The following is a 72,089-nucleotide window of genomic DNA, read 5'->3' as shown; positions in this document are numbered from 1 at the left end:
GTGCCCAGGATAAAGCAAGAATACAAAAAATAAACAAAGAAACTCGACCTACAATTAAAGTAATAGAAGCCCAACTGGCCAATATAAATATAACCAAACACAGGAGGACCAAAGTGGAAACACCCTACCAGCTAATCCTGAAAGCAGGGCTTTCCCCCAAACAGTGGCCAACAGGATGAAGAGGAGTCTGGCTATAAAAGCAGAGCAAGCTCACTCTGAACTTCTCTCCGTCAGGGACAGGTTCCTTGTATGCTTGCCAGATGCTGCTGCATGAAGAGAAGCTGTATCCTGAAGGAGTAGGTTGTGCCTGGATGAAGGCACCTGAACTACCCTGGAGCAGTGCCTGCCTGGAAGCTGCCTAAATAGCCTGTGGAAACTAATTGACTCAGGGGTAAGAAGGAGAGTACCCATGCATCCCAATCTAAACCAGAAAGGGTGGAAGAGGTAACCCACCTCAGAAGACTAAGAAGCGGCTAAGTAGATTAGCTGACCAAAGGGGAAGAGGAGAGTACCCCTGCATCCCAACTAGGCCAAAAGGGCGGAAGAACTGAACTAGCTGAGGAACACTCGTTCGCAAGTACTTTCTTAAGTATGTTTGGCCACTTGAACGTGCTGCTCTGCTGCTCCTGACGGAATTGTGCTGTTGTTCGTTTTGGGATTGCTGGATTTATCTGAGACTGTGTTCTGTGGACTTAAGTAAGAAAACTATACACAGCCGAACAAATTGTATTTGTTAACACACTTGAAAACGCATGCTCGGTGGACTTAACCATCAACCTTGTTTCTATTTGTCTAGGTCCCGCCTTTTTTCCTGGACCAATTGTTGTGCATCCTTTAAGAACGAGCCCGCTCGCGCACACGCTCATGCGCACTCGTTCGCAAGTACTTTCTTAAGTACGCTTGGCTGCTTAGCCACGAAGTCACGGCGCCGCAGTGGGGCTTGGAAGTTTTTACTATTGTGGTAGCTACTTTAGTAAGGGCACTGTCGTAACGTTGTAACGTTGAGCCCAAGAAGCACATATTTGGTGAGTGCGTAATTTTGTACAGTCTGCTTGCTACTGTTCTGTTACTGCCTTTTATCGCCATATATTTGTATGTCACGCATTCTCAAATGACGGCCTTTGCTGCTTATAAGCTCACCTCCAACATGCCAACCATTGTGCCGCTGACACTTTCAATTCCCTCCCTTCTGCCTATAGAAGACAATCAGTGCTTTGGCACCCACCCGCAAACCTTCTTCTCTGCTTCGTCATTTATGCCCAATACTTGATCTGCTAGTAGACAAACAAGATTCCCATTCAATATACAAACAAACAGAGCGGTCGTGATTTCCTTGTCCCCTCTCACGCTCTCACCATCTGGGGTGCATACGCCCTCTCCCCTGACTATTGGGAAAGTGCATGGGTCCTATTGTACGCCTCGAGGGCGTGTAAATCCTCAGCCTGTTTCGGACATTACTATGTTGGAATCTACGAAATATTGTCAAGTTCCACACAAGTTGGATATGCCTTTTTCTCCGATTGAATTTCCTCACCTGTCATAAGATTACTCAGTTATTTCAATTCATGCGAGTCAGCGTGAGTCCCCCATCTCTTCAGGAGGGGCTGATCCCACACTTAGCTCGCCATCAGTGTTATGTGAACCTCCTAACATGTACCCTCATCCAATGCTAAAATCTTTTGCTTTACCTATCCCGCGTCCAAACAGATTACTTCCAATTGATAATTCTGGCCAAACTTTACTCATGATACAACCAGCCCTCACAGCCATTAATACGGCTATTTTCAGCCTGTGCAAACAGTTTGAATCTTTGGACTCCAAAGTATTCTACCAAACAACGCAATTTGAAGAACTGATGAAATGGCTCCCTTCCCAAAATCTAACCAAAAGACAAAAAAGTAATGGAAGCCTTGATGAGTCTGTAGTTGTGGTTTCGAGCCCCTGGATGTTATGTATTAAGAGGCCAACTGTTGTAGTACTGTCCACTCCAGCTTTAGAAACCGTGGCTGCAGCGGTTATGGACCTTTGTCCTCTTCCTCCAATTTCTGGTATAATAGGTTCCATGGACCCTCAATTCCCGAGGGCCCTGTCTCCACAATTAAGTGAAAAATTCCCGACTGTTAGTGGTGCCCTAACCATTTTGCCAGTACTTGGTGCTAACAGTGAGAAAGATACACTGCCCTCAGGGCAAGGACATTTACAGCAGCTAAAACCTAGAAATTCAAAATTTTACCCAAAAAAAATCGCCAACTCTTATAAAAAAAAACAAAAAACACGATTAGGCCAAAACATCCAAAAAGCACTCTTAATGCCTTTTTCAAAGCACTTGGCAAAACATCCATGACAGTTTTACCTCACCAAACTGGGGCTGCTTCAACAGCAAAGTAAGTTGGGCAATCCAAGGAGGAGTGGACAGCCAGCCTGTAATATCAAGAAGCAACACTAGTCAACTGCAAGGGCTGAATCAGACCCTCTCACCTCTCTCACAGTTGGTCCAATCAATCCAACATGTAAGGAATGCTGCTCCAGGGATGACTTGCACTCGTGAATCGGCTCCACCTATTATTTCACTCACAGCTGTTACGCCATTTTTAGTCCTTCATGCGCAGGAGTTTGTAGGTTCATCTACTCAGGGAACACTGATGCAACCACCACCTTTGGTGGTTCCCTCTGCACAGTCTAAAACTGTGTCCTTTGCGCTCCCTCTCCAGCCTATCCATGCTGGTGAATCTGCTATGCCTCAGGTCGCTGTTGATGAATTGAAAAAGAGGGTTGATGAATACTTAGCCATACATTTGGCAAAAGTATTCTCCAAAGCTGTTGAAATTCAAAATCCGTTGACTAATGTGACAAGCTGCCTAACTGATGCGCACCCACTTCAAAAAATAAACACACCGGCTGAATTCAATGATATTTGTCAGCCTGAGGCTCACTGTCCACCAAAAACCTATGACCGTGCTGCCCCATTGAAATGGACTCCTCAAAAGCCTGAAACCCAGATGACTTCACGACATCTACACCCCCGGTGGGCAACTTTTCATACATTGATTCTAAAATGCAGAGAAGGCAATGATCCAGTTTGTGATCTAAACCGGCAGAGTGTTCTAAATATTTTTGGAGAAATTGAAGACTTGCGTAACATCTCTACATTAGAGATCAACCAAATCGAATTTCTTACAGATTGTCCTCTCTCCATAGTTAGAGTATGGATTCCTTCGGGTGTGGTCTGGCAATCCATATGGCGTTGTAAAATGCTCCTCTTTGACATGGGTTTCTTGTTAGCTGAAGACCCAGAGAGTGCTTCAATAAGATCCAAAATATCCAAAATAAAACCAAACATGTACCAGGGCACTACTCAAGAAAGTCTTAGTACATCATAGTTATCCATTATAAGTTAGAACACAAGAGGCCATGCTCATCTCAACTCCTCATTTAAAGATATGTCTGAGCTTTATCAGATTATAGCACTTCAGGAGACAAGGCTAATCAAACCGCCAATATGGGATCATTTTGAACTGGCCCTGATTCCGGCTGTTCCAAGTGAAGGCAGATCTTCGTCTGGCCTTCTGGAAGCGGTAAACATCACATCAGGCTTTTCTATCATGCCGTGGGCTTCTGTTGGGGCGCATATCCAGCTTGTAAAGATCACCAATAATGAGAAGTCCCTTGCCCTGATTAACATATACCATAATGTTGTTGCAATGCCTGATGAGGTCTTCTACACTGGCCTTATTCACATGCTTCACCACATTTCATTAGATATCACGATTACAAACACCATCATTATGGGAGATCTTAACTTAGACGGCTGGAAAGATAAGCGTCAAAATCAAAGTGTGTAAGTGGACAGCCCTCATGCATGAGCGAAATTATCATATGGTCAATGGTGCAGTTCAGGGAGATGTGCCAGCACACTACACGTGGCATTGTGGCCTATGCATCAGCATAACTGATTACATCTACGTCGACCACAAAATCTTTCAAGCTGTAAAAACATTCACTATAAAAGATCACTTAAATAGCAATCATAGTCTTTTGATTCTGCAGCTTGATTGGAATCTGTCACCAAAAGGAAACAAAGAGTATTATTATGCCAAACTCTCAGTCAATAGTGCATGATGCAGAGTGAGATGGAATTCGAGAGCACTAACCCAATTTGAGAACGTGGTTGCTACTAACTCAAAATCCATGCTCCCCAATCAGTACACCAATTTACTGCACCCCTTTGTAAAAACACTTACTATTCCTTATCATAATACAATTCGCCATCCTCATGCATTCGACCACGAAACCCACCGAACAAGGGGCAAATTCATACAAATTAAAAGACAACTTTTAGCCTCAGCATCACTGACCTGGTGGCACAATTTAAAATCTTCCAAATGTAAATATAAAAATTGGTTACGTGGCCGGAAGGTTATCTTATATCAACAAGATAGCAAAACTATGGCTCACGCAATGCGCAACAAAAATTCCTCAGGAATGTGGTATATTCTAAACAATCATACTTGCCATCAACAAGGAGACGCTCAAATTAATGGTGTCTCTGAACAAATTTGGATTGCCCATTTTTCAGCTCTATATGCTGATCCTTATTATGCTGTTCTTCCATATGAGCCAGTCTCGGCATCGGCTTGGCAGTTAGACTCCTCCTTTGAAACAGTATACGCCCTCATACAGAAGATCAGCTCCTCTAGAGCCGAGGGACCAGATGGGCTTTCCAACCAGATGTTCAAAGTAAACCCCCATGAATGGGCACATATTCTTGTAACTATTTTCAAAGACATCTTGAACACGGGATTCATACCACTATCTTGGAAGACTTCTATAATAATTCCCATTTTTAAAAAGGGTGACTGGCGTGTCCCTTCAAACTATCGGCAAATAGTGCTTTTGGACGCACCCGTTAAGATCTTCACCAGATTGGTACTGCAAGAGTTTAATGCTTGGACAGGACCTGTAATTTGCGCGATGCCAACCAGACTGGGTTCATGGCGGGAATGGGAACTTACATCAATCTATTGGCCCTTAACGCCATTACAACCCAATGTCACACGCAAAGGCAACACGTTTTTTTTGTGTTTATTGATCTCAACACTGCCTTTGACTCAGCTAGTCGATACATACTAATGAACAAACTACGAAGAGATCAATGTCCCAGCACACTTAGGACATTATTCACTCCTTACACTATGACACTTCCATTTAGATCCGTATCACCCTAGATGGACTGCTCTCGAAGAAAATCACTACATATAGAGGACTGAAGCAAGGGTGCTCACTGGCCTCTGCTATTTTCAACTATTTCATACATGACATTAGAGTCCCCTTGTCAAATGTCATATCAGACTCACCTAAACTTAATAACCATCAGATCCAATCACTTATGTATGCGGATGATCTTGTTTTAATCTCTAGGACCCAGGTTGGGCTCCAGCGTTTATTGGATGCCTTTCAGGAGTACATATAGCTAAATGAATTAACAATTAATATAGCCAAAACACAAATTTCCATTATTCGCCTAGACGTCATGGTCCGTTGGCTTATGTCTGGTCCATTAATCTTGCCCCAGTTATGGTTGTATAACATAACTGTTATTTGGGAATGCATGTTGATGGGAAAAGAAGGGCACACGGCCAGTTAGAGTGGGTGGAGACCAAGTATCCTCAGCCATATCTCAAGCCTGTATCATCATGCATAAATATGGCATATTTTTGTTCTTGCCCGTGTGGCATTTTTGGACTAAGAAAATTGTACCGGCTTTGTTTTATGGCCTTGAAACATTGCCCAGCGATTCCCCCTTTAAATTTATTCAGTGGGAAGCTACATTTTGGCACTATGTTCGACACTTGCCTCAATGTACACCGGTGGATTGGATAAGATATGAGCTTGGGCTGCTTTCGCTCCAAGCGCATCATAACTGGTGAAAATGTTCTTTATTCAAGAAATGTCTGATTTTAACAAAGCTAAATGTGCTGCTGAAAACAGTAACAAAGTACATGTTTTCGGCTAATCATGCTTTTGTAAACAATTGGCTTGACCAAGTATATCACATACTAGCTAAAGCTGAGATTGCTCTCGAACTATTGCTAAGCAATCCGGACAAAGCAAAACTTAAGATCTATCAGACTGATTGGATAACTAATAGTGATTTATGCTTCACCTATCGTGATGGTGATACATTGAGATTTCCCCCATAGAAAGTTGGCATTTTGCCGCCACATTTGATTCGCTGTCCTTCGCCCAAGTTTTGAAATGGAATACTCCATCTTCCTTTTAATTTATGGGTCACCAATGACATCAAAGCGAAGCATAGGCTCGTGAGTATTGATAAGAATATCTGTCGTTTTTGTAATAATGGTTATACACCCGAAACCTTGGCACATTTGTTCACAGAGTGTCACACACTTCAACCCAAAAGAGACATGTTTTTCACAAGACATTGTAAACATCTGGGGAGTATATCACAACATGATTGTTGGTCATTACTTTTTGCTTTTGGTTATATGTCAATTCAAATTGCAGCTATCAACTTTCTATACAGTTTAAATCTGGACGAGGGAGCAGTGGACTTAGAACCAATTCTTTAGGTAATAGCATGCACCACTGTGTCTCCATCTTTAATAGTTGCGAACAGCAAACAAGAACATCTATTGTTTAGGGCTAGAAACAGCCATCCCATCGAGAAGTTAGATCTCAATTGACTAGTTCATTGTGTTAGGGGGATTTCAGAAATGTATCCTAGACTGAATTGCTGTGTTATTGCCAATGCATATGCTTGCTAAATAGAGTCTTCCCTACTAAGCTTTTTAAAGATAACAAATTGTATGGTCGTTCAGCTTTTTTTAATTTATTTTTTATTTTTTTATTTTTCCTTAGAAGAGGCTGGAGGGGAGAGAAGAAGAGTACCCCTGCAGCCAGAAAAGTGAAAGAGCTGACCTGCCTGAGAAGCTTGGGAAGAGGCTAAAGCAAAACTTTACTGATATCCAGCACTGATACAGGACCCTTGAGGAAAAGAGGGGCACAATAAAATATCCCCTGAAGAGGAGAGGGGCAACATTCCAGGTCCCCTGAGGACCTGAGGGGCAAATGAAAAAAGAGAGAATAAAAGTAAAGAAGATAGACTCCTGAAGGAAAGATGAGTCACTCAGAAAGAGAGAGAGAGAGAGATGAACCACTCGAAGGACGAAGATAGAGAACTAAAGAGTAGAACCCAGCTGAACCCTTGCCTAAGATGTCCTGCACCTAGAAGGCAATTACAGGTTGCAGTTTGACTGCTTCGCACAAGCAGCCCTGTTGTTTCGTCTATCTGAGGAAACCATAAGAGAAAACCTGTTTTTAATTGTACTTTTGTTATTGAGGGATGTACTTTAAGTTAGATATTCTAGCCTCAATACCATTCACCCAAAGTATGGACTTGAAATGTATAGTCTTCATCGGCAACATTGGTTTTTGCTATCTCGACAACTCACTTTTAAGTAATGTATGATTCAGGAAATCTTTTATTTTAAGTTAAAGGATTAGTTGTGACAGGTGAGTTTACTTTAGGGGTTTTAGTACTTTGGGGCACCTTTTTAGTTCATAGGTGAAGTACACCTTTAGTTTGCATATTTCACACAGGGAAAAACTTCTAAATCATTTACGTTTGAACACGTTGCTTAATTCTTTAAACCCTTTTTTTTGTTACACCTGCTTATTAAAGTATTTTCTTTAAGAAGAACCAAAGTGTGAGACCCTTCTATTTGCCAAGTCATCGCAGCATATATTGCTCATCAACTTAACTTGCAAAATCATAAGGAGGCTGTTAGTGCTGCTGTGCTTTCTTCCATTCCATGATGTTGAAATGTCTCCTGTATGACAATATTGTTAAGACGGCCTCGGAAAACCCAAATTACACAGAGGTCCTGAAGCCAGATTGAGTTGGATTCAATAACAGAAATAGACAAAGTGCAAGGCAAACCCCAGCTTTATCATCATCAAAATAAAGAAGGGATAGCATTAAAATGCGGTCGCTCTCAGCATGCTTATCAAAAACAACAGGTTTTATATTCAATATTCATCATAAATGACATCATACTGTAACCCTTGGTACCACAACCTAACAGGTTTGGGGATTGGATAATAGTGGTGACTACATATACATTCTATAGGGGGTAGATTTCTAAATGGGTAATGCTTGTCTGATGACTCCTCCTGAGAACACCTCTAAATTGATAACAGTAAACAGACATCATCTCTACAATAAACTATTGGTTGGCATAATATGTAATGGGCGGCATAACCTTAGGGGTTTTAATTGGTTGGCTTTGTATTACCAAAACTTGGACAACTGCCAGGTCATCAAGAAATTAACTAGACAGGAGTAGGAAGAGAGAGGTCCAAAAACTGGTTTCCGTTCAATTAGAGAAGATACCATCCCTCATTTCTTGGAAATGAGCCAGGGTGATCCGTCTGTGTTGGCCTTGTGTGGCATCTTGTGTCTGGGGATGCGTGTAAAGAGTAAGGCAGTTGTCTTATCCGTGTCCTCTACTAATGAATAAACAGTGCTCTTCAATTAAAGGTTGCATGTGATGGGACCGTGTTTGGAATTATTTTACCCTGTATTTATTAGGATTTTATCTAATTTTGGCACGTGTTATGGTTTCTTTTACCACTGTCGACACCCTTGAGCTACTCTCCATGGGGTCTTTGGGCTTATTATTGTCCTGTACCTGGCTTACAAAGTCTGGTTGTTCTCTTATAAAACTATTGATTTGGGAGTATTCTTCTTGCACACTGGGAATTGCTATCTCATGCTTTCACTGCAACGTTCTGACCATCCCTTAATTCGCAGCAACCTTGGCAGTGGTTATCAGCTCCTGTCTGAACTCTATACGGATTTGTATTTTGTAATTTCAGCATTTTTAGTTCTTGTGAAGCCTTGAGGCCTTTCAATTACTTAGAAGGGTGTTGCGGCTTCCATTTTGAAAAAGATGGCTGTCTGTTACCATCGTGGTTATACTTGTGTATGTGAGAATCCAAGTTTATTACTATTTTATTCCTACTGCCTTTTTAGCAGTCTTTTTGTATTGTCATATTGCAATTCTTAGAACATGGAATCCAAATAGTACTAGTACTAAAACAGCCATCAATACCTTGAATGCATTAGCCAACCAGGAGGGAACCCATGAGAACAGGTAACTAAACATGTAATCATGACCAATATCATCTACCTCCTCCACCATTCTTGTGTGTATTTCTGTTAAGGTTGCTATGGAATCTATGAGAGTTCCATTCTCCTCATTGTGGGCGGATAGTATGTGCAGCAAGAAGGCCCGATATTTGCACACATGCCCCCCTCCATGGCATTTATCAGATCAAGAAAGTACCTGTTCTGGAGTGTCATGTGTCTTATTGCTCTCAGCACTTCTTTTATGGCATTGAAGTCTTTTAGTGTTGCATTTATTGCCTGCAAAGGCTCCCAGTGGGTTATCTGCAGGCAATTTGCATTTGTGTTGGCTTACAACCCGCATTAAAGATAGATGTAAGGAAAATCTCAGTTCTAACGAATAATTTATGCTCGTCTGGTATGGCGTAATATGCCTCTTCCATCTTCATTGAATTGAATTATAGTTGCTCCTCTTCATGCATGCAAGTGTAAGGGACCTCTTATTTCTTGTGTGTGCATTCATTTTGGGGAAATCACCAATCTGCACCTCACTCAATGGTACCTCAATTTGGGGAAAGTTTCATGGAGTTTTTGGAACCACAAACCAGTACTGGTTCATTATCATGGCTGTTCCTACTTTCATAACTGGTACATCAAAAATATGCATACACTTTGAGTTTGTTCCAACACGCACTGTGCCATTATTTCTGAAGCAAAGGGTGGCATCTTTCAAAGGTATTAAGGGTACTGGTCCTCTTTCATCCTCAACCAAATTTGGTGTATTTGGGCCATTCTTAGAGGCATTCTTTATTAGAATTTTGTACAACTACCCTAGGAGTCCTTCTCCTTTGCAACCATGTAATCCTTCCCCCATGCTTCTGCGGTATGCATGTATCATTTTATTTGTAATTGTCCTCTATCCTAACACCCATGTATTTCATTCCCTTGTGCATCATTACATTTATGTTCTTTTATTTTGATCCCTTCCCCACGTCTTTTCCACTGGTAGCTATTTAACCACTTTGTGTTGTGTATCAGCTTTTTTTCATGGTGTTCTTTTGCTTTATGAAACTATCCTCCGATGGAGACTTTGCTTTTTTCACCCACTCTACGGAGGACATCACCCCTTGGAATTGTCCTTGGGTCATACAAAGTGCAAGGTCTGTTATACAATGTACTGTATTTGTGGGTACTTCTGTGGCTATGAACATTCTAGAAGCACTCATGGAGTAGGGAATGAGAGAAGATACAAAACAACTCTCATCAGACATCCGTCTCCCCACTTTTCTCATGTGCTTATACCACATATTGTTGCTAACATGGGCTACTCTTCAATATATTTGGTCATGTGAATTGAGTTGTCTAGCACACCTTTATTTAATTGTTTCATCTGTGTGTGTTAACTACAGGGAATTTGACTGATGTCATTTTGTTCATCATTGTTACATTGCTTATACTCTTATTTACTGGTCTAGCAGTATTAAAAATGATCGTTTCTCTTGCTGCAATAAAAATAAATATATAAAGGTTACAACATGTAATAAAATTGTTATTATCATTATTTCTCTGGTATCTACTTTCTGCAAATCTCTATGAGTAAAATCTCTTCTAGTTGCTAAAAGATTGCATCCCACTGCATTGAAGGCCTGTATACTTCTTTTGTTCATTAGAATACAAGTATTCACAAGACAAGCCTTTCCAAGATTGAGAGAAAATTATTTCCAACACTATGTTACCCTTTAGGTTAAATAGTAATATTGCTATGCAGAGGTTCCAAGCTCCTAACAAAGGATAAATGTTCATACAAAGGATAAAACCAAGAAAAATATAATTGCTATAGGAAACAATTGTTATCTTTCATTTACTGAAGAGGTATCACGCTGTATTTCAGGCCAGCATCATTGAAAGAACATTGAACTGTCTTGTCTGTGTATCTATGGAGAAAATAATGTTTTTACTCTTCTTGCTGCTGATTGTTCCTCGTCATCGACCGCGTTTGGATACTTCTCATATCCTGTTCCCCTTTGTGCTCAATGTTGGCAGACGGGGGTTCTTTCCTTTGCAAACTTTGATGTCACTGAGGTGGAGCCATGTCACCATCCTGTAAAATGTCTACTGAGAACCTTGTCCCCTCAAAACAGTATTAGTAGCTTCAGAAGAGCTTCTGCATCAACTTGTTAATTTACTTCATCAGCTTTCTATGAACCCCCCTGCCACGCTCGTACCTGTTGAGACAGAGATTTAACAGATTCCATCATATCTGTCAAATAATCGTGTATTTGATTGCCTAACACAGTAGAAGAATTCTCTGCATCAGTTTGAGCTTGAGTGGGAGGAGCATTGGGTGTGTGCATTTGGCATCTCATCACCTGCTCATGTGGCATCATGCGATGGTCAGAGCCGAGCTGGTTGCATAATGCAAATAGGGCTAAAGGCAATGGCGCAAACCTTTTTTCAGTGCCTCTTTCAGTTTAGCAATTTTCTCATTTAGGAGGCCATTGAGGCCCTCACAAAAGCTATTTGCTCATGGATGGTAAGTGGATGAGAATGTATCCTTAATACCCAACTTGATAGTGATTTGCTCAAATACCCCATTTACACAATTTCATTGTCAGACTGGAGCACTTCATAATCTCCCCATCTTGGAAATACCTCACATACGGGGAACTTCACAGCACATGCAGCATCTGGATGTGTGGAAGGACCTGCTTCAATCCATCGGGAAAAGGGAGATATGACTACTACCATATACCTGTAGCTGTTACAAACTTGGAGCATATCTACATAGTCGATATGCAAATGCTGAAATGGTCAACTAGAATGGGGTATTCCTCCTATCACTGTTTGTAAAGTATGGCCAGCAGTAAACTTTTAACACGTTAAACAATTTACAACAAAATCTGGGATGTGCTCTGCCAAATTCGGGACAACCTAGTCCTCTGAAATCAGTACTGCAAGCCACTCTCTTGATGTGTGTGCTGGGTGGTGCAATTTGTCTAATGCTACTTTGATCAGCCCAATGGGCATAACTGGTTTCCCAGTGCTATCCTGCCGACACATTGCACCTGTGGAGGTTAATCAGAACCCCCTTCATTTCCATAACTCTTGCTCCTCTAGTGGTGCCCTTCCCTGCAGTTCTGTTATTTATGCTACGGGTAATATTGATATCCTGCTTCATTACCATGTTACATGCACGTGTGTGTTGGTTTGGTGTAGTCACAATGTCTGCTATCTAGGAAAAATATGCTGCTCTTTTTGCTTCAAGTTCGATGGCCTCATTCGCGCAAAAAATGGGCCTGCACCTCTGGTGTATGCTGCACATGTCACCACTGCGATGAACGATGGAATTTGGAGTGTATCTTTGAGTCTGTCCAATAGCAGTGCATGCTGCACTGGTGTGCCTTTTGTGCATAAGATGCCACGCCTCTTCAACTTGAGAGTCCTGCATGTACTATGTACTATTGATGTCACTTAGGCAGAGTCAGAATACACTGTTACTGCCTCTTCCTCCGGCACTTCAAGTGCCAAATTCAGTTCTACCAATTCTGCTGCTTGTGCTGAGAAATGCGCTGGCAAACTCAAACTTGTCATTGTCTCAAAGCTATCATTCTCTTGTGCCTTCCCAACTGCTGTCCCACTGTGTTGTTCACCAGTGTTGCGGTCTATTGACGATGACCCATTAATAAAGAGAATTGTTCCCCCATTCCCAGGGCATTTTGGTAAACATGTGGTGTTTGATCATAGTTTTCAATTTACTTAGTGCAATCAAGCACATTATCTCCTGCCTTTACTGGTTCTACTATAAATCTGGCTGGATTTACAACTCGACACCTGACAATTTTAATTAATGGGTTTGATCTAATTATTTCATAACTGGAGGCTCTCTGTGTGGTCAATGTGCTTTTGGGCATTTCATGCATAACAAATAGGGCATGCTCAACATATAATGTAACTGTGCATCCCATAGGTATGCTGGCATATTTCTCAATTGCAAAGGCTGCTGCTGCCAATGCTTGCTTGCAGGGATAATGACCTTGTATAATTGGGTCTAAAGTTCCACTGTAACATGTTAATGGTTTGTGTCCCATGGTAGTTTTCTGTGCAAAGACAAAAGTCATCACTACTCCATTTTAGAGAGAAAATAAAAAGTATTCTTCATTGTAATCAAGGATACCTAACACGGGAGCTGTGCTAATCACTAGTTTGAATTTTTCAAAAGCATCTGTCATCTAGCCTGTCCAGGCAACATCACTATTATCTCTCATTGGCTCCTGGAGTCCTTTTAAAAGAAGCCTTGTATGGGTTCTGTAGTCAAAAACTCACACCCTGCAATAATTGCAAAGGGCTAGATCATGATTACTTCTGCTCTCTCAGGTGTCACCTTCCTTCTGTTGATATTAACTGAGCTATATATAGTACTTCTTCCTGGCAATATTGCATGTTTTCTTTGTCAACTTTGTATGCTTTCTCGGCCAACTCTGTCATCAGTTTTATTGAGTCTCTACTGCGCTCTTCCTCCATGTTGCTGCACGCTAAAATGTCACCAACATATTGTAGTACTGTGCTGTCAAGGTATACATTACCCACGTCCATCTGCAGCACTTGGTTAAAGACCGAGTGGGGTTCACAATACCTTGGGGTAACCGCATATGTTTTAGTTTTAACCCGTGATTAGTGAACAAAGCCAAAGACTGGGACTCTTCATGCAAGGGGATGGAAAAGAAAGCATTCTTTAAATCAATCACTGTAAAAAATGTAGCTTTGGATGGGATGCTACATAATATTGTGGTTGGGATTGGAACCAATGGAAACTCTGCATCAACAATATTTTTCAGTGGGTGTAAGTTCTGAATAAATCTCTACGACCCACCTGTTCCTTTTTTCACTGGATGCACAGCCGTGTTACATGGGTATTGTGAAGGCACTGATGTCACTTGTCGTACTAAGGTGAAAATTGTGTCATAGATACCCTCATCAGCTTCTTTTGACATAGATATTGTCTTACTTAGGGGAAAATAGCTCACTGCTTGAATTTATTTTTGACTGTCCCCACTCCTGTTAATAGAACAACATTATATGGACTGCTGGTCCACAATGTGTTTGGTACATATGCCAAATCTTCCTGGGAAAGGACAGATCTTTCTCTACTAATTACATTCTCTCAGGTATCTCCATATTTTCAATTATACACTGATATGTAAGATTTATACTAAACATCACGTTGTCATCTGAGTCATCATCTGTAAACAAGCTTTAATCTGTCAAATTGGTTAATCTATGCCCTTCGTAAAGAGCTATCAATGTTCTCCAGTTTGCTTCTTCCTCATCAGCTCTAATTATCTGCATTTCCTCCACGCCTGTTTCCTCCACACCCGTGGGTACTTCTAGTTGAAACACACATTCTATGGGTAGCCTAAATAGTTTGTCCTGTATTCCTAAAAGCCATGCTAACAATATGTGTACCCCGTAAATGAATACTTCTAGATTTAATGGCACTCCTACTTCTGCTTTCTGTCTGTAAAATGCTGTTTTGAATTCTTGTGCATTAACATAATGAATCCCTGGCATAGAACATATTATTCCCTGGTCAGTAAATTATATTGGCTTGTTTAAGTCACTTCTAAATATGTTATCTGGTGTCTTCTGGTAATATAATAATGACATGGACATGTCCTTTTCTCCAATGGTAATAGTTAAAGCGTCTATAAAAGGAACCGTAGTTGTCACCCCAGAAAATCCTTGTGCACTCATGGCAATGTTTGACATTGGGACCTTCCCTTCTTTAACAGTAGACCGAGGCATCTCCGTATCTAGTAGGAAGGAGAATAATGTGTCACCGATAGTCACTCTGACCCTCAGTTCCTCTGGTCTGGAGTAATCATTATGATGGAGCTCATCAAGTATTTCTGTAGGCTGTCCTATTGTGTATGTGTCCAGTCCTGTGCCAATGAAGGGTTCCTTCCCACTACTGTCACACCCTACTATAGGTGTGGGTATTTGTGGCAATATTTTTGTGTTCAATCTGGGTTAGTTAGAGGGGTTACAGAGTGGAAGAAGGTAGATTCAGGAGGAGGCTATTGCAATAGTCAAACCTAGAGAGAACATGGGATCGAGTAACTTTGAGAAAAGTGAGAAAATGGATAATTCCTTTGAGAAAGAAGAGCAGAACGTGGGACTTCTTCTCAATGTCCTGAGTGTGAGGGAGGAAGAAGAGAGAAGAGTTGAATATGACTTCAAAGTTTCTGGCTTCAGAAGAAGGAGCGGGGGAGAGCCCAAGGAGGAAGGGCAAAGTGAAGGAAAGAAGGAGGGAGCAGGGGTCCCAATAGGAAGGATCTCAGTTTTACAGGCATTAAGGCTGAGATTGTTGGAGATGCACCAGGGCTGGAAAGCAGATAGGCAGTCAAAGATGATAGAGGGTGCAAGAGGGACAGCAAGACATTTGAAAAAGAGATCTGTGACATCTGCGTAACACTGGAAGTTGGAGGAGAAGGAGGAGATGAGGCGTGCAAGCAGGGCAAGGTAGATGTTAAAGAGCCAAGGCGAGAGGATAGAACCCTGGGGTACACCACAGTTGGAGAAGGTAGTAGGAGGGGAGAAGGTAACCAAGATGACTTGGGAAGAGCGGTCAGTAAAGAAGGATGTCTGCCATTCCAGTACCTGTTCTGAGATACCAAGGGTATTGTGGAGCCTTTCTATGAGGATGGAATGGTTGACTGAGTCACATGCAGAGGGGAGATCGAGAACGATGAGGACAGAAGGGGAGTTGGAGTCCAGAGATATGAGCAGTTCTTCACAATTGTTCACAAGAGCAGCTTGTGTGCCCCTGGATGCTCAGGATCCAGATTGATGGTTGTGGAAACCATCAAGAAGTTCAGTTGTGATTTGAGTTGGGGTAATGCCAGCTTCTCCAACAGCTTAACCAGGAAGGGGGTGATGGAAATAGGGTGGTAATTGGCAGGGCATGTAGGGGCTGCTGAATGTTTTTCAGGGTGGGCTCACAATGGGAGCGTTTAAGGGAGGAGGGGAAAGATCCAGTGTCAAGAGAGTGTTTGCAGAAATCAGCAAGTGCGAGGGAAAAGCAGCCAATGTTATCATTGATGGTTCTGGATGAGCAAGGGGATACCTCTTAAGAAGAGACCTTCATGTAGCAGACAACTCTGATAACTTCTACAGGTGTGACAGGGCAGAAGGAGGGGAAGGAATAAGGAGGTGGGTTAGGGGCCAAGAGAGGCAAGGTTGTGAGGGATAGGTTCAGAGGTTGGCTAGCAAGGATGTTCAGGATGTCCTGAGTTTTGGCTGGCAAAGTGTATGGCCTGTGAATTGCAGATAGCCTCGGAAGGAGAAGGGGAGGAAGAGACTGTGGAAGGGTTGGCTAGTTCCTGGCAGATCCTAAAAAGGTCAGCCGTGTTGTTTGATGCACCGGAAACCCATGCCTGTATGTGGGCTCTTTTTTCTTGGCACGGATGTAGTGTCTGTATTGCCTTTGGAGCAGGTGGCAGGCCAGTTTGTCAGAGGGTGAGCCTGAAGTTTGCCACTTTCATTCCTCTGCCCTGCACTTTTATTTCAGCACCACAAGTTCAGAGTCGTACCAGGTGTAACGCTTAGAGGCAGGTTTAGGTTGATCCTCATGACTGGGGCGAGAATGTTAAGGGTATTGGTGATGTAAAGGTGGAGGTTGCTGAGAGCAGAGTCAGAGGTAGTATCAGAGGTAGGGGGTCAGAGGGAATGTCATCAGGTGGATGTTAGTGAACGAGGATGAAGGGGCTTTTTGGTGGGCAGTCAGGTGGCCAAAGGGACTCCGTTGGCAAGAGAGGAGAGAATGGTCTGACCAGGAGAGAGGGGTGACTAGTGGAGAGGAGAGAGAGGTCAGAGTGTATGAGGGAGTCCAGAGTGTGTCCAGTTGAGTGAGTTGAGTGGGTTGGCCCAGAAGGTAGAATGGAGAGGAAAATAGAGCGGCAGGGGTCTGTGAAGAGAGTGGGTGCAGATCCAGGGGAATCCAGTTGGATATTGAAATCACCCAGGAGGAGGAAGTTGTAGGTGGATGAAAGTAAGGAAGAGCAGAAGTCAGCCCACTCATAGAGGAACAGGGTGGTGGCACCAGGAGGCTGGTAGATGGTAGCAACGGTCCGGGTGGAGATGAGAGAGATGACCAATTTGCAAACCAGGCTTTCAAAGGAAGAGTAGTGTTGGGTGTGTAAGGTGGAAGCAGGAATCCACTTAGGGAAGTTTAAGGCAACTCCCCACGAGTGAGGTGAGATCGAGGCTTGGAGATGATTTTGAAGCCACCAGGGAGGAGGGAGTCAAAAGCAGTGACTGAGCTGGCATTGAACCAAGTCTCGGTAAGAGCGATAATATCAAAGTGAATGTCTTTAAGAAGGAGGCAGATATCAGCAGAGTGTTTGTTTGTGGAGCGGATGTTAAGAGTCGCCAGATGAACGAGGACTCTGCCTTTAAAAGTTTTCTATGGTGGTGTACAGGGGTGTGGAACACCAGTCAGAGGAGGGAGAAAGAGAGTAGTAGGGGGAGATGCAGTAGAAGGAAGGAAGTTAATGAGAGAAGGCAGGATCTGGTCAAAGAGGAGGAGGTTGGGTTGTGGACCATGAACCAGGATACTGCCTATGTGATAGACATTAACAAAGCAATGAGAGGATAAGAATCCAGCCAAGAAAACCTCCCACTTTGGGCCACCGTTAATGGTGCGGGATTTGGAAGGAGAGAGAGTGGAGAGGAGATGTGGGGTCCATAGATCTGGAGAGGGGACAGAGAAGAGGATATCAGTTAAAACCTCTCTAGGGGAAGCACTGATATAGGTGTCAGCTATTGGTTGTCCAGGGTTTGCACCCAAGATGTCTTTTTTGTGTGTTTTACTACCTGACTTCGTGAAAGAGGAGGGATAGTAATAGTGTACAAGTTAGAGAAAATAGGAGAGATGGAAAGAGCCATAGTGGTGGCAGAGGATAGTTGAGGAATGAAAGAAGAGTGGCTGCACAGTCCAGTTCTAGTTAAACTCACCAGGAGGCGTAGCTAAACTCACCAGGGGGCGTAGTGGAAGTAGTCACAAGGCATCCAGAAAGGAATAGAGTAACAAGAAATAAGAGGTGCACAGATGTAAAAGGTACACACATTCAACATCGAATTTCCTTTTTTTTTAAAAGAGGCACAGATGCGATGCAAGAGAGGGTGTACAAATGTAAAAGGTACACACATCCAAAATCAAATTTCTTATAAGAGCTCTATTTGTGAAAGTGACATAAGGATTGATCGATTTCCCAGCAAAGATGCAGCATTGCCCTGCTTGCAGCAGGCAGTGGGCCCCAGTCCAAGGCAGTGCCCGGACGCTGCTTCTCTGAAGTTGTGGGCAGATATGGAGACCCCAGGGAAGCTCCCCAGCAAGGCAGGTCAGCTCCATGCCATGTGACGATGGGGGAAGAGTTGTTGAGCCCGTGCAGGAAACGTCGACGAGGCAGGCCCCTCCAGGCGGGCGATCACTACCTAAAGCTACTCCCGCCACCTCTACATTATCAGAAGAGCCAGGCGAGAGCCAGGAGATGTGCTGAAAGAAGGATGGGGATCCACTCTGCTTTTTCCCCACCCCTGGCATAGATGTTCAGCAAAGCACTCGGCCCCAGCTCACATGGCGGGCGCACTTAGGTTGGAAGTGAGGCTAGGCTGGGTGTCTCATGAGCCGTGCCATTCTACTTCTGCTGGAGCCGGAGTATGTCGGGTGCCAGCAACAGGACTCAGACTTTGAGAGTTTCACTGGGCCGAACACACCTCAGAGGAAATCCCCCGTGAGGGCTACCGGCATCAATGCTGCAAAGCCCAGTGATCCGCAGTGGGAGTACACTGCTAGAGCCTGATGTGCGGACACTGATTGTATATGTGCCACATTCACCAACGATATTGCATCAAAACTAAAGTCATCCCGCTCATCACTTAGCGTAAGGCTCCACGACACCATAGCTTTCAGTGAGTCTAAAAAGGTGGAGCGCTGGAGCTCACGTCCGTTCCGTCCCGGCTGGCATTGTCATCATGCCTCCAGTGACTCCAGTGCCTCCAGGAAGTTTATCTTACTAAATACTCTCCGACTAGACCACTTTGTTCCTCTGGCACCAACACCTTGTGTGTAAAGCACTTTGCTAAACAGAGGGTAGGTGGTCAATCGATTTCTTCAGCTGGCTCCCTCCTATGGAACAGCACCCCCTGCCTCTGTGCCTTGAGCAGGACTTTTTTAAACTTTGGAAGCTTCTCAAGCCCTACCTCTTTAACTCCTCCTTCCCTTCTTCTCTTCTCTGCTAATCCCACAGTTTCTGTGATTGGTGTCAGGGGCATTAAGCATCCTTGGGGCCCCTGGCCTCCCACACCCAATCTGCCCAGCTCCTGTTTGCCCTTGAAACTTGCCTTGCCACACCCTCCGCCTCGGAGGTTCACACATACTCCTAATGTGGCCCCTGGACTTGTAGCATTCATCAACACAAGCACTTCATCTGTGGCTCAACCTTGAGCCTGGGCTCCCCAGCAGTTACGCCCTCTGTCCTTTTCCTTGCTGGACTTGCAAGGATCTGAATGTTCACAAGGCATAGTCCTTCTTCTTTCTCCCTCCACTGCTTGTATTAATTATTGTGTTTTGTAATGTATTTCACACCCTTGTTCCCTCCCCTCCCCCTGTTGGCACTTTAAAACTGTATTTTACTTGTTGTATAAGCACCTAACACGCAAACAATAAATGAATAAATAAATAAATAGTGCATGTGTCTGTATTGCTGCTGGCTTTTTTGGGGGGGCCATCCCTTGTTGGGTCTGTTTACTTTACTTTAAAATACTGCTATAGCACAGACCTTGGACCCATGGGCGTTAGGGCGCTGACAAACATAAAAGCATGAAGAACAGGACAATAAGGAATCAGAGAAAACTCAAGAGGGAGAACCTGAAGAAACAGGTCATGTAAACAACCAGGTTTTTAGCTTTCTCTTAAATGGTTCATGCTTGTTCTGGAATCCGAGATCAGGAGGGAGATCGTTCCAGCCTCGGTGAGCTGCCATCAGGGATGTCATTTCACCAAAATACCAGGGGTAGCGGAAGTGACATCACATGACCATTGACCTCTGATGACATTACAGGAAGTGATGTCATTTGACCCGACCCCAAAGTAATATTACAGGAAGTGACGGAACACAACCTTTCACCCCTCGACAAAACAGGAAGTGGCATCACATAGCATTGTTCCTAAGTACACTACGAAAAATATGGTTACGATATAACTATGATGTGATATACATTTCATACAAGAATGGATTGCCATATGTATCATTAAGATCAGTGTGTATAGGCCCATATTACCAAATGACTGTGAATGCAAGCAGATGTCCATGGCCAAATGATAATAATGTGTTATCATATAGCACTTACGCTTAAGAGCACTCTATAGAACAAATATGTATACAATATCACCCAACTTGTGTTGGTACTCATTTATCAACCTCAGAAGGATGAAAGGCTGAGTTGAGGTGTTTAAGACCAAACTAAATCAGTGACTCACCCACTGAAGTGTGCCTGAAAGAAACCTTTAATGACTCTAGCAATTAATATATATAATTTCAGAAAGACAAATTATTTGTATTTTCCATTCTTTCCTATTTAGGGTCACTGCTGAAAGTGTTAGACTTGTGGAATCCCTGTTTTTTAAGAGGCCTCTCCTGAAGCAAAGAGCCACATGGTGCTGTCCACCGCCAAGAAGTTTGCATTTAAAAAATAAAGGCTTCTTAAAAAAAAAAAAATGTTTAGGTGTAGCAAGGGAGACCACAGGGGCCGCAGTCGCGACCCCTGGTGACCTCTAAATGATGTCCCTGGCTGCCATAAAGAATGCTCCCTTTTCCGCTTTACTAGTTCTGCAACTCGGATTCATTCGAAATTTCTGCTTATTAGACCTAAGAGATCTGTCAGAGGCATTTTCCACGATAACATCCTGAAAATAGCTAGGCATAGTGCAGAGAGTGCATTTAAACGTAATCACTAGGAGGTGAAAGCGTACACAGGCTGCCATTGGGAGCCAATGCAAAGCTCTTCTGGCCTCTGAAACATAATCCCGTCTGGAGAGGCCCAGAAATGAATAACCGGTAATCTGTTAATTTCCATTTTGTTGAGTCCACTAGTAGGCTGCAGCAGTATTCCAATTTCACACATGCAATAGCTCTTGCTATTGTCTCTGCATTGGCCTGTGTGATTAGGGGTCTAAAATGAGCTAGAAGCTTAATCTAGTACACAGCCGCAGAAACCAAGCTCACTACATGAACTTTCATTGTAAATTGCTGGTCAAAAATTACACCTAGCGTTTTAACTTTTTTACAGGAGATTATTTTAACATCACCCATTGGATGACGTCATATGTAGACCCCAGTTTAGATATTATGGGCTGTGTGTCAATAACGAAAGCTTTGCGTGTCATCCACGTAGTTGGTAAAAATGATCCCTTCCTGATCCAATAATGCAAAGAAGGGGGCCATAAATATGTTATAGAAGCAGGCGGAGATGCATACGCCTTGCGGAACACCATGTTCGACGGGCACCAGAAGTGCCTCAGCCTCCTCGAAGAAGACCCTGCTTTCTCTATTATTTAAGAATGAGTCCACTCAGCACGATGCTGCTGGGGAGAAGTGGGCCACTTCCTCCAACCTGGTGATCAATATTGAATGGTCAACCAGGTCGAAAGCGGCTGATAAATCTAAAAGCATCAACATGGATGCTATGCCCTTGTTCATCCGATCCACGAGTCTAGCCTTCAATTCCAGTAGAGCGGTCTCTGTACCGTATCCCACTCTGAAATCTGATTGTCGGTAGTTCAGGATGGGGTGTTTGTCTAAATTCTGGGCAATTTGCCCATACGTGACTCGTTCTAACATTTTCAGCAAAAATGGCGTATTAGTAATTGGCCTGTAGTTAAGTTGCTCTTCTATGGTAGGCCCAGTTTCTTTAGAATTATAGTGACACAAATTTGTTTTATGTCTGCTGGAACAAGACCCTCAGTAAATGAGGCATTCACATATTTGCAGATAGCTGCAAGTAAGGTTGGGGTACAGGTTTTAATGATCAAGGCCGAATATGGGTCGCTTTTGCATGTAGTGGTTTGGAGATGTGACACTACCTCTGATAGTTCAGCAATCGTGTTAGGGGAGAGGTTGAACTGGGGGATAGAGGAACATTTTTTTAAACAACTCTTTCCCCATATCACATTGGTCCAATGAAGAGGCATCTTTCTGACATAATACGTCTGATTTAATTACTTTCAGTTTATTGACCATGACGTCCTGGATGACCTGACACCAGGCCGCACTCTTCAATGCTGGTGGTGTGTTAGGCGGAATTTTGGATTCTTGCTCTTTAAGTATTTTAAAAAGTTCTTTGACCTCATATTTGGCATTCACGATCCTTGAGTTAAAGATGTTTTTTTTGTTTCCAGGATTGCTAGTTTGTGGGCCCTAGCAGCACCTTTATAGGCTTCCAGTGTACTAGGCGCAGGATTACCTTTCCAATGGTAGAAGAGTTTCAAAGTGGATGATTTCACCTTTTGCAGTTCTAGGGAGAATCAGAATTTGGTCTTTACCCCATGCCTAGCTTTTCTGAATTTCTTATGAGCCAAATTATTAGTGATATTCTCAAGACTGGATAACAACATGTTTGACATCACAGCTCATGAGTCATAGGGTGAGAAGTTCATAGAGGAGCTCAACAAAGGTTATATTCTATCCCACGTGATCATCCTGGGATTTCTTCTAAGTATCCCCAAAGTTCCCTTGTTCTTAAGTTTCTTAGGAAAATCAGCCTTCATGGAAAAGTGAATGAACGCATGATGAGACCAGGGACAGGGAGATACCTGGAGATCCTTCGTGATAACGTTAGTGGCAGAAATCCAATCTAGCATGTGACCAAGATTATGAGTTGGTTGCCTGTTCCTCTTTTCCAAACCCAGAGTGGCCAGTGCCATCTCCAACTCCAAGAAGCCTTCGCGTCATCTTTATGGCCCAAACAAAAATGAAAATCACCTAGTAGCAGGAGGTTAGAGTTAGGCTTGAGAAAGGACAGAAAGTTATTGGGCAGTGCCAGCATGAAGTCTTCAGAAAGGGAGGGGGGTCTATAGATCAGAAGTAGGTTCAGTGTTGATTCCACATTGAGACCTATTTTTACTTCTAGTGATTCAATACCATTCATAATGATCCCACTTTTTTCCCAGATAGTTAGTGATGATTTGAAGATTAGTGCAAGACCCCTCCTCCCCCTTTGCCCTCCAATCTGTCTTGCCTAATCATGGAGTAACCTTCGGACATGGCCTGGTTGAGGGACAGGCCCGCTGCCCTGTGGCCCCAGGTTTCTGTGATGGCACAGATGTCGATATTCATATCTTCTAAATAAGTCGCAACCTCTAGTCCATGTTTAACCAAAGATCTGGTATTAAGGAGTGAACATGCCATCTGTTGTATCGATGGCGCTTGGGCCTGATACTGCCTGTGATCCTGGACATAGTATTCAGGTAGATTGCTGTGTGGCACTGGTGGGTAGATGAACTTCCATCAATGGCTACTGGTTGGTGCTGTGCTTGTGTGGGTTTTTAGCTAAAATGGCCTATTGTACTATGAAAGTGCAGGTTGAAAAGCTTTTTTTCTTGTTTTTTTCAAAACCACTGTAATGTTAATGGTAAATGGTTAACACTCCCTAACTTTGCCACTGCAAGAGCATCAACCTACACTGGAGGCTCGATTCTGAAGTGGGTGTTAAGTACCGAAAAGGTCAGAGAAATAGTTAAGGACTTTTTCGGCACTAAAGACCTATTCTGAAGGTGGCGCATTCTTACGAATGTCGGAATGAATGCGCCACTTTCGGAATATATGTGGCGGTTGCTAGGATGGGTGGGAAACCAACCTAGCAACTGCCACATTCAGTAACTGCCATTTAATATGGCTATTCTTGTGGCACTCGTCCATTTTAGAATGTGCCTTAAAATGGCACACATATACGGTACCACTTTTGTGCCGGTTTTGTGGTGGACTGCCACAGGAAGCCGCTTCAGTCACACATTTTTACCAGGATCAATGCAATCCATGAAAGGCAAGGAATGGCCTGAATATTTCTGAGGACAGATGTGTTTATGTAGTTGATTTCATAAAAAGGAACCCTGTGCTAAGATTTTATTTTGTGTTATTTTATTCATATTGAACATAAAATTCTATCTATTGATGTCTGTTTTAATATGTAAGTTTATGTTTCTTAAAAATCAAAATGATTGTGAAAGTTTTAATTTCTATGAAACCAAAAACACCATAAAGAAAACAAAGAATGGAGACACTTTTGTAGTAGTATATTTCACTTGGCTGGTTACATTGTGTGGGTGTAGTTAAGTGGGCCCAGGCCATGTTGATACCTGCATTTGCAGTGCAGAATACTAACTTAATCTCGGCAACACTTTAGTAAAATTACGATGTTGTCGTTATTTCACGAAAGTGCTGCTGAGATTTTTCCATTCCGTCCATTGTCTCCATAAACAGGTGGAATGCAGGCGGTGCACTGTCATGCCCTCTGAAGATGCCCAGGCCCACTTAAGAATAGTGGTGGAGCCTGGGTGTCCAGATTTGGCGCAATGAAGCATGCTCATTAGCACGCTCACTGCGCCAACATAAGAATCAGGCCGTGGATTGGAGATGTGGGATGTATTGACCCACTCCACTATGCAGCATTACCCTGCCAGTTATGGGGAAAGAAATTTCAACAATGGCGGCAAAACCCTTGTGCACGCTAAAAACCTACAAAAACCTACAAAAACCTACAAAAACTGTGTGCTCCAGAACACAAGAAGAGGGATGCACAACCTGCCACCCATGGTTCATGTGCAGTGTAATAGAGCACACCATGCAGAAATGTGCCAGTGGGTCCCATGACCAGCAAACAGAGTGCAGAGAGAAAAGCATCACTTTGCAAGTGAAACCCAAAATTGTGCCTACAAATTACATTTGCTTTGTTGCCTAAACACTTTTTAACATTTACAATCTTGCCTGGTGCTAAAATTCATGTATCAAATGAAACAATGTGGAACAGACAACGTCTGAAAACTGACAGCCTCTATGCCAAAATCTGGGTGCAGTACCCGGGGTTGCCTGAATGACAGCTGTTAGAGGAGTGCTCAGGAAGCTTTAAAGTTACTTAAAGTTACTTAACACTAAAACGTCTGCTGAATTAGCGAACATAAACTGGATTGTTGCCAAAAAGGAATACAGATTTTAGTTGTGTTTTTGATTCCACAGATTTTAAGGTCAAGAAAGAAATGTATTTGTATATGCTGCAACAAATGTGGGTTTTGCTAGATTTAAAAGTTAATAAGCTTGGCTGAAGCTTCCAGAACTGGAAAAGCAGTTTTTTCTTGCAGAAGGAGGGCCTTCCCCTCAGCAGAAACTCACTCGGAGGTGTTAATTACAGATTAGAACTTAATCTTGTCTACAGAAAGCAAAGGAACAATGACAATGACAAAGCTGCAGCCCAGGAAATTGGAAGTGTGAAAGTGGTTGTAAATGGCCTCTGGAAGGAACAAGCAAGGAGGGGGGTGCCTTGGACTGCAGGGAGACAAAAAGAGGCGGAGCCAAGTGACCATCTGTTGCTAAACATGAACAAAGAACACATTTTTAAAAGACTCATAACTTGTTATTCAGTTGTTAATTTAATTTCTGGCTGCACGTGTGAAGAGGCAGCAGAACGGTGTGACATGTTCTGGATAGGAATGGCAAGGTATGTGGTTTTATAAAAATGTATTACGGGTAGAATTGTGAAAATTTACATCCATATCCCTATGTTAAACACGCACATTTGTAGAAATGTGCATACAAATTGGAAAGTGTTTTAATAGCGAAAAGGACACAATTCTGTAGAAAGGAGAGACAAGATCTCACCACTGCAGGGTTTTGAGGAATAGCTCTATGTAAAATATGGCACAATTGTGTGTGATTTGTATAAAGGTGACCAATGTAGAAATGTACATTTAGTATAAAATCCGATTTTGAGACCAGTGGCTAAAGGGAGGTCTCTGAGGATTGTAAAGCAAATCATAAAACATGACATCACCCAGCCTTGATCCAATCACTCAAATTATAAGGCGGAGATGAAGTGTGTGTCCAATCACAACTCACAGGGGAAAGCTTAGCTAAGCCAGCACACACACCCCCTTTGTGATGTCATTCTATAGCATAAATAGAGACAGCTGACAACACATAGGAACTCACAGATCCAGCCACTTTCCTGATTCAGGCGAAGGACTCTGATCCAGCTTTCTACATCCAGCTTTAAATATTTTCCAGATCCAGATGCCAAAAATCTTGCCAGCAATAGAGACTATTTCATTTGCTATTTCCAGCAAGGCCCCAATCCTAAAATGTATTCTCTCCACTCAGTAAAGGGCTGCATGGTGTGAGAGGCCTTTGAACCAGTATCCAGAAATTCTCTGGCTTGCCACCACTAGGCTTGCCTGAGGAACTCGCCATCCAGCTGATCCAAATACCCACAGACTAGGAGAGCAGATCCTTTGCCAATCCGGTCACCGGCCTAGAGGATCTAGACCTTTGCCTGATGTGCTATCTTTCCTAGAACAGACCCAATCCTGACCCGAGCTGACGGTCCCATTTAAAAACTTATCCTGTGAGTATAAATAGGAAGAACTGTGTCCCATAGCATATGTAATTTGCAGAGTCTTATCCCTACCTCAGACCCATCCTATTTTTCATTCAGAACCGGTATTGTTAGGAGTATATTTGCCTTGTCTTATCCCTATCCAACCCATCCTATCTTTCCGCAGAACCAGTATTGTTAAAACTATCTTTGCGCTGACCCTTTTCTCATCTGAAGAAGTCGACTTTCCTTATCAGGTGGATCACCCTGATCCAGTGACTCTAATATCCCTGAGTGGGATTTGCTTCTTCATAGTCATCCTCTAGTTTAAGCAAACCCAATTGTCATTTTTAAAAGTGCATTCCTGTTTTCCATTCTCGCGCCTATTTTACAAAAACCACCTTTACTAAAACCTCTATAACTCCCTCAGTTTTTGTGATAGAAACGAAATTTCAGCCAATATCACGTAATTTAAAGTTTGCTGCGATTTTAAAAACGTGTAAAATAACTTTTAACTGCTTCTGACTTGGACCTTAAGATTTCAAATGTGTTCTGCTGACTAAATCATTGCTTGTGATTGTGTGCAACTGTTCAAAGCGGCTCCGATAAGAATTTAGAACAATTTCAGTATTTTTGATAAATAAGGATTTTTGTTGTGCACTACCTGCTGGGCTTTGACTTGGGTCTGTGCCGGATTGAAATCACTTACAGCTTGGGCATTCGTTGCGAGATCCTGAATTAGACATACCACTCGTGACAGTCTAACACAGCGTGCTAGCTGACGGGGTACATACACCTTGTTGGGTTACCATACTGTGCTACACTGTATAAGCACCTTTCAAAAGAAATACTCAAAGGAGTTGGGACTGTTTGCAAAAGTAAAGTAACCCTGAGATAAGCCAGAAGGAAATTAATATTTCCGGAATGGTGACGAGTGGAAATCAATATTGCAAGGGAACCCCTACTGCACAAATTGTTTTTCAGGGGTGATTGGGTAGAACAGGTCGAACAGGTATGGCTGCAGGGAATAAAACAAGAAGTCACTGAAACCAACCTTATTATCTGGCAGGACAAGGGGACATTACATCAAGCACTCGGTGAGCTGTACATGACCCCTAAAATAAAAGAGGAGCAATGCAAAATTGCAAAAATATCGGCCTACCTGTACCTCCACATAGGAGTCATACAGGAAAAGTATGCAGACCATGTAGATTTATAAAGAGGCAAGGGCAAGCAATGCCGAAAATCCAGACTAATCTGGACTCTGCAGAGCAAAGGCTCCAGAGTAGCCAAGAAACTGAAACAGAGGCTAGGCAGTATGCCACCAAACTTCAAGAAGAACTGACACCCTTACTGCAAAAGAATTCAGAGCAAGATGCCCAGGTACAGACACTGCAAAAAGAGTTTCAAGAAATGTTGGACTCTTTAAAACAGAGCCAACAAAAGCTGGAGCAGCAATTGCATTATAATAGAGTCTGTGCAGAACAGATAGTCACCCTGCAAAACTGAAAAGAATCCCTAAAAGAAGAAAATAATAAATTGATTATCAAAGACCTAGAATCACAAGCAGAGTTTGATGAGGAGTGCCAGAAAGCTGGTGTCCTTAAAAAACAGAGGGCTGACCTGGCTGCACAAAGGGGCACTCTAACTCAGGAAAGCAACGCCGTAGGCCAGGAAGTCAGCCATTTAAAAATAAAGTTAGAAGAAAATCACCTGGCCCTTCAGGAACTTGGTGAAATCACAATGGATTATGAAAAGCTGTTAGAGCACACCAGGCGGTGGAGGAGGCTCTGGCAAAGAATAATCAGACTAATAAGGACCCAATTCAGGAGGTGAGTCTCATGCAGCAAAATTGGCCCAATACTCCCAATTCAGTCAGGAAGCACAGAGAGACAATGACGCCCTCTGTGAAAAAAATGACAGGCTCCATAGACAGATAGCTATGCAAGAACAACTCATAGAGACCAGTAAGGCCTTAGTAGAGGAGCAAAAAGGTCATTTATTGGCATCTCATCAGGAAATAGGGGCTGGAAAAGATGAGGTAAAATGGGAGAGAGAAATGCCTGAGCATAACCTCAGGAACCCTGGAATCAGGGACTTTAACCCCTTCAATTCCATGGACTCTGCCACCCCCATGTCCACTGGCTCAAATGAACCAAGGGCCACGGGATGGTAGACTTCAACACAATGGGAAATATGGGACTAATAGATCAACGCCTCCCCAGTGAGGGGAGAATCAGAGAACTGGATCCTCAGAAATATCACCTATCTAGAGATCAGCCAGTAAAATTTGGTGGGGAATTCCATGAGACTAGGCCCGCAAAGAGCATTTAAAAAACCTCTTCCCAGCTAGGACAATGGGAGGGGTGCTCAGCCAATCCTGGGAGCAAGGGAGAGTCATAAGACTCTTCTGAGCACCACAGTTCTCAAGAGACTAGGCCCCACATTCTGCCAGCCATTCCCAAGCTCACAGAATTAGGGAGAGCTTAGAGGAACAGACAGCCACCTCTGGTAGCAGTGCCTCTGAGTCACTGGATGAGTGGACCAGGGTGACCAGAACTAAAAAGGCCAACAAAGTTAAGTGAGCCCTATTGAAAGATCCCCTGAAGCAAATCAAAGCTATTAGGAGCGTCATCACGCCCTACCACAAAAATGCCAAATATTCAGTTTGGGAGCACCTCGAATTGTTTGAGCAAATGTTGGAGACTTTTCACCTGAAGGACAGACAAATCTGTATTCAGTATGTCAAGTGGACATTTTCAGCTGAATACTCCAGGTTCTTTGCGGGGCTGGAGGATCAGAACCATTCAAGATGGTCCACCTATAGGGCGGCCATCCTAAAGCATTTTTCAATTCATAGAAACCCTCAAGAGGCCCGCAAGACATCCTACAACCTACAATGTGGAGAAGACCAGGCCCCACAAGAATTTGTCCAGGAATTGAAACATGCCTTTGCGCAGACCACTAGAAGGATGCACACTGACAGTAAGGAATTTGTGAACACCTTCTTTCATGCTCTCCCTAAATACATTATGACCCAGCTAGTGAGGGACTTTCATGAGTAAAGATCACTAGACTGGGTCATTGAACAGGCAACGCGCATCTACGAGGTGCAGAAGCCACTAGAAAGTAAAAATATTAGCAAAAACCCCAAACCAACCAACACGCCTGCTACTGCTAAGGTGGCGGAGGTGAAGGTTGCCCCATTTTAGATCTGGAGATGGGGGGCCTAAAAACTTTCCCGCGCAGAAGTCGACCAACCCCAGACCCAGAAGGCCCTCGGGCCAATCCCAAACATGGGGTCAGGGAGGTAACCCCTTAAATGGGACCCCTAACTCCCCTGACTACATCAGACCCTGTTACAAGTGCAACAGACCCATCCTGGGCTATGTGTGGACTCCTCAGACTCAATGGGGGGGATACAACCAGACAGCTGCCAACCCAGGAAACTTCCCTCCCCACTTTCCCCAGGAGGGCAGTAATCCCTCAAAAGCCGGGTTGAATTTCTTTCCTCGGTACCCGCCAAACACCAATCCCCAAAACAACCATTCTTTCTTTCCCCACTTTCCTGAGCCCATAAAGCCCAATCCGGGAGAGGGGAGGCCAAGGGTGGAGGGGTACCAAAACCATCCTAACCAGGGGTATTATGGGATAAGGGATAGTTACCCTTCCCGTGATCAACCATGGTAGACCAGAGGACTCTGTACCAGCCAGAGCGGGTGTCCCAACTGGAACGCCAGGTCCAGCACATGGCACAGGATCTGGGACACATGTTGAGGGTGCAGCAAAACCCTCCAATGAACATGGCGACACACAACTCCTCGAATCAAGTGTCTGGTGCTCCAGAACAATGACGGGGGAAGAACCAGGTAACTGCCATTCAATATGGCTATTCTTGTGGCACTCGTCCACTTTAGAATGTGCCTTAAAGTGGCACACATATATGGTACCACTTTTGTGCCGATTTTGTGGCGGACTGCCACAGGAAGCCGCTTCAGTCACACATTTTTACCAGGATCAATGCAATCCATGAAAGGCAAGGAATGGCCTGAATATTTCTGAGGACAGATGTGTTTAAAGTTGATTTCATGAATAGGAACCCTGTGCTAGATTTTATTTTGTGTTGTTTTATTCAAATTGAACATAAAATTCTATGTATTGATGTCTGTTTTAATATGTAAATGTATGTTTCTTAAAAATCAAAATGATTGTGAAAGGTTTAATTTCTATGAAACCAAAAATACCATAAAGAAAACAAACAATGGGGACACTTTTGTAGTAGTATATTTCACTTGTCTGGTTACATTGTGTGGGTGTAGTTAAGTGGGCCCAGGCCATGTTGATACCTGCATTTGCAATGCAGAGCACTAACTTAATCTCGGCAACACTTTAGTAAAATTACGATGTTGTCGTTATTTCACGAAAGTGCTGCTGAGATTTTTCCATTCCGTCCATTGTCTCCATAAACAGGTGGAATGCAGGCGGTGCACTGTCATGCCCTCCGAAGATGCCCAGGCCCACTTAAGAATAGTGGTGGAGCCTGGGTGTCCAGATTTGGCGCAGTGAAGCATGCTCATTAGCACGCTCACTGCGCCAACATAAGAATCAGGCCCTGGATTGGAGATGTGGGATGTATTGACCCACTCCGCTATGCAGCATTACCCTGCCAGTTATGGGGAAAGAAATGGCAACAATGGCGGCAACACCCTTGTGCACGCTAAAAACCTACACAAACCTTCAAAAACTCTGTGCTCCAGCACACAAAAAGAGGGATGCACAACCTGCCACCCATGGTTCATGTGCAGTGTAATAGAACACACCCTGCAGAAATGTGCCAGTGGGTCCCATGACCAGCAAACAGAGTGCAGAGAGAAAAGCATCACTTTGCAAGTGAAACCCAAAATTGTGCCTACAAATTACATTTGCTTTGTTGCCAAAAACTTCAAAATGCCTAAACACTTTTTAACATTCACAATCTTGCCTAGTGCTAAAATTCATGTATCAAATGAAACATTGTGAAACAGACAACGTCTGAATACTGACAGCCTATTTGACAAAATCTGGGTGCAGTACTCGGGGCTGCCTGAATGACAGATGTTAGAGGAGTACTGAGGAAGCTTTAAAGTTACTTAAAACTAAAAGTCTGCTGAATTAGCGAACATAAACAGGATTGTTGCCAAAAAGGAATTTTAGTTGTGTTTTTGATTCCACAGATTTTAGGGTCAAGAAAGCAATGTACTTGTATATGCTGCAACAAATGTGGGTTTTGCTAGATTTAAAAGTTAATTAGCTTGGCTGAAGCTTCCAGAACTGGAAAAGCAGGTTTTTCTCACAGAAGGAGGGCCTTCCCCTTAGCAGAAACTCACTGGGAGGTGCTCATTGCAGATTAGAACTGAATCGTGTCTACAGAAAGCAAAGGAACAATGACAAAGCTGCAGCCCAGGAAATTGGAAGTGTGAAAGTGGTTGTAAATGGCCTCTGGAAGGAACAAGCAAGAAGGGGAGTGCCTTGAACTGCAGGGAGACAAAAAGAGGCGGAGCCAAGTGACCATCTGTTGCTAAACATGAACAAAGAACACATTTTTAAAAGACTCATAACTTGTTATTCAGTTGTTAATTTAATTTCTGGCTGCACGTGTGAAGAGGCAGCAGAACGGTGTGACATGTTCTGGATAGGAATGGCAAGATATGTGGTTTTATAAAAATGTATTACGGGTAGAATTGTGAAAATTTACATGCATATCCCTATGTTAAACACGCACATTTGTAGAAATGTGCATACAAATTGGAAAGTGTTTTCATAGCGAAAAGGACAAAATTCTGTAGAAAGGGGAGACAAGATCTCACCAATGCGGGGTTTTGAGGAATAGCTCTATGTAAAATATGGCACAATTGTGTGTGATTTGTATAAAGGTGACCAATGTAGAAATGTACATTTAGTATAAAATCCGATTTTGAGACCAGTGGCTAATGGGAGGTCTCTGAGGTTTGTAAAGCAAATCATAAAACATGACATCACCCAGCCTTGATCCAATCACTCAAATTATAAGGCGGAGATGAAGTGTGGTCCAATCACAACTCACAGGGGAAAGCTTAGCTAAGCCAGCACACACACCCCCTTTGTGATGTCATTCTATAGCATAAATAGAGACAGCTGACAACACATAGGAACTCGCAGATCCAGCCACTTTCCTGATTCAGGCGAAGCACTCTGATCCAGATTTCTACATCCAGCTTTAAATATTTTCCAGATCCAGATGCCAAAAATCTTGCCAGAAATAGAGACTATTTCATTTGCTATTTCCAGCAAGGCCCCAATCCTAAAATGTATTCTCTCCACTCAGTAATGTGCTGCATGGTGTGAGAGGCCTTTGAACCAGTATCCAGAAATTCTCTGGCTTGCCAACACTAGGCTTGCCTGAGGAACTCGCCATCCAGCTGATCCAAATACCCACAGACTAGGAGAGCAGATCCTTTGCCAATCCGGTCACCGGCCTAGAGGATCTAGACCTTTGCCTGATGTGCTATCTTTCCTAGAACAGACCCAATCCTGACCCCAGCTGACGGTCCCATTTAAAAACTTATCCTGTGAGTATAAATAGGAAGAACTGTGTCCCATAGCATATGTACTTTGCAGAGTCTTATCCCTACCTCAGACCCATCCTATTTTTCATTCAGAAACAGTATTGGTAGGAGTATATTTGCCTTGTCTTATCCCTATCCAACCCATCCAATCTTTCCGCAGAACCAGTATTGTTGAAACTATCTTTGCGCTGACCCTTTTCTCATCTGAAGAAGTCGAGTTTCCTTATCAGGTGGATCACCCTGATCCAGTGACTCTAATATCCCTGAGTGGGATTTGCTCCTTCATAGTCATCCTCTAGTTTAAGCAAACCCAATTGTCATTTTTAAAAGTGCATTCCTGTTTTCCATTCTCGCACCTATTTTACAAAAACCACCTTTACTAAAACCTCTATAACTCCCTCAGTTTTTGTGATAGAAACGAAATTTCAGCCAATATCATGTAATTTAAAGTTTGCTGCGATTTTAAAAACGTGTAAAATAACATTTAACTGCTTCCGACTTGGACCTTAAGATTTCAAATGTGTTCTGCTGACTAAATCATTGCTTGTGATTGTGTGCAACTGTTCAAAGCGGCTCCGATAAGAATTTAGAACAATTTCAGTATTTTTGATAAATAAGGATTTTTGTTCTGCACTACCTGCTGGGCTTTGACTTGGGTCTGTGCCAGATTGAAATCACTTACTGCTTGGGCATTCGTTGCGAGATCCTGAATTAGACATACCACTCGTGACAGTCTAACACAGCGTGCTAGCTGATGGGGTACATACACCTTGTTGGGTTACCATACTGTGCTACACTGTATAAGCACCTTTCAAAAGAAATACTCAAAGGAGTTGGGACTGTTTGCAAAAGTAAAGTAACCCTGAGATAAGCCAGAAGGAAATTAATATTTCCGGAATGGTGACGAGTGGAAATCAATATTGCAAGGCAACACCTACTGCACAAATTGTTTGTCAGGGGTGATTGGGTAGAACAGGTCGAACAGGTATGTCTGCAGGGAATAAAACAAGAAGTCACTGAAACCAACCTTATTAACTGGCAGGACAAGGGGACATTACATCAAGCACTCAGTGAGCTGTACATGACCCCTAAAATAAAAGAGGAGCAATGCAAAATTGCAAAAATAGTGGCCTACCTGTACCTCCACATAGGAGTCATACAGGAAAAGTATGCAGACCATGAACATTTATAAAGAGGCAAGGGCAAGCAATGCCGAAAATCCAGACTAATCTGGACTCTGCAGAGCAAAGGCTCCAGAGTAGCCAAGAAACTGAAACAGAGGCTAGGCAGTATGCCACCAAACTTCAAGAAGAACTGACACCCTTACTGCAAAAGAATTCAGAGCAAGATGCCCAGGTACAGACACTGCAAAAAGAGTTTCAAGAAATGTTGGACTCTTTAAAACAGAGCCAACAAAAGCTGGAGCAGCAATTGCATTATAATAGAGTCTGTGCAGAACAGATAGTCACCCTGCAAAACTGCCTAGAATCCTTAAAAGAAGAAAATAATAAATTGATTATCAAAGACCTAGAATCACAAGCAGAGTTTGATGAGGAGCGCCAGAAAGCTGGTGCCCTTAAAAAACAGAGGGCTGACCTGGCTGCACAAAGGGGCACTCTAACTCAGGAAAGCAATGCCGTAGGCCAGGAAGTCAGCCATTTAAAAACAAAGTTAGAAGAAAATCACCTGGCCCTTCAGGAACTTGGTGAAATCACAATGGATTATGAAAAGCTGTTAGAGCACACCAGGCGGGTCGAGGAGGCTCTGGCAAAGAATAATCAGACTAATAAGGACCAAATTCAGGAGGTGAGTCTCATGCAGCAAAAATTGGCCCAATTCTCCCAATTCAGTCAGGAAGCACAGAGAGACAATGACGCCCTCTGTGAAAAAAATGACAGGCTCCATAGACAGATAGCTATGCAAGAACAACTCATAGAGACCAGTAAGGCCTTAATAGAGGAGCAAAAAGGTCATTTATTGGCATCTCATCAGGAAATAGGGGCTGGAAAAGATGAGGTAAAATGGGAGAGAGAAATGCCTGAGCATAACCTCAGGAACCCTGGAATCAGGGACTTTAACCCCTTCAATTCCATGGACTCTGCCACCCCCATGTCCACTGGCTCAAATGAACCAAGGGCCACGGGATGGTAGACTTCAACACAATGGGAAATATGGGACTAATAGATCAACACCTCCCCAGTGAGGGGAGAATCAGAGAACTGGATCCTCAGAAATATCACCTACCTAGAGATCAGCCAGTAAAATTTGGTGGGGAATTCCATGAGACTAGGCCCACAAAGAGCATTTAAAAAACCTCTTCCCAGCTAGGACAATGGGAGGGGTGCTCAGCCAATCCTGGGAGCAAGGGAGAGTCATAAGACTCTTCTGAGCACCACAGTTCTCAAGAGACTAGGCCCCACATTCTGCCAACCATTCCCAAGCTCACAGAATTAGGGAGAGCCTAGTGGAACAGACAGCCACCTCTGGTAGCAGTGCCTCTGAGTCACTGAATGAGTGGACCAGGGTGACCAGAACTAAAAAGGCCAACAAAGTTAAGAGAGCCCTATTGAAAGATCCCCTGAAGCAAATCAAAGCTATTAGGAGCGTCATCACGCCCTACCACAAAAATGCCAAATATTCAGTTTGGGAGCACCTCGAATTGTTTGAGCAAATGATGGAGACTTTTCACCTGAAGGACAGACAAATCTGTATTCAGTATGTCAAGTGGACATTTTCAGCTGAATACTCCAGGTTCTTTGCGGGGCTGGAGGATCAGAACCATTCAAGATGGTCCACCTATAGGGCGGCCATCCTAAAGCATTTTTCAATTCATAGAAACCCTCAAGAGGCCCGCAAGACAGCCTACAACCTACAATGTGGAGAAGACCAGGCCCCACAAGAATTTGTCCAGGAATTGAAACATGCCTTTGCGCAGACCACTAGAAGGATGCACACTGACAGTAAGGAATTTGTGAACACCTTCTTTCATGCTCTCCCTAAATACCTTATGACCCAGCTAGTGAGGGACTTTCATGAGTAAAGATCACTAGACTGGGTCATTGAACAGGCAACGCGCATCTACGAGGTGCAGAAGCCACTAGAAAGTAAAAATATTAGCAAAAACCCCAAACCAACCAACACGCCTGCTACTGCTAAGGTGGCGGAGGTGAAGGTTGCCCCATTTTAGATCTGGAGATGGGGGGCCTAAAAACCTTCCCGCGCAGAAGTCGACCAACCCCAGACCCAGAAGGCCCTCGGGCCAATCCCAAACATGGGGTCAGGGAGGTAACCCCTTAAATGGGACCCCTAACTCCCCTGACTACATCAGACCCTGTTACAAGTGCAACAGACCCATCCTGGGCTATGTGTGGACTCCTCAGACTCAATGGGGGGGGATACAACCAGACAGCTGCCAACCCAGGAAACTTCCCTCCCCACTTTCCCCAGGAGGGCAGTAATCCCTCAAAAGCCGGGTTGAATTTCTTTCCTCGGTACCCGCCAAACACCAATCCCCAAAACAACCATTCTTTCTTTCCCCACTTTCCTGAGCCCAGAAAGCCCAATCCGGGAGAGGGGAGGCCAAGGGTGGAGGGGTACCAAAACCATCCTAACCAGGGGTATTATGGGAGAAGGGATAGTTACCCTTCCTGTGATCAACCATGGTAGACCAGAGGACTCTGTACCAGCCAGAGCGGGTGTCCCAACTGGAACATCAGGTCCAGAACATGGCACAGGATCTGGGATGCATGTAGAGGGTGCAGCAAAACCCTCCAATGAACATGGCGACACACAACTCCTCAAATCAAGAGTCTGGTGCTCCAGAACAGTGACGGGGGAAGAACCCCGACAACACACCAGTTCCCAAGGAGGAGGCCCAGTGGGAAGGGGGCTGTAAAGCCTTAGAGGTAGCTTCCTTCCCCACTTGTGAAAAGCCCTTGGAAACCCAGGAACCAGAACCAGAATCTCCTGCCCCCGAAAATCTGCAACCTAAGGAACAAAGGGTGGGTAGGAGAAATAAAGAGCCAAAAAAGGCACATTTTGTGAAGGAGGCGCAAATCTTCCAAGTTGAAGGAGAGGGGTCCTCAGAGGATTCTGGGAAAAGGATCTTCTCCTTCAGGGACGGGGGAACTCCTCCCAAAATAAAAATGGGTCCCAAGACATACTGATCAAGACTGGGTAGATGTGGGGTCCGAGTCAAAACCGCCCATCATCAAATTCCATGCTAGAAAATCCCCTTGTTCAAAACAATTCTGCTGACTGCCTCCAAAAAGGGGGAGCTTCAGGGGAGCCCAAAACTTCCCCCATATCCAATTGCCACCTTTTTCTTACATGTTCCCAAGATCCCAAACAAAATCCTGCCCAAATCACCCCTCTGTCAGAATCCAAAGCAAAGAAATTAACCTACTAATTGGCCAAAAATGCGCATTATCTTTGCCCCCTTGAGGAAAAGGAGGGAAGAATGTATGCCCCGGTCCAAATACAGGGGCAATGTACATTTTTGGCACTGGTGGAAACTGGATCCCAAGCCAAGCTTGTGTCAAAAAGGGCCTTTGATCAACTGAAGTCGGGAAGGTGGGACAAATACTAAATCCCTCTCACCTCCCTTCCTGGACAACTTCAGAACTTCGATGGGAAAGAAATTCCTGTTGAGGGGACTGGAGATTTAGACATTAAAATGGGGCAACACAAGGTGAAGCACCCGGTCATAGTTGTGACTCCAGTGGGCACACCATGTTTACTAGAGAATGACATCCTGCGTAGATTGTCTCCTCTCATAGATTGTGTAAACAAGGTCCTCTGGACTCAGACTAACCGACCAATAAAATTAAAACAGAGTGTCAACCATGTTAGTTTAAATGGTTGAACAAAAACCTGACCAAATTGAACTCCACTTCCACAATAACTGAATCCCTGATGTGACAGTAATTGCACTAGGACAACAAACTGGTGATGGGGAGTCCTCTCTATTTCTGAAAATCAACCTACCTTCAAGTCTAAGGTGGCATTCCACACTGGAAGGGAACACTCTGAAATTCTATACAAATTCACAATCAGAATATCCTGTTCCTATAGTCCAAAATGGTGAGAAATCTCCTCAAAGCTTGGCTGATATTCAGAAAATTGGAGAGCAGTTGTTCATCCCTGTTCATTTAAATGAAGGGAAGATCGCTGTTCTCGCCCGAGTATGTGTGAACAACGGGAAGAGCTTCATCAGCGAGGCCATGTTCCACAAACTCCCAAAAGATCCAGCCATTCCCACATTTAAACTGTTAGACAAATGGGAAATGGACCTGGAAACACCCAATTCCAAACATCTCAATCTTAGCAGGTGTATGTCATGACCCATAGAACTTGCCCCTTCTGGACTTCCTCGTCCTTATCGCGACGAGGCTTGTATTCTTTGTTACTCCCAATATGGCCGTGCCAAGTGACTTGCCTCGCACCAGCCTTCACGTCGCAAACGGCACGTTTTATAAATTGTCCACGCCCCCGCGGCCCCACGCGTCTCAACGCTATCATTAGGTAGTGACTTGACGTGTGTGCAAATCCACTATTCCTAGTTCCTGGTTCCTTCTTCCTTCTTTTCACCCCTTCCCTCTAATCTGCTCCCGGAATCCTCATTCCTAGCGACCACTACCTTTTTCCTGGACATCCTGAAACAGCGGCCTTCCCGGAACTCTGAACGCGCTCTGCAGCCGGACGAGACTCGAGCAAGCCTATACAAGACCCGATCCGTCCACAAGAGGAATCCTCCCGCGGAACAGAGCAAGAAGCGATCCCAGGTGAGACGGGGGGAGATTTACAACAGTGTATGCTCTAAATGTCCATAGGCAACAAGAGCATAGTCCATAATTGTTGGGTCGTGCGAGATGTCCCTTCTGCATTTTATTTAGGCAGTGACATTCTCAATGGCTTTGCCATTAGTTTGGACCTAATAAACTTCAAAGCCTGGTCCCGATTAGACGGTAATCCCATGGACTTTCATGACCCAGAGAAAGCATTTTGGTCATCTCAAATGTTGCCATATGCAGTTGAACTTCAGATTGGAGAGGAAGTCACCATCCCAGAGCGGACCCGACAATTCTCACTGGAGTAAAAATTAAAAGAGGACAGGAACTGAAAAATCCTGATGACTATGTTAACCTCAATGCTCATTTCCAACATCAGGGGTTGGGGGTAAACCCAACACCACTAGTCAATATAGAACACAACACCATTCCAATAGAGGTGGATAACAGCAACCTAAAGAGTATCGCTCTGGGCACAGGCACCATTATTGGAATGGCGTTTGATGACCAACATTTTTCCATAGATTTAGGCAATGAACTGTTAGGATCAATCCCTAACAACTGTTTTGACAGTGATAGCGACAATGACACAACACCAGACAGGATCTTCACCCTTCATGGAGGGAATATCCTGGTGTACTCCTCCTGCCCTTATGGTAAGGAAGATGTGACCTGTGACTTCAGGAAGGATGAGGTGATCTTTCAAGTCCACAAGGACTGCCTTCCCCACCTGAAGGGATCAGTCCAAATCAGTACTTTGACCATGGACTTTTCCACCCAGCTGGAGGAGGCCGCTGAGATAGCCAAACCAGATGTCTTTCCGGGCTTAAGGCAGATGGTTGAAGAGAGAGTCAACCTAGCTGATGCCTGTGAGACTCTGGAGCAAAAGCAAAAATTGAAACATGTTTTCTTAGATTTTAAAGATCTCTTTGAGGTAGACTCATATGACTGTGGTCACACCGACATCCATACAACAACAATTCCCACGGACCCGGGCATGACTCCAGTGTTTGTGAAGCAATATCGCTTGCCTCTTGCATCAATAGAGTCCCTTTCTGAAATAATTAAGAACCTTGAGTCCCGTGTGATAATTCGTCCAGTCCACAGAACCTTCAATGATCCAGTGCTAGGGATTTTGAAACCAAATGGCCAGGGGAGACTCTGTGCTGACCTCAAGGAGTTCAACAAACGGGTCCACACTTCCCGATGGCCTCTTCCCTACATTGACTAAGGGCTGGCCCAGATCCAAGGATCAAAGGTATTCACTGCCATTGATGTGACCAATGGGTACTGGACTGTACCTGTCAGCAGGGAGGACCAATACAAGCTGGCTTTTACCTTCGGGGGGCAGCTGTACACTTAGACGTGGACTTCCTTTGGATACATCAACTCCGGCAATTAATTTAACTTCTTTCTGCATAAGGCCATGCCTGACTTGGGTGAAAGGGGTAACCTGGCTTATGTAGATGATGTTCTAATCAAGAGATCAACTGTGGAGGAACACATAGCAAAGATCCATTATGTTCTGATGCAGTTGAGGACTGCTGGAGCAAAACTCTCTTTCCAAAAGGCACAGTGGTGCAGGACCTGTGTCAATTTCTTGGGGCATGAGATAACTCCTGAGGGTATCCGAGCCCAGGAAAAGAAAGTAGAAGGACTCCAGAAAATAAAAGACCCCACAAATCTTCGGTAACTAAGCAGCCTCCTTGGACTAACTAATTACAGCAGAAAGTTCATTGAGGATTATGCAGAGATCACAAGACCCCTGATCCATCTTTTGAGGGGGGGGTCAAGTGGGAGTGGGGTCCAGGACAAGCCGAGGCAGTAAGACAACTCAAAGGAAGCCTCTCACAAGTGCCTTGCCTAGCTTACCCTGTCAAAAACAAGGAGTTTTTCTTGGAGACAGGGTTCTCAAATACATGCTTGACTGCAGTATTATATCAAAAGCATGACAAGGTCAATAAAGTAATATCCTACGTGAGTAACACTTTATCCTCTGTGGAGGAAAAATTCAACGATTGTGAGAAGGCACTCCTGGCAATGGTGTGGGCATTGAAGAATTACTGCCCGTTTCTCCAGGGGGAAAACATCATAGTGGAGACTCCACACCAACCTTTGCAATATCTTCAAAGTGACAGAATCTGTGCCGGAAATGTAATTCCCGAATTACTTCCTGGATTCTGTCAATGCAAGGCTTTCCTGTGGAGGTCAGGTATGGCCAAACCAAGAAGTGTCCCCTTGCGCAAGGTCTGGCTGACTTGCATGATTGTGGCAGAGAAAACTGTCTCAAGTACGAAAGTCTTGAAATCAAGGACAACATGGAGGCATACCTTAATTTCCCACACAAAGTCTATGAATAAGACAAGTGTGAGGGAATGCCCACGGTCTATGTGGGTGGGTGCTCCTACCATGTTGACATCAACGGGGAAAAGAAACTTGTGGCCAACGTGGGGAATGCATGGGTGAGAGATGCCCCAGGGCCCTCCACTGGGTACAAAATCGGTCCACAAAGTAGTCAAGTGGGAGAGCTGATGGCTGTGCATCAAGCCATCCTCACTGCCGTCCAACACCAACTCCTCAAACTGGTCATAATCACTGATTCAGATTATGTACGGAACGGGTTTGTGGAGCACCTGGTTAACTGGAAAATCAGAGGCATGCTATGTGCTAATAATAAACCTTTAAAACATGGAAAATTAATACAAAATATTGATGATCTGGTCACCTCGAATGGGATGACCATCTACTAGAAAAAGATCAAGGAACATTCTAAAGTAGTGGGACCAGACAAAACTGGAAATGACCTAGCTGATGAGCTGGCCAAAACCAGAGCCATCCAAGGGGATCTACTTGAGAACGAGTCCCTGTTGGGGTGTATAGGAGGTCCCAGATATGACCTGCACCCCTGCCCCCCATTGTGAGTTGCCAGTAAGGTACTCGCTGTGGTAGGTGACATATGAGGAGCAAATAAACCAACAGAGAGCCGCACTGGGACTCTGCCCCTTGTACGTAAGGAGATCAATATCGGTTGAAACAGCAATAACGTGACAACCCTGGGCAGCACAATATCCTATCAGACAGCCATACCAGCCACTGATACGAAATGAGGAATACCTGCACACGGTCCACGAGGAGCCCCCTAAAGCCTTAATGGAAGGCCAATGAAAATAAACCAAGGGCCCGAGCAGCCCCGAGAACCAACAGAATTGGCTGCTGAAAGCACGAATGCCAGTACTAGTAACTGCAAGGATAATGATAATGGATGCAGGGGAGAGACACAGTTAAAACGTGAGAGAATGATGCCATAAGACAAGATGGAAGCAACCGCCCTGTTGAATGTGTGTAAATAAGCTTGAAATGCAAGAGGCTAAGAAATCGATAGTGCTTGCAATGCCTAGTAGAAGATTAGAGCGGCAAGCGCCAACCATATATCTACCTCAATACTGCACAATGTACACGTGCAACTCCATTTTGTGAAAGCAGAAATGTACCCAGGCGGCCAAAGGCCTGACAGGCTGAGTTTAGAAACCCAGCAAAGACCAGAGAAGGAGCGGAATCGAAACTCAACAAAGAGAGGCTTATGCCGGCGAGATCGAGGTCAACCAAAGAAGGGGAGGTGAGCATAAACTCACGAGACTCCAACTACAGAGAATACCAACCCGCCCATGAAGGTCAAGATAAGAGAGGCCTAGGCAGGTGGTCAAGCGCACACAGAATTAAATGCACATAAGGTTGGAAACTGAAGCAGATTCACAGTGGACCAGCACGTGACCAGACAGGCGCGAAGATGTACCACCGCCTGATGTCATCCAGAACCAGAGGGTACCATAACTTTTCCTGATAAGAGACTACAGATCCGAGGCCATACCCAGCCAACTAATTGACACATAGCCCTAAAACACTGATTGATGGAAGGGAGGAAGGGTGAATCTTGGGACACTAGGCACCTGGGTGTCTACTCTGCATGCTTCTAATTAAAATGGAGATTTCTGTTTAGGGGAGTAACTTGCCCAATCACAAGGGACCATGTAATCTAGGGTCCTATAGACACTGTAACCAAAGAGACGTCGTACTCGTAGTGACGTCAATCACCTGTGTTGTAGAGGGAAGGGCGTAGATGCCCACCCAATAAGAGTTATCCAATCCACTTGCGTTATTTCCATATACAGATATAGCACCTATACTTAAGTTACCTTTCCCAACCAATTGTATTGCATGATGATTTTTTGTAGAATTAGATGTCAATGATGAGGGATTTTGCCCATAAAAGAGGCTGTTTGACTAAAGTTCGAGGAAGTCGGGGTAAGGCAGTTGTTCGGGATGCTGCTGATTTCCATAAGCTGATATATGTATCATTAAATGGACTTCCCTTTGACAATTTACTGAGACCTGATTATTGAACCTTGCTGGAGTATGTGAATCCTGCACTCTGTCCTCGCATGGTGCAGCTATCTTGTATTACTAGTTTTCGAAGGTGAGTACTGACCAATGGGCCCGTCAGTAATTTACTCTCCTCGTCAACTGGGGGAAATCCAGGTCACTGCTATCATTAGGTCCCAGACAAGTGCTCACAATGAACTCTCAACTGCACAATGGGATGACCATCTACTGGAAAAAGATCAAGGATCATTCTAAAGTAGTGGGACCAGACAAAACTGGAAACGACCTAGCTGATCAGCTGGCCAAAACCAGAGCCATCCAAGGGGATCTACTTGAGAACGAGTCCCTGTTGGGGGAAATCCAGGTCACTGCTATCACTAGGTCCCAGACAAATGCTCACAATGAACTCTCAACTGCACAATGGAGTAAGGAGACCGCAGATGCTGATTTATTTACGGCTCAAAAAGGGGATCCAATAATTGGTAAGTTTTATCAACACATTGAGGACCCTGAGAACTTTCCCTTGACGGATACCGATTACATTGGGAAAAAGGACTTCAGAGTGTTGATCACATGTCCAAAAATGTTCCAAATCCAAGATGGTTTGTTGGTGAGGAGATCCATTGCTGGCCATGACCAGTGGGTGGTCCCCACCTCATTCCGAAGCCTGATGCTACGTCACGCCCATGATGTGGCCACAACTGGTCATTGGAGGTTCTATACGACATTAGAAATCTTGCGAGAGGTTGCATACTGGTCACACATGGGGCAGGACCTCGACCAGTACTTGAAGGGGTGTCTGGTGTCTGCGCAATTTCAGCCAACATAGATTTGCAAGCCGATTTTATCGGGCCCATGATTCGCTCCTCTAGGGGGAACAAGTAGATGATGACTGGAACATGCTTGTTCACTAAATGGGTGGAATGTCTCCCGGCCCCAAATTGCAAGGCATAAACAGCAGCTGCCCTGATGATCAATCACATCTTCTCGCGTTTTGGACTACCCCAAAGGATTGAGTCAGTCCGAGGTATCCACTTCACTAGCGAAGTAATGACAAAGATGACAAAGATGTGGGAGCTACTTGGGATCAAAAGGAAACAACACATTGCCTACTGGGCGTCTCTAGTGTTGGAGTTGCGAGCTACAATAAAACTATTGTGAGCATATTAAAAAAGTTTGTGGCAGATTCTGGGCCAAGTTGGGACATTCGATTACCCCTTGTCCGGTTGGCCATCAGATCTACCCCTTCTTCTGCAACAAAAATGTCTCCATTTGAGCTGATGACTGGTTGAATGATGGTGCTACCCCTGCATCTCTTCTACAGAAACCAAGAGCAGACCTTGATAAATGTCTCCACAACTCATGAGTATGTTGAGAATCTGAGAAAATACCTTCAACATGCTTTTGCCTATGCTCAGCGGAATCTAGAGAGATCTGCAGACAGTATGAAGGCCCACTATGATCTCAAGACAACTAAAGATGAATACAAAAGGAACCAAGCCAAAGAGCACAAATTCCTCCCAAGTTGGCGGGGTCCTTTTGAAATTGTGGACAGAATCTCACCAGTCGCCTACAGAATCTGCATCCCCAAGGGCAGTTTGGCAGAAGGGGAAGACAAGTGGGTCCACATAAACGAGCTGAAGAGTTGCCATCCCAGGCATACTTTGCAGCAAATAGAGAAACCAACCGGAAACCCAGCTGGGGAATAGTGGCAATTTTAACCAATGCAAGTGTCTTTCCCACTGCTGATATCCCCCAGATGACGTGTGGACACAGTAGTGGGAAAATATCCATAACGATGCTCTGTTCTATCTTCCAGCATCTGGACTAAGAATTATCCATAGGATTACCAAGGAGGAGCACTCAGGGACTCGGAGGAAAGAACCATGGAGCCCGGAGAGCCGCTCCATACTCCCAACCAGAACCAGCAATACTCTTGACCAGAACCTACATGGAGAGCATGTCGCTTCATCACTGACAGGAGTAGCAGCGGAATTTCTCCACATGGACAAAAGAAAAGAACATCCCAATCTCCTGACTTCCCCTTGACGGGCGGTCAAAATCAAGTCGGGAGTGGGGGGCTCCATGGGATGAATTGACCCACTCTGCTATGGCATTACCCTGCAAGTTATGAGGAAAGAAATGGCAAGAATGGCGGCAAAACCCTTGTGTGCGCCAAAAACCTACAAAAACCGTGTGCTCCATCACACAAAAAGAAGGATGCACTACCTGCCACCCATGGTGCATGTGCAGTGGAATAGAGCACACCCTGGAGAAATGTGCCAGTGGGTCCCATAACCAGCAAACAGAGTGCAGAGAGAAAAGCAGCCTCAAAATTTTGCATACAAATAACATTTGCTTTGTTGCCAAAAACTCCAAAATGCCTATAACACAACACTTTTCAACATTCACAATCTTGCCCGGTGCTAAAATCCATGTATCAAATGAAACATTGTGAAACAGACAACGTCTGAAAACTGACAGCCTATATGCCAAAATCTGGGTGCAGTACCCGGGGCTGCCTGAATGACAGCTGTCAGAGGAGTACTGAGGAAGCTTTAAAATGACCTAAAACTAACAAGTCTGCTGTATTAGCAAACATAAACAGGATTTTTGCCAAAAAGGAATACAGATTTTAGTTGTTTCCACAGATTTTAAGGTCAAGAAAGAAATGCATTTGTATGTGATGCAACAAATGTGGTTTTTGCTGGGTTTAAAAGTTCATTAGCTTGGCTGAAGCTGCCAGAACTGGAAAAGCAGGTTTGTCTCCCAGAAGGAGGGCCTTCACCTCAGCAGAAATACACTGGGAGGTGTTAATTGCAGGTTAGAACAGAATCTTGTCTACAGAAAGCAAAGGAACAATGACAAAGCTGCAGCCCAGGAAATTGGAAGTGTGAAAGTGGTCGCAAATGGCCTCAGGAACAAGAAAGGAGGGGCATGCCCTGCACTGCAGGGAGACAAAAAGAGGTGGAGCAAAGCGACCATCTGTTGCTAAACATGAACAAAGAACACATTTTTAAAAGACTCATAACTTGTTATTCAAAGTGGTGAAAAATATAAAAATGACAGAGTTGTTCATTTAATTTCTGGCTGCACTTGTGAAGAGGCGGCAGAACTGTGTGAAATGTTCTGGACAGGAATGGCAAGATATGTGGTTTTATGCAAAATGTATTAATGGTAGAATTGTAAAAATTTACACGCATATCCCTATGTTAAACACACACATTTGTAGAAATTTGCATAAAAATTGGAAAGTGTGTTCATAGCGAAAAGGGCAAACTTCTGTAGAAAGGGGAGACAAGATCCCACCACTCTGGGGTTTTGAGGAATAGCTGCTATGTAAAATATGGCTTCTTTGTGTGTGATTTGTATAAAGGTGACCAATGTAGAAAAGTACATTCAGTATAAAATCTGATTTTGATTTTAAGACCAGTGGCTAAAGGGAGGTCTCTGAGGATTGTAAAGCAAATCATAAAATGTGACATCACCCAGCCTTGAGCCAATCACTCACATTGCAAGGCGAAGATGAAGTGTGGTCCAATCACAGCTAACAGGGTCAAGCTTAGCTAAGCCAGCACACAAACCCCCTCTGTCATGTCATTCTATAGCACACATAGAGACAGCTGACAACAAGGACTCACAGATCCAGCCACTTTCCTGATTCCGGCAAAGCACTCTGATCCAGGTTTCTACATCCAGCTTTAAATATTTTCCAGATCCAGATGCCAAAACACTTGCCAGCAATAGAGACTATTGATTTCCAGCAAGGCCCCAATCCTAAAATGTATTCTCTCCACTCAGTAAAGCACTGTGTGGTGTGAGAAGGGCTTTGAACCAGTATCCAGAAATTCTCTGGCTTGCCACCACTAGGCTTGCTGAGGAATTCGCCATCCAACTGATCCAAATACCCACAGACTAGGAGAGCAGATCCTGTGCCAATCCAGTGACCGGCTTAGAGGATCCAGACCAGTGCCTGATGTGCTGTCTTTCCTAGACCAGATCCAATCCTGCCCTGAGCTGACGGTCCTATTTAAAAAAGTATCCTGTGAGTATAAATAGGAAGAACTGTGTCCTATAGCATATTTACTTTGCATAGTCTTATTCCTATCTCAGACCCATCCTATCTTTCATTCAGAATCAGTATTGTTGAAGCTATCTTTGCGCTGACCCTTTTCTCATCTGAAGAAGTCGAGTTTCCTTATCAGGTGGTTCACCCTGATCCAGTGACTGTAATATCCTTGCATGGTATTCGCTTCTTCATAGTCATCCTCTAGTGTAAGCAAACCCAATTGTCATTTCTCGTGCCTATTTTACAAAAAAAAACACCTTTAGTAAAACCTCTATAACTCCCGCAGTTTTTGTAATAGAAATGAAATTTCAACTCCTACTTGCATCAGTGCGATTCTCCTGTTATCGCGGCTATCGCACAATGAAAAGTTTGCCGGAATTTTTAAAACCTGAAAGGTTTACACGCGTAAAATAACATTTAACTGCTTCCGACTTGGACCTTAAGATTTCAAATGTATTCTGCTAACTAAATCATTGCTTGTGATTGTGTGCAACTGTTCAAAACGGCTCCCATAAGAATTTATAAAAATGTCAGTATGTTTGACCATATTTGGTGTTTTTGCCGAGTCCATTCTAAAGACAATCTTGAAAGCCATTCTGACAGCTGAAAAGTCAATTCCATTTTTCTCTTGTGTTTGCTGGGAGAAAGTGGGACTGATATTTTGTTTGATTTGTGCCATTCCTGAATACCTGCTCTCTCCTCCATCTCTTTACATTGCTTATTGGGGGTTGAGGGGTGTTGCAGGGGGAATTTCTAACCTCAGTGCTATCTGATCTGAAACCAACACAAAAGTATTATTTTCTGTTCTGCATTTGTTTTGCTCATTACTTACTCCTCGTGTATTAAATATATTATTCAGTGTTCTCTCACCCCATTGGTGAATATTGTTTATCTATTAAAACATATTGTGATTACATTTTCAATACATAAATACATATTTACCTTTGCAAACCAGCCTGATTCCTGGTTCAGTGTGACCTGTGGGAGGGGAGGTCCAGGAGAAGGGTATGATATGAGTGGTATATCGTTCAGAATATTGAATTTATAGACAAAAATAAATAAGGATTTCAGATGTGCACTACATGCTGGGCTTTGACGTGGGTGTGTGCCGGATTGAAATCACTTACAGAGATCCCAAATGAGGATGGAATGTGTGTGTACTTTGGTCGTACATTCCTGTGAGTTTTTAGCCGCGGGTTGGTAAAGCTATATGTAATAGAATTGCTCTATAATAAATGTCCTTGCTAATATGATGCAAAAAATATATATTTCTGTTAATTTGTATGCTCTTGATGCATTACTGTACGAACCTAGTCGGAGAGGTGATATTCCAGTGAAGTTCATAGCCGACCGCAGTAGCGTATGTGGCATTTTTTGTACCCCAAAACCCAGTATCGCATTGATTGGTGAATGGTAAACGTGCCATTATGCTCCGACCTCAAGTATCTTAATCTCCACTGCACCAACAATCGAGTAACCAATGATGCTGACGCAGGTAGGTGAATGGGTGATACATTCTTGAAATTTGTCAGTCTTGGGTTGATGCCGCTATGTATCAAAGATCATGGCCCCTTAAGGCTGGGCCTCATTATGAGTATGACAGTGTAAGAGAAAACGGCAGTACAGTGGGGATGTATCTGGTACCAATGCTGTCCTGTCACATTGCTGCACCACAATGGTAAAGTTTTTGTGGAAAAATTGAGGAGGTACCTCCAGCAAACAGATGGAGGTAAAAAAATACCCTTTACAGCTAAACATTGGTGGAATTACAATGGCAGAATCACTGCATATGGTAACTCTGAAAAAATCAGATGCACTTCTAAGAACTCTAAAAATAGGAAATCACCCCGCTATGCAACCACTCGGGATCTGGTCGTAGTTCTTCAGGATGGAGTGATGACAACGGTAATTGATTTTGTTGGTAATTCTGCAACCTCACCATAGATTTATTGCATGCCCATTGTTCATTGCTGTGTCAACCTGATAGAAAGGAGAATTTCCAGTGATGGCCACTGGGTGGCACTGTGCAGGTGTGGCTTATTAGCTGAAATTGTCTATTGTGTTGTCACTCTGCAGCTAGAAGTTTTTTTTTGTCCTCTTTTCTTTCAAGCCTACCATAATCTTAATGATGAATTGTAAACATGCTCTAATGCTCCAATTCCACAGAAGGCAACCTATATTGCACTTATGGTCATGAACGGGGGCGAACATCATATCTGGTTGATCATTGCAGCCTTGGGTTGAAAACGCTATGTATAAAATACAACTTCCCTGTAAAACAATCACAATTTTCTCATAGAGGAAAATAGAACGCGTTTCGGTTAATCTGCACACTGCTAATCTTTTGTGTTGTGGCTTTGATTGGGAGCTAGACTTCCAGTGATGGCTGCCAGGTGGCACTGTGCAGGTGTGTATTTTTTAGGTGAAATTGGCCTATCTATATTTGTAAAACCCTTAACCATTTTTGTATCAATATTCTTCCTTTAAACAATGCTACTCTCGCTTCCAGAAAGTGTGCAATTGCAGGGTTATTAAATAGTTCTGAGCTTTTTCAAACATCCTATAATTCAGAAAACTTTCAAGGCTTGATTAATTTCATGTTGCACAATGTAAGGTTGACAAGGGGAATTACGAACAACAAAAAGAGAAAACAAACACAAGTAGCCTGTTCTTAATTTGACATATTTTTGATATTCTCACATGCCAATGTCCTACCCTTACATGCATACAGAATTCCCAAGGTCACCGTGAGCCAACATCTCTCTCCAGCCTGGCAGTAAAATCACAGCTGAAGTCGGACGATAAGTTCATTATCATCATCATCCCATGCACTTCATGGTTTAGCAATTACTACTCTACTTATAGCTGATTTCTCGAGAAGTGACATTTATATGAGTAGTTTTGTAAACCACAATTTGTTTATTTATTTTTACATTCATAGCAGCACACTAAGCACTGAGGCATCTAGGTGCTAGTTCCATTGGATATGGTGTTGCAGTATGTTGGCAGGTGTTACCAGCAAGTTGCTTCAGCAGCGAAGGCTGCACAAGTTGTTGTTGGTTTTAGAAATTGGTGTATAATGAAGAGGTCTTCGACGATAGAAGCCCCACATCTGTCACCTATATTGATAATATCTATTTCTTACAAACCCATGGGCCTCAGAGTGCTGAAATAACAGATGGCATTATTATTCCACAAAGTGGTACTCAAATGATGGACCTCAGAAGGATAAAGGGCTGAGTTGGCCTTGCCAGGATTCAAACCTGCCGCTGCAGGCTGTGCTCAAATATCAGGGGCAAGAGCTCAACTAGCTGTGCTATCTGACTGACAAATTGCACCTCATCAGGGGTTGGGTGGAGCAGTAAGAATGTGGTGGTAGTAGCATTATTGCAGAATTACCTCTTCAGTGCAATTACCACAGCCCAATTTGCGCCACAGAAATTGCACTGACACTGCACCGTAGAGTCCTATGGACTCAAAAAATGGGAAGTAACAGCATTGCCGCAAACTCGGGATCCGGCGCTAATAGCGTCGGACCAAGTTGCGGTAATGCTATTTGCATTGAGTGGTATTTTGGTGCATTTACCGCTGGGATACTGCACAACGTCTGTTGAGACCCATAGACTTTGATTAGTTCTGACATTGTGCCTATACATCGTTGTTTTGGCGTAAGCACTTGTGCAGGACAATGTCATACTACATTCTGGTTTTCCATCAACAGGTAGCTGCAATCACGTGATACTTAGAATTCATAACTAGTATTGTGTTGTTGCATCACTACAGAATGTTGCTGTTCTGTAAATCCGGCAATATGAGTTGCTACACCATTTTATTTGTGATATTTATTCCTTGAAAACCCTTGGTTACAGTCTGAACGACCACATTAATGAGATAGATTTGAGGGGCTAAATATTTGAAAAAATGAACCCTTTTCTTACCCGTTAACTCCTTTTACTTTACATTTCTCCTGGTGTTTAAGTAAGCTTAAGCTTAACGGACCTATGAAGAAAGAGTTGCCAGGTTACCTAGCAACCATCTGGAAAATGTTTTCTTACACACACTTTTGCATTCAATCGCCACCACCATTGTTTATGAATGTGTTATCTGCCACTACGCGGCATGCACAGAACAATAGCAAATAAACAAGATACATTTTATCAAAAGCAAATACATTGTTTGCAGCAGTTCATTGGTAGCTCATCGTGTACTCATTTTCACAGCCTTTTGGTTGGACATCAACAGGTGGGCTGTTTCGCCTTGTTTTAACATTGTGCGTAGTCTTCATGGTCCAGAACAAAGCTTTTAGGTACAGGTTACAATGCATCCATTTTTATAAAGTAATCCATTACTTTGTGCTGCAATGTACAAACAAAGGCACTTTCACAAATAAGTTGCAAAATAAGAACATATTTAAAAAAATGTTATTAGTGAATTTGGTTACATCAAAAACCTTTACACTTTAAGGAACACATTTAGATTGAGAAATATTAAATGCAATAATAAATAAAAAGACGATTAATTATGCAAGATAAAAGAAAGAAATTCTTAATTCATGTTTCAATTTTTATAGATTCTAAAAATCTCAACGTGTCTAAAATCAATGATACAGACACTCCTTTAAAAATCATTGCCCAGATTGTGTTTTCTGAGATAGTAATACAATATTTGAAATATATTTTCATCAATGTATTTGTTGGATCTTCAAGTTCAACACAGACTGCTATTAAATGTCTCAGTGACTCAAGGTGTAATGAGTTTGCTTGGTGATTTCTTGTCAACAATATTTCACCACTTTTCCACAGATTTAGGCAGATTAAGAACATATTTCTGTAGGAAACTAATGTTTTCAGGTGGTGAATGTGCAAACAAGATTGTGGTACCTAGATGTAGCCAGTAACATTGGCCAACACTTTACAGTGCTTCAAAAAAATGTAGCAGGCGTTCCGCTCCAGAAAGAACATGGCATGATAACCTGTTCTGGGATGAGAGTTTGCAGCACACGCTTTTTGCTCACTGTACCTTTCACAGATGGCAAACATCTGTGAAAGTACAGTGAGCAAAAAGCATGTGCTGCAAACTCTCATCTCTGAACAGGTTATCATGCCATGTTCTTTCTGGGAATGCTACCTTTTTTGGAAATATTTGCAAGGAACTTGAGGTTGGTCACCCTGAGTTACCTGGGGGCAACCAGACGTGGACTCCCTGCTCACTGTCCTCAGAGAGGCACAGCTTCACCTCATTGATGAGGCCCAACAAGGCTGAAACACATGTATGAATTTGCTGTCGGTGTTCTTGTTCAGAGAGGAATTGTCATAGCATTTCGGTGATGGAATGCCCATGTGGGCGGGACAAAGACTGATATGCAAATTGATATTTCCCATCTGTGAGTACAGTGAGCAAAAAGTGTGTGCTGCAAACTCTCATCTCAGAACATGGTATCATGCCATGTTCTTTCTGGAGCGGAGCGCCTGCTACCTTTTCTTGAAAAACTTTACGGTGCTTGCCTAATAGTTTTTTTATTTATTAGTCATGGTGACTTAGCTAATGACTTGCCACTGTGAGCTACATGATATTGTTACAACTATCCCTGCATTCCAGGCATACATAATACTCTATAAGTGGAGTACCAAGAATAATACCCTTATCAACGCACTGGCGACCTACAGTACTGACTGCATCAAAAAGAAACACAAACCATGAACCTTACTGTGCATTGCATTTATGAAAATAGATAATCTTAATCACAATGCAAAGGAGCGAAGGCTTGTGAGGGAGGAGCAACATCTAATTTTTCCCACCACATAAATGGTTTCATCCATGAGGACATTTGATGGTAATGGTAAAGCCAATAGTATTCCCCATCTACTGTCAGTTTTAGTGACCTTCCAGTTAAAGGTTAGCAGTTATTACCTCTGGTGGTATTCCAAGGGAATACGGTCAGTGGTAAATACCACCCTATTGTCAATTGGATTTTCAACATGAAAATCTGACATTTTTAACTCCAAACCAAAAGTGGAATGAAATTTTACAACTATCCAGTATAAATTTTCATTTTCTTCCTTGTTAAGAGTAGAAGCAACGTTTCTGTCTTCAATAGAGGAATAGAAACAAACCAGGACATGGAAAGGGGGTGAAAACGGTGGGACCTTCGATGCCCATCTTTTTACCACTTTTGTATTGTAATACATACAGATGTCAGGAGTGTGCATGTTGTGCAGTGGATTGCACAGAAGTGGTATGAACCACTACTTCACAATATACATTGATACCATCATTTTTAGTTGTATGATTTTATTTTACTTAAACATCATATCTAGAGCAGCATGGCCGAAGGAATGTGCAGCATTTTACGACCATAAAAACAATTAACAATACAGAAATACATGCGATTTAATAAATGAAATAGTCATTACGACTAAGAGTTTAGTGAAGAATGACAAACAATAATTAAAATGAAGTACGTTTTAAGGACCCACCTGAACTCAATCCGAGTAGGGAGCAAACTTAGAAGCATGTAGCTACTTAAAACAGGTAATCACAAAATGCAACAGATCAGCACTCCAGGATCCCCTGAGAGGTTCAATTTGGCTGTAAGAGAAGTGAGTTCCTGCAACACTACTTCCTCATAAGAGATGCAACTGAACTTGAAATTTGATGAGGCTGATGTTTTTCATGCACTGAAAATCAACTGTGGAACCGAATGTAAAACAATTTTCAGAGGGACTGTGAGTAATTGCCACCTAGCAAGGGTGTAGAAGCCTTGACATCTTTGATTTTTATCAATTAATAAAATGATACAGATTCCATCTCAGAAAGGGTAATCAGCCAGTAAGATTCCTTTGCCAAAAGCATAGTGTACAGTTATGCCCTGCTGCATCAGTAGCCTGTTCTGCAGTGCCTGCTCTCCAGTGTCACAGATCGGGTCCAGAGGTCGCAGGTGCTCATTAGATAGCTGCAATGATAGCCAACTCTCTGCAGCACAGCGGCTGCATTTAAGAAATGCACCTCTGTGCCAAAACTCAAAAACTATTAGGATACAGTCCTGGTGGAAGAATTTCCTTTACATTTAAAGTTATGATATGGTGGATTGTATTTCTTATATTTATTGCAGCCACAGCACATTGATGTCACACATGTGTTAGCCATGTGAGCCTAGCTCAGCTGTGGAAGGATTTTTTGTAGTCTCCCAAGCCGGCTGCCCTTGCCACTGCTGGAAAGTCTGTAGCCTTGGCGATTGCCTCTTTTTGTTCCTTTGTGGGGGCTGGTAACACCCTCCTACAGAGAGACAGCCACTCAACAGGAAGCTGTCCTAGGAACAGGAATTAAAGGGCACACCCATTCATAAATAGGAGTAGCCTCAAACCAGGGTGCTGCACACCTAAATGCCTTTGATTCTATCGAGAAGGGAAGGGTGTGATTAGTTTAGAAAGAAGAAGCGTGTTACATCTGGAGTAAGGTTCTCCCATCTTGTTTTACTCTACCTCTAGCTTTCCTTCCTATCCCCTCCACTTCCTGTAGCACATATCACTTTGGGTGTACATATTTCAGGAACATGGATTGGAAACTTTACCTCTCAAGTGCTATGGGCATGTATGTTTGTCCTGAATTCCCATAAGAAATCATTGTAGGCTGCGCCTACTCCTGCCCTTAAGTGTCACATGCTTGCTTTTGTCCAATCACCTGTGGATCTATACCATTAACAGAAGGTGTCTCCCACCACTTATTTGATTAATCTCTGGACTTCAGCCATTGAAGAATAATTTGTTTGGACACTGTAGGGAGAGCAGTCATTTCAAAAGTACTCCAGTTTTCAGATTGAAGACAGGTTGTCCGAGGCAGAGGCAAGCCCTGTTCCCTAACCATCCCCAGGTGACCTGCTGCTCGAGCAAAACATGCATCTCTACCAGCTAATGTTGTACACAGGACCTCACTGTGTTGAAGACCACTGCAGCGGTATGCCAGCCCACACCATGTTTGGGACCATAAGAAAAGGACTCACTGCATCACTGAGCTCCTGGATTGGCACACACAGGACCCGACGAGCCAGGAAAGTCAGGATACTAGTGTATTTTCTGTTGAACTGCTTGGAGCCATGTTTTAAGAAATGTTCAACACATTCAAACCACCAGGACCTTCCAGAGCTGCCTTTTTCCCACTCCTGATATTCGCATTGCCGTCACAGTGCCAAGAAATCTAGTTCGGCACTATCAGACCACCAAGAAATCGGAACGCTATTATTGTCTGCTAACTCACTCCTTGGTCCATCTTTGAGCCCTAGAGACTTGCTAGTTCACAGTAGTCTCTTTTTGCATTCAAGACCATATACATTTTAAGAACATTATGGTTATTACGTTCCTTACAACCCTGATTCATTACTCAGAGTGCTATTTATGTTTAGTCAGTGTACTTTCCTCACAGGTGGGTTTTGTGCAATACTTTTCTACTCAGTTATTGTTTTACATTGTGTGTTTAATTAAAATATATGTATTTTTATAGATCCTTCATTGGACATTCCTTAATTTTGGATATTATATGTCACTGTTTGGGTTGCTACTGTACCACATTTACAACATAGCTTTCACATGGCCCCCATTTTCACAAAAGGCAAAGGAGGTATATCTCTTTATTGTGGCTGTTTTACCTTTATGATTGTGTTGGCTCTTGGTTTGTAGAAATGTGAGGGATGAGTAGGCTCGTACGCTTCTACTCATCCTTTTTCTCCTGCTGGGAAGAAGTCAGTTTGTCACAGGAACCATGGTAGAAGAAGGAATTGCTGTGGTTATGGCATTTCTACCATCCAAGTGGAAAGATCTACGTACTAGACGGTGCAAAACTCTGATTCATTTCTCTAAGGAGGGACAACTGAAATAAAATTGGAATGTGATCATGAGAAATATGTGACTATGGGTAAAGCTCAAATATTTTACAGAGACCGCCAGGGTATGAGTCATACCAAGTAAAGTTAGTGGAGCCACTCTTGAAATTCTGAACAGGAGACAGAAGTAGAGGAGATCACAATAAATTCTGTTTTACTAGGGCTCCATTTCAAAGAAAGTAAGGACATCCATACCTCGATGGCACTGAGGCACTCTCTGAGGAGGATGATATCAGCCAGAGATACCACCATAAGGTAGATTTAAGTGTCTTCTTTGTACTGGTCTACCACATGGCCCACCCATAACACTAGCTAACCTAAAGGTTCCATGCAAAATTTGAGAAACATCAGGGATCGGATATAACCCTGAAGAACCTATAACATGTGTGCATGCAGGGTCCAGATCTCTCTGGCCCATCCTGAATGATTTTACAAGAATGAGGAGATTCAGGCCAAAATAGGGCCTGTCAACCACAGGCCTCAGGACCTCAGGATCATTTTCCCAGTTCCCTCAAATGCAGGGTGGAAGTGATAAGAAATATGTTTGTAAAGCCCTGGAAAGTGTTCACTGACAGAATTACACCAAACATGGATTGAATATCCTCTTAGAATGTGGGAGTGCTCCAATATGCAATAATCACTGTGTGGCTAAGGGGGGAATTCCTGCACCAGATAATAAGGGATTGAACAATGTAGCATCTGGGTGTGGAACACTGCAGTGCCAGGATTTATATTCATGGATATTGATTGGGTATCCTTTATTAGGATTAGGGGTGTTGCTAGGTCTGGAAGAGATCCAGGGCTATGCTAATTTTGGGAGTGTCAGGACTGGGGGCTAGATAGCCTTTTTGGTTGTGACCCCTGAGCTTCTCTCCGGGGCTACAACCAAAATATCCAGTGCTATAGCCCCCTCAGCCCCTCCACCCCCAAGCAATGCCTCTGAAAATACTGCTTTTCAAGAGACCTGACTGGTAGAACCAATTCACATGCAAGGGTACTTTGTTGTCCAAGCCAAGAAAAGTAGTATGAGAGGGTGACCATCTGGAAGACTCTCAGTCTAAGTTGCAGTGAACATTCCCAGAGAAGCCAGACAGTCAACTAAATCCAATAGCAATACTCAACTTTTAATTCTCAGTGGTAAAGAGGGCCAGAGTCTAGGTCTGGTTAACTTCATAACAGAAACATAGGGAAGGGATCGATAGGCTTGTTGGCTGCACTAAAGAAATGAATGACTCCCAATGAAGCGGGCCGATTGGCAAATACCCCCTTTATTGTGGGGGATGACTTTAATATGTGGTTGGGCCCTGGAGAAGATGTTTTTATGTTGGAAGAAGAAGAGATACCCTACTCTGCCCATCCTACCACCTTGGTTGATCTGCCTACTTCCAACAGAGCTCTCTGCTTATGTGAGATCTTGACCGACACTGGCCAGCCAGTGACTACTCATTTGACAATGGCAGATTCTAGAGTATTATCAACTACGTACTTTTAACAATGAAGCCGTGGGGGTAAAATTTGGATTTTAATATTCATAAAATACCCGAAAGAGATCATAACCCCCTTGTTCTCAAAGAGGCAGTAAAAGAGAGTCTGCACAGTAATCCCAACACTCACTCAGCTGCAATCACTCTCGGTTCCAAGTATAGGCTCGAATTTCAGCAATGATAAGGAATTAGGAGTGGGAGTTATTAGGGACACCAGGACAGAACTAATGGCATGCCTACACAGTGGTTCTCATGCTGGTAATTGTTAAGGCTTTGACACCTTCATCAGGGTTTGTAAGGACATGTTCAGGCCTTCCCTCTCCAATTTGAGGGCAGGTCGCAACCATCAAAAGACCTGGTTTTCAATAACTGTCAGGATAATAAAAGAACGTTCCTTGGTGCACGAAAAAGAGCAAGTGTGGACATAAAGGAAATTTGCCTAAGGCACAAGGAATATAAATCTGCTTCAACAGACAGGAGAAAGGAAATGTCCATCTCTATTTGGGAAGGCTTTTGTGCAGCCTCAAAAAATACAGTCTTCAAAGTGTTCTGGAGAATTGGGTCTAGGAATACTAGAGGTCTGAACATGGGGTGTTCCCTAATCCCAGAGGCACATATAGCAGAGGAGAACTGGATAAAGCATGTCAAGGAACTGTTTGGCATAATGGATAGGGCCCAAAACAAGTTAGGGGGTCACTATTCAGGATGGGCGGAAACATAGGGGCACATAGATGTGGTGACATTGAGGGGGGTTACCTCTGCCCTCCAAAGACAAAAAACATTTAAGTCTCTGGGGATTGACTGCATCCCAAATTACTTATTTTGTTTTTTGACAGACTTGTGGGGCCTCTTCTTGACACAGGTATTTAATGCTATTATTAGGACTAGACAAATCCCTGGCACCTGGAAAACCAGAATTATTGTTCCGATATTTAAAAAGGCTGGCAAAAGTCTTGCCCCTTCATATAGACCCATCACTCTGTTGTATGGGACATCTAAGCTATTCTCTGGCATTATTGGAGCAGCTGGAGGACTGACTTACAGTAGATAACATCCTGTCAGATATCCAATAAGCCTTTCGCCCAGGCACTGAAACAATACACCAGTGTTGTAACCTCTGTCTTATTTTGGTGAAACAGATATGGATGGGTTTTGAAATATCCAATCTACACGGCCATCATGGACCTTAGTGCAGACATTGACCATGTAGATATGAGATTACTGTGGAAAACTCTAGCCACATTGGTCTTCCCATTGGTCTTCCAGCTGCTTGAGTCAATTCATGAAAGCACTAGGGTATGCACACGTTATGGTCAGGATGGAGTACTTTCAGATTGCTTGGTTGGAGACAAGGGGGTCTGCCAAGGATGTGTCCTTGCCCCAAAACTTTGTTACTTACATATTAGCAGCCACACTCATTATATAGGGTAATTCACCAATATTGATGTTCCCTGATGTGGTGCCAGGAGACTGTCAGTGCTCAGCTATGTTGATGAGGCTGTTCCCCTAGTAAGGACCCCTAGAGCACTACAGGCATTAATAATTGAGTATGGTAAATACATGAGGAATCAGGGTTTTCTGGTCAGTGGTCGCACATGCTTCACTATGTATGTCTCCAAGAAACCCAAACAATGCCCATAGATGTTTTAGAGGGAAAGATGTTGGATTATTTTTCAGCCTTTGACAATCTGGGGATAAGGTTCAATAACAGACTGAAGTGGAAAAACCTTATTTCAAAGTTAAATGCAGGATGAGTCAAATCACAGGGGTAACTTTCAGAATAGCCAAGAATGTGGGACATTCTGTTGGCTTAGGTATGCCAGAGGGACTGGGTTGCACTACCAGCTCACCATTCGCTCACCAATGGCCCAAAAAACCTTTCTGCAGTACACAGATGGAGGACACAATCAAGGGCAAAATAGAACTATTATTTATTACAGAAACAGGGTACATGATTGGATAGTTAGGGTGATAGTGCCTATATAGGGCACCTATAGAAGTTACTCTATTGAACCTCACATGCCAAGTGGCTTGCCTGACCCTAACCCACAAACTATCTATCACATTGTTGCAGAGTCGCATGATTACCATTGGCCCTTGCCTTCTGCATCCACCCCTGGATTTGTGTTCCTTGATTGGCTGGAGCTGATCTCCCCAGCCCTGGGACCCAGCTCTGTTCCCAGCGCTCAGTGCACCTTTTCAAGGTGATGAGAGTGTTCCAAGTGTAGCGGTTAGTATTACCACTTTGCCTTTCAGAGTGCCTGCAGGGTCTCAACTTTGTTAGAGAATCCAAGATTCACTTCATGTCTGCGTTGCTGGGAACTGCTCATCTTCTCACAGCAGGTAAATGACCATTGTCTGGCTCGGCCGAACCACATGGTCGAGGGCAACTGAGTTCTCTGGTCTGCAATTTGTGAGGATTTATGCTAGTATTTTACAAGTTGCTCCTTGTCTACGAGGCCCAGGAATGTTCTGCTCACCGTTGACCTTACGCTGTAAGCCCGGGCATGCTGCTTCGTGCAGCCTAATTTTACTTTTATTTGTTTCTCGTCCTGCGGCCTGTGCCCTCACACAACCTCACTACAGTTATACTATGATTTCTATGGCCCTCATTACAACCTTGGCGGAGGACCATGGTGCTATTAGCACCATGGTCCATGCCGCTAAGGTTACGATTCCGCCATGTGGATGGCGGAATTACGCCCCATTACAAGGTGAGTGGGGTGGTAATTCCCCATTCATCAATGGCCCCTTCCCCATTCCCATTTTTGCCCAATAGGGCATAATAGGAATGGGGAAGGTGATAATTACGGCACCGTAAATTACGGTTGCCGTAATTATCGCCAAGGTCCCTTAGCGGGTTGGTTTTTAACGCCTGCAAAAAGCAGGCGTTAAAGTCACCATCCCCCTTAGGGACCTTGTAATCAGGCGGTAAGTGTTTAACGGCTCCGACGCTCTTTACGGCACCGTTAAACACTTACCGCCTGGGTTGTAATGAGGGCCTATGCATCTATATCGTGATACTTTTCTTATAGGTCAGTAGTAGTTGGCTCTTCCAGGCTCCTTATATGATCCTGTAGTTCTATATTGTTAATTGCAATACGCGCCTGAAAGCTTGTTGGGCATCTCTTCTTTTGCATACTGTCTTGCGTTTCTACATTTGGCTAATGAGAACAATAATTAAGGCTTTTGACAGTATCTATATGTATCTGTCCTCTATCTACAGAACTGTATAAGCATGTTCTTCCTGTGTGCACTACCGGCCCCATTAACCCCCTACCGTCAGGGTCGTAATGACCCCCATTGACTGGATAAGGTTTGAATTGTTGTTTGAGTGAATATCTGTTTACATGTGTAGATATCACTGGCCCTCCTGGGGGCTGTCCAAACAGTGAGTCGCACCTTGTGTTCTTTTCTATTCGGGCTTTGATGTTCATGGGGGTAAGGAAGAGCATTCCAGCGACACGCTCTTCAATTCCTCCATGGAACATAAGAAGGCGGGTGTAATCTCGCAAAATTCAACTGTCTATCCCGAACCAATTTCATCCTAACTATCAGCAATGGAAAGCCTTGTATACTGTGGAAAGTCCAGTGTTTACTTTGATCGCTCAGCAGAATGCGAGGTCTAGAATGCAGGGACAGCTTTCTGGAGGCCATTGTATGCCTCAAGAGGGACGGCACTGTGAGCGTGCGAAGCAGGGGAGGAGCTAATGTATAAATCAGCTCATCACATAGTGTGGAACCTGCTGGCCAAATGGCACCCATTGTCAGGGCTGGACCTGGGAACCAAAAGTGGCCCTGGAATCTTTTTCAAAAGTGGCCCTATATTCCACTGAAGGAGAGTCAGTCTCCCCTCTTTAATGAGGCACCTCTGTCGCCCATTTGACAAGCCTGTTGGCAGTACCACTGTCACAGGAGTGATGAGTTGAGTCTCAACATATGTCATATCACCATATTCTCATTTTTTTTTTAAATGCAAGTACTCATTCTTTCTCGTCATTTTGTCACACCACCCTCCCTTAGTCCTTCTCTTCTGTCAGTTTCCTCAACTCTCCTCTTAAACCTCTTATCCACTGTTCAACCCCTCCTTCCAGCCACAACTCTTCTTTCCTCTCCTCTGTTGTCATATCTCCCTCCCATCCTGTTCTCTTGCTACCCTTTTCTTTCCCTCTCTCCCATCCCATATATCTCACCTTCCTCTTGCTATCTTCTGTATCTACCAACTGCCCCTCACTTTCTTGCTGCACCTCTTTCACCTTTCACCTCAGTTTTGCAACATATCCAACCGGAAAAGTCATATGTTCTTCATATTAAATTTAGGGCACTTAGCATCGATTGATGATAGTGTTTTTCTGCTCTTCATTTGACACGTGTTCCCCTGCTCTGAGCATCATTTTAATATCTCACTTCCATACTTGCGCACTCAATGGCTAGTCTCTTCCTTTCCTTCTTTCTCTCTGTATTAGTATTTCTCCCTTACCATCCTGCTCCTTGCAAAGTATCCTACTCTGTCCTGAATGTTCTCCACACTTAATGCCCCTTTATTTGTGACCACCGTCCCACACGTACACTTTTCTTCCATTCTAACTTCCAAAGCCTGATTCTCTTATCTGCTTACCCCACCCTCCCACTCACTACTTCCTTCCTTTCTCCCTGATTACCCCATTGATCTGGATTACAAGTGACCCCCATGCAGATTAATCCTACAGAATACTAGTGGAATTCCTACAATTTGACTTAACATCACAGCCAAGAAAATATGAATCCTGCAATAAGGAAAACACCAAGAATGCCGCCACTACAGGAAGGTGATGGGTAGATAAATGAATGACAGAGCATTCTTGCATCACAAATTACAGCACAACCGACCCTAGACATATGCCCAACCACCATACCATTAAAAGTACACTTTACATGCCCATTTGCACCGTTAGCAAACACAGAATGTTTAATTGAAATCCACATTTGAGTTTTACATGAGCAGCAGCATGGCTATTGGGTGCCACCCAAACACACATTGTTGCCAACCTTGGCATGTCTGAAAATGAGTGTGCCACTCCTTCGTGAACCACTCCATGTCCTCCCCAGTAAAATGTCCCTCTTCCTTCTCTGCCACATCCCACAGGATGGATCGGGCACTCACAATTTCCGGCTCTCTAGGCTTGATTATTTTTACAGAGCTGTTGCTTTGTGGGTGCAGTGGCAATGTCCTAGTTCTTAGGGTCAAAAAAGGACATAAGTGCCCCTGTGCTCCGCTGCCAAGTGCCTAATTCCGCCACTTTTTTGTTACTATGCTTCAAAACTTGATCAAAAACACTTCATGAAAGAAATGGAAATCACTCCTGCGTTTTTCCCCATCTTTCTTCATCTTATGTTTATCAGGAAACGTTTTTTTTTGTTTCATATTTCTCTATTGCAAAAGAAAAGACATACAATCCTTAACATATAACCTGTCGATAAACAATATCAATGGTTCAGCCCATCTACAGTGCATTCCAATGATCAAAACCTAGAAACAATACTTCTGCCCTCTACATATGTGGGGTGCAGTATTCTTAAAATCACCACTTCATCGTGTCTTTGGCCCAACTCCCTAGCAAGCAGCCTGGTCACTGCCCTCACTTCATGGTACGCTGCCTCTTAGCAATTGTAAACATTTCATTAACAACCTGCTCGTTCTTTTACTGGGGATAAAGCCCAACAGACACATTTTGATTGTCGCTGACAGCGACCAGCCTTGCCTTGCACTTGATGACACTCCCAGCACATGTGTATACATGTGGACCCAGGACAGCCACATTTAGGGCAGTAAGCACTAAACTGTAAATCCTCTGTAACGTGCTAGAGATACGCTCCTTGCAAGCATTTAAAGTTTATCATATATTGCGACAGTTGAGCTCTGCTCCATTCTGTCTTCTAATACATGACTGTATCGGTGCCACAGCTCTCCTCTCATGCCTAATAGGTGTGTTTGGAAAATATTCAAGACACCCCACTGTCCTCCGGGCACTTGCCTCTATCTTGGCGTACACTAGGAAACCAGTTCTTCCCATATCCCAGGGTAGAGGGGCACTTTCAAACTCACAGACCTGTCCTCCTCATTTAGCTGTCCACCCTGTTCTGTTCCCCTTGACACTGGGCTTGCCAGTGCAGGGCATTGAACAGATCCCACCCCCCCATTCTGCCACCTACGAGATATACTTGTGCCCTTCGATTCTGCCACTTTTATGACAGATTTAAGGAATCGCTTGTACTTTCACTGGCAGTTGCTCGGTTGGGGGTATGCAATAGTTTCTGAGGCACGAGTATTGCCCCAGTAAGGGGCGTTACCCGATCCATAGCACAAAGTATTGCAGGAGCGCAGGCGAATAGTGAAGTCTACAATCAGGAGCGCCAACCCCCCTCCTCATGCGATAATCTGCATTGGAAGAGAGGGCACCATTTTAGATACTACCACTGTGCCGCTCTTCTGCCCATTTCTCGAACTGATTCAGGGCTTGTGTGACATCTGGGTTTTCAGCAAAGCCCAAACAAATAAAGCATCAACGTCACAAAATAGATTGAGCTGAATTATACAATCTCTACATTTTAATGATTTAGTCCTGCCTTGGCACATTAGGTGCTCAAAAAAGTATCTCTCCAAAGCCGAACATATGAATTATGGTTAAGCCAAACTTCAGTACACCCACCCCAAACGAGGCTGTTTGTATTAATTTCTTTACACAGCAGACAAGACAAGCAAGTTTACAAATTCACTGTGCAATGAAGCGCTTAATGTATGAACACTAATGGTGTAATACATCTGACGGTATATTACCATAAACGCATAGCTGGACCTGCACGCCCAGGCGACTGCATATGACACATTTGCAATGTGACTATGCATAGGACAAGGAAACCGTCAGAACTTCCAGCTAATCCCGTGACACAGTAATTAGCTAATGCACCCGACCTGGGCAGATTTCAGCATTGAAACAAAGGGAAATGAAGCAATGTGCCCAGGATCTCACACGGATGCTGGGCCTCATTACGACCCAGGCGGTAAGTTACCGCCTGGGCCGTGACTTTACCACCATGGCGTAAACTACGTTTACGCCATGGTGGTTGGCGGACTTACCGCCCCATTCCGACCTAGGCGGGGCGGTAAGTCCCCAATCCCCATTTACCCTTCCCCATTCCCATTTTTGCCCCATAGGGCATAATGGGAGTGGGGAAGGCGTTAATTACGCCACCGTAAATTACGGTGGCGTAATTAACTCCTTGGTCCCTTAGCGCCATGGATTTTAACACCTGCTAAAAGCAGGTGTTAAAAGCACCATGGCGCTAGGGGACCTCGTAATTGGCGGTAAGGGGTCGGCGCAGCTAACGCTGGCGTTAACCCCTTACCGCCAGGGTCGTAATGAGGCCCGCTGAGATTTGAGCACAGGACTTTTACAAACGATGCCACTCATTAAAGCGCTATCCAAAGTGCACTACTTAATACTTTGATGTTGACTTCTCTGTTACTTACCGGTGTGCATTCTGAAATCAGGCACGCACAAGCTGACTTCATAGCACAAGAACAACAAACATATTTAGTAGTAATCGTAATCGATTCACGCCAGAAATCAGTCAAGAAGTGGCAGAGCTGGTGGACCACGGACTGAGCACACTGGCCCTCATTACGACCCTGGCGGAAAGCGACTGACCGGAGCGCCACAGCGTAAATAGCGTTTCCGCCATTGCACGAAGGAGCAAAGTGCGGCCCATTCCGACCCATCGGGCACGAGCACCACGGCATGGCGGAAGTGCAAAGTCCGCGATGGCGGAAATGACCCCAAAACGGCCCACACCGCCGCCGTACGGCGCCCTAGGTGCAATACCGCCACCCCTCTTAGCGGTCACCGCAGTGTGCGCCTACCGGAAAGTACGGTGGCCGGAAATATACGGAAACGGAAGTTAAAACATGGGCCCGGAACGGGAAACATCCCGGCGTACACCTATAAATACACCAAAACCACACAACCACTAAAATCACTACCCTGAAACACACCCCAACCCGTCAACCACCCTAGCGAAACCAAGAAAAATGGGAAAAGTAGCGAAGAAAGCGTGCGACCGCAAGCGGCAGGTCCACTTCTCCCGTGAGGAACTCACCGTGCTAACAGAGACCCTCCAGGAGAATGCTGCCGTCGTCTTCTCCACGCAAATGACCAGAACGGCACTTGCAAACAAGAAGGCCATATGGGCTCTGGTGGCACAGCGGGTAAGTGCGGTGGGGACCGCACCCCGCACCCCACAGCAATGCCGCAAGCGATGGGACGACCTGCGGATACGCGTCCGCAGCATACTCTCTGCCAACCGCAACATTGCCACAGCCACCGGGGGAGGTCCTGAATCACCCATCAAGTTGACCCCCTGGGAAGAAATCTGTGCCTCCACCATCGGAATGGAGAGCATAGAGGGAGTCGGAGGGATGGAGAAAGGAGTGCAGACATCCGAAGATTCAGGTAGGTGGGCCAAATAAAACAATGGCAAATCCACAAAGTCCATCCATGTGAAGTACCATGCGTCCACATAGTGCAACAGAAACACATGTCCAGGAGAACGTCCACACACATCGGCCTGCAAGCGCACGTTAAAACCCACAATAAATACATAAATAATTAAAAACCCCTAATACACGCACTACACGTGCAGCAGGCACACCCTAACTGCAGGCTGCCAGACAACTGCACCCTCACTCCACACACAAATCAAAGCACCTCCAAGGCCCCGACCCAAATCACCCTCAGGTACCACCCCAATGCATGTGATACAATGCCATTCCAATTCCCACAGACCCATCAATAACCCTCGCCCTCCTTTACTCCACCACAGGGTCCGATCCAAACGACGAGCTACAGGACACCCCTACCAGCACACCTGCAAAGAGGGCCAAGACCAACGGCCAGAGACCCTCCACCTCAGCTGCACGCATCAAGACACGGCAGCAGCACAAATCAGGTGGCAGCACAGAGGAGGGAACATCAACAGGCACCCCAGCAGCCAGCATGCCCACAACACCACCACCACAGGTCCCCCCAATGGATGCCACAGAAGGCACTGCCTCTGGTGGCAGCAGCACCATAGGTGACACCCCATTGATGGCAGCATGCTCGGACACAGAAAACGGGGATGCCGAAGTCAGATCCATCCATGACCTGTCCCAATCCCCCTGTCTGTTCCATCCCGTACAACATGAGGATACCACGCAGGGGCACCCACCAGACGACGACTGGCCATCCCCCACAAGCCCTGTGGCAAGGCAACATGAGGACAACAGCCCCTCTGTGACACCCCCGCAAATGGCCATGGCCCAGCAGAGGCAACAGTCCCTCGACCAGTTGATCGAACAACAGCAGCAACTGGCCACACTCCTCAAGGACCATGCCGATGAATGTGGGGGCACTAAGGCAGACATAGAAACATCAACTGAGACACTTAGGGCAGAAATGGAGAGAGGTACAGAGACGCTAAGGGCACAAATTGAGAGAAGCACCGAGAGCCTGAGGGGGGAACTGCATGCGACGTCCAAAGACGTATGTGCCGAACTTGCCGCAGTGCGCCGTGTGCTCACTGAGCTCTCGCAAACCCTTAGGGACATGCATGGACGTGAGCAGGCAGACACATCATCCGTTGCAAGTTCCGTCCAGGGCAGCCCCCAACGTAGATCTGGGAGGAACCTGCGCTCCACAGGCAGGGGTGCCCCTGATACCCGCAGAGGGGGCATGCAATAGCGACAGCCCACTTACAATGAGCATCTTTGGACACTGGTGTTCGGGGGGGAGGTAGGAGGGTGGAGGGGGTGTGTTGGGCTCACTTGGGTGGCGGGTCGATAGGGTGTTCAACATGATATCACATATGCCATAAAAAGTGCACGATCAACCAATGAGAAGTGTGGACATTGATCTTTGTGTACTAGGCCATCATAGGCGTACAGTCCATATTGTGCATGTCCCAGACACACGCAGTGCCACGAGTCCTGTGTCCATGTATCAGCCACCAGGCGTGAGTGCTAGAAGCATACATCAATGAGATGCTGACGAATGTCACGGGCCTCCGGTGCCTCGCAGACTCCATGAGGTGCTGCCACATCCCCACCCTCATCATGACCATCATCAGGTGCTTGCAGTTCTGCGTCAGGGGGCATGGGCACATTTCTACGTACGCACATGTTGTGGAGCATGACACATGCCATCACCATCTTTGCAACCTTCTCATGGCGGTACAGGAGTGCCCCGCCAGACCTGCTGAGGCAGCGGAAACGGGTCTTCAGTAGGCCGAATGCCTGTTCAATGACTACACGGGTACGTGAGTGGGCATGGTTGTAGTCCTCCTCATGCTGGTCCCGTGGGTTCCGGACTGGTGTGAGGAGCCATCTCTTCAGTGGATATCCAGCATCACCTGTATGTGGACGAGAAACGTATGATGTGGAATGCCATTGATACGTACGCACACCCCCCCCCCTTCCTGGCAGGTCAATGCCAATTCACATATCCCACATCATCATGCATGTAATGAGACTCACCGAGTAGCCAGGATCTGTTCCCTGCGTGTCGCTCCATGTAGCGTGGTATTGTAGAGTTCCTCAAGACCATCGAATCATGGGTTGATCCAGGGAATCGGGCACAACAATGTGTAATGATCCTGTTGGAGTCACACACCATCTGTACATTCAGGGAATGAAATTGTTTTCGGTTGCGGTACTGGGCCTCCATGGCATGTGGGACGACCAATTCAACATGGGTGCAGTCGATGGCACCAATGCAACCCGGTATGCCGGCAAGTGCATGGAATCCCACTTTTGTGTTGGTTATTTCCTGCTCCGAGCGTGGTAGAGAGATGTAGTCGTCTGCGTGCTTCAGGAGGGCATCGAGCACTTGCAATAGTGTCCGTGAGAACAGTGGCTGAGAAATGCCATGCAACTGTCCGACTGTGTGCTGGTAGGTGCCTGTGGCCAGGAAGTGGAGTACAGACACCACCTTCAGTAGGGGTGGGATGGCGGTTGGGCTATCTATCATGCTGACAAGGTCAGCCTGTGTCATGTCCACAATGGCGGTTATGGTGTCCCGGTCCAGACGGTAGAGGGTGTGGATCTGCTCATCAGTGAGGTTGAACGGATGTGCTCGGAGGCGTGGGATTGCGGGCTGCCTGCGTGGTGGTAGTGGCTGTGCTGGCAGCCCTTGCTGGCCCTGCCTTGGCCTCCTCCTCCTCCTGCGTCTCCTCCGTGCGGCTGGTTGTAGTTGGTGTTCGTCTTCTTCTTGGAGTCGGAGCGCTTGCAGTGCTATCAGGTCCCCCAGGGCCAACATCGCGAGTCCTGCCGGTAGCATTTCGGTGTGGTTGTGGGAGGAGACTGGCTGTGCAATTTATGTGTTTTCAGGCTGTATGGCCTCCACCTGTGGTGATTGATTCCACCTGTGCAAACTGCTCTCCCCTTTGGCCGAGCACGTCCCGCGCACAACGCTGCAATTCGGGGAATTGTATCTTGCTATTGCAATCATGTATTTGTACCCGATGGCCGTGTAAGATTGGTTGATATGTTCATTCTGCTGTGGTCCCATTGTTTCACATACTATCTGTGCAGTCGCGAACTGACTTGTGAGGGGTCAGTGGAACGTAGTACTCGAGTAACGGTGGACCCTCATGCATCACTGCACCGAGGTTCAACGACGGGCGGGGCGTCCCATTCGTGGGTGAAGGCAGTTGCCATTTTCACACACAGCCGCACTCGATGGAATAATTAGTGATTTCAAACGGCCACAGATGCCTTTTCGACGTGATGTTGCAAATGAGGAATTCGAGGGGCGGCGCTTTCGGTTTCCAGCTAGCGGCGAGGAGATGCCCACAGGTCTGACTGCAAATGTAACGTTCTATTGTTCTATGTCCTTGAGACAGGGCCCATGGCGAGGGAGCAATGATTGATATGAATAGTTTGGGATGCGCAATAGCTACGTGGGCGATGAGGCCGTCCGTTCCCAAAAACATGTTACTTCACAACACTGGAATTACGGGCTGGGGCACTGTGGATTTAGCAGGCTGCATAACGCACGGACTCAATGGATGTTTCTAATGTTATGTGAGTAATTATTCAGGCATTTTGATCCCGGGATGAGGGAATGATGGATGGATGCATGGGCAGGTGATTTGATACAGAGTTTGCCATGTACAGGGCTTCTTGGGATCTATCCGCCTCCCCTACGCTATGTGATGCAGGGCTGCCATTGTGGGACCATCGTCCATCTGGCCTTGTTGAGCCCTCCCTGTCTCGAGGCGCCCTCAGACACTTGTGTCCATGCAAGTTAACATTCCCATCTGATGGAATCTGTTTTGACAGACGCATGCACAGGTACACTCGTTTGTGATGGTGTTTGCACCTCGATATAGATGGTTATGAGTCGCAAGTGGTTTTGGGGTGGTGATGATCCTTTTGGTTGGGCTAGCATGCATATGGCTGTGGATTTCGTGTGATCATTGAAGTGAGTAGTTGGAATGTAGTTCTGATGGCCATTCTGTTCTTTTTCTTTTCTTTTGGTTGACAGGTATCTCCTCCCCTTTTGCCACTGCCATCTGTATGCCACTCCTGCAGATGGATTTTACTCCCGACACCTGCTGCTTCGTGTTAATCAGTGGAGCAGCATTATGATCTTATGGGACGATCGCGAATGAGCCACATGCCCTTACGCAGTACTGGTGGCTCGGAGCAACATTTCGGCCTTTCAGCTGGACTAGTGCCTCTCCATTGGGACGGGCCTGCGGTTCTGTGCGCTTCCATGTTGCCTTTTCGTACGTGATTGTGGCTCTGTGTACCATGGGGGAACAGGGCGACACACAGGTAGTGGCTGGTCATTTCTTGCGGAAGCAGCCCACAATGGTGATTGGTGTTTTGGAGTTCATGGCCTGATGGCTGTATGGGCTTGGTGATTTTGATGTGCATTAAATTTCTAGTCGGATTTGGCCCGTGTAGCGTTTTTCTTTGCAAGTGATGTGGCATATGCCAATTTGGGGGGCGATGTATTGTGAGGAGATCTGCATCGGGTTCCGGCTTCGGGGTTTAGTTGCGTGGTACTGTACTGGCCGCGTTTGCCTACGAAGCCCAGTGAGGTCAGGGATGGGGGCTGCCAATATGACAGTTTGAATGTTGTCATGCTCAGGGGCGGGGGATTGGGTTTTGTGTAACAGATGCCGGTCAGCCAGGTGGACTGGTGGAATGATGTGATTTTCGGAATATTGCTGGTCACAGGTGCCTGTGTTTGCGTGCGTTTCTTGGTGGGGGACTGTGGTCATGTCCATTGGGATGGCTTCTGTATTCGTGCCATCTGTGCCCTGCAGCTCCCATTGGCCCCTGTTGTGTTTCTTTTGTTCGTTGGCATGCATGGGTGACTTGTACATTTCAATGGTTGCATTGTGGCTTCATTGCACCTACGGGGAGTTGTACTTTGTGGGCAGGGAGCGGTGTACAGGCACTCAGTGGGGCCGTTTACGGTTGATTCGCGATGCCGTACTTCTCGCCATGGCGGAATGGTACATTACGCCATGCCTGATGGCGTCAGGTGCATGTCCGCTAGGGTCGGAATTGGCGTACCGTTGCACCATGATGGTGTTTGCGGTTTGGCATGGCGCGCGCGCGCGTGCTTGGTGCAGTTAGCGTTGGCGTTCACTACGGTGTCGCTAATGGCTTCGTACTTTGCGGTGACGGGTCATAGTCGCACCGAGCGCTATTCGATGGCGGTATTGCATTTCCGCCATCGTTTTTCGATTTCCGCCAGGGTCGTAATGAGGGCCACTGACCTGCTGCTTGCCTCATCGTCGGACTCGGTCTCAGAGCACTCAGCAGACTAGCACTGACTGAGTACACCCGGGCTGCACCTGCGCTGCAAACTGCCATGTGATGTGAGCGCAGTAGGACTGCAGTGCACGTGCGTCTCCCGGGCGGTGCCCCCTGGCAATGCACAGGTGCATGCCTGGCCCGTCGGCCCCAGACAGCAAAGAGAAATGCAGCAGCCAACAGCTGCTGTGATAGAAAACCATCCAGGCCGCAATGGATGTTTGTTCAACGTTTATGATTTCTGTATCCTTTCCTCCAAGCCCCCAAGCCACAA

Source organism: Ambystoma mexicanum, chromosome 2p (assembly GCF_040938575.1).
Source record: "Ambystoma mexicanum isolate Mex_15411 chromosome 2p, UKY_AmexF1_1, whole genome shotgun sequence".
In the NCBI taxonomy this organism is placed as follows: Eukaryota; Metazoa; Chordata; class Amphibia; order Caudata; family Ambystomatidae; genus Ambystoma; species Ambystoma mexicanum.
Note: the sequence above shows the minus strand (reverse complement) of the source record.